The sequence below is a fragment of the Somniosus microcephalus genome, chromosome 8 (assembly GCF_052327205.1).
Source record: "Somniosus microcephalus isolate GS21.2 chromosome 8, FLI_Smic_1.0, whole genome shotgun sequence".
In the NCBI taxonomy this organism is placed as follows: Eukaryota; Metazoa; Chordata; class Chondrichthyes; order Squaliformes; family Somniosidae; genus Somniosus; species Somniosus microcephalus.
Window position 1 is genome coordinate 162997521 of NC_140994.1, and position 72089 is coordinate 163069609.

General features: G+C 43.4%; 1 long non-coding RNA gene across 3 annotated transcripts; it reads left to right on the top strand.

Annotated features, from left to right (window-relative positions):
• The first annotated feature begins 13654 nt into the window (after window positions 1–13654).
• Window positions 13655–51061, top strand: LOC147113902 (uncharacterized). 3 transcript variants are annotated; one of them, XR_015079303.1, is made up of 3 exons: window positions 13655–13869; window positions 16069–16209; window positions 45865–51061. It is a non-coding gene; the product is annotated as an uncharacterized LOC147113902 (long non-coding RNA). The 3 variants fall into 3 exon arrangements; XR_015079304.1 differs by lacking the exon at window positions 16069–16209; XR_015079305.1 differs by lacking the exons at window positions 13655–13869; window positions 16069–16209 and adding an exon at window positions 32830–33845.
• Window positions 51062–72089: the final 21028 nt, after the last annotated feature.

Below are 72089 nucleotides of genomic sequence, written 5' to 3' on the forward strand. Positions count from 1 at the left end.
AGAAAACGCCTGTTGTGAAAGGAAAGGTGCATGAGGTGAGACCCGCAGCCTCTGCTAAAAAGGAATGGCGTCAGGAGGGAAATCGCCATCCCCAAGCAAATAGCAGTTGTTACGGGTGTGGGAAGGAGGGTCATTGGCGCAAGGACTGTAGGAATCCTTGGAAGGATAAGAGGGAGAGAGCGTTCGCCGCAGCCCAAGATCAAGCCCAAGCCCGAGTCGCCAACGGCCCGAGAGTTTACCCAACACCAGCACAACCACAAGTGCAGGCCGCTGCCCCAACACCAGTCCAGAACCCAACCGTAGCCTCTGCCCCGAATAAAGGGGGTGGTGCGGTTGTGGACCCCGCTGCGATCGAGTCAGTCTTGGAGACTATGCGGTCTCTGATGACCTGGCAGGGGAAGGTAGCGGTTGCTAACAGCCCTATCGCCCCCGAGACCCCAGCCGAAACACCTAAATGACTGACGCCCGCGCAGCCCATCTACTTGTGTCCGCTCCGCTATGACGCTTGGAGAAGACCTGTGGTGGAGATGGAGGTGGAGAAACAAAGGGGTAGTTACCTGTTGGATACGGGAGCTTCGTGTACCGTGATCCACACGGACAAACCTTTTGCCTCACCTCTGTCCGCCCAGGCTCCATATTTAGTAGCGGGTTTCACAGGTAGAGCACAGGCTGGCGCGCACTCCCTCCCGCTCTCCATTCAGTTGGGAGCGCTCCACACCACATGGACGTGCATCCTATTGAAGTGGAAAGAGGGGGGGGGGAAAGGCATCCTCGGGGCTGATTTCTTGGTGGAACACGGGATCCTCGTGGATCTGAGAAATCACTGTCTCTGGGGAGCCGAGGGCGGTTTAGGTAAGGTAGTCGTAATCCCGGGGAAGGAAGAAAAGGGGGCCCTGTGCACTATGAAGCCATCAGGAGGTTACGATCTCAAGCTCATGATAACAAACGTCCCAACGGACTTGCAGGCGCGTGTGTCAGAAAATCTGACCGCGTTCGCCACCCACAAGCACGACTGCGGGAGAGTCACTGGGTTCGAAGTCAGCGTAGACGGGGACCCCATGATCCGACCCCAAAAGCAGTATAATTTCCCCAAGGAGGCAGAACCCGACATGGAGACAGCAATATCTTCATTGGTACAGCAGGGCGTGTTGAGGACGATAGCCACCCACGTGAACTCCCCATTATGGCCGGTAAAGAAACCGGACAATTCGTGGAGAGCCACGGTGGACTATAGAGTCCTCAATAGTAATATCCCAGCCTGCGCGCCCACGGTAGCAGCAGTTGCAGACTTAATAGGGAGTATTCCAGCATCGGCGACCACATTCACGGTGCTGGACATCTCGAACGGTTTTTGGTCCATTCCGCTGCGGCGGGAGGACCAGTACAAGTTTGCCTTTACTTTCAAAGGGCAACAGTACACCTGGAACTGCTTACCACAGGGTTTTCACAACAGCCCCAGCATTTTCCATCAGTGCATGGCGGGGAGTTTGAAAGAGTTCAGCCAGCCCAACCAGATAGTGCAGTATGTGGACGACTTACTCCTGTTCACAGATACAAGGGAGCAGCACGGCCCACTGTTAGCCGAATTGTTGGAACTGTTAGAAAGGAAGGGTTTCAAAGTAAACCCAAAGAAAGCCCAGATCGGTCAGCAGGAAGTTAAATTCCTGGGTCTGGCCATCCGCGCTGGGGAAAGAGCCATAGATAAGGCCAGACGGGAATCTATACAAGATCTGCCGATTCCCAACACAGTAACGGGTGTAAGGTCCTTTTTGGGATTGACCGGGTACTGCAGAGATTTCATCGAGGACTATGCTGCCACAGCGGCCCCGCTACTTCGACTCTTACACAAGGGAGTCGAGTGGTCTTGGGACGAGGGGTGCCAGGCAGCATTCGAGAAGTTGAAAAGAGATCTGCAGACCGCGCCAGCCCTAGGGGCCATAGATGGGGGAGAGGAGTTCTTTCTGGAGGTAGCCGCTAGTGGGGACAGCCTGAGCGCAGTGCTGCTCCAAGAGCGGCACGGCAAGCTAAGACCAGTAGTTTATTCCTCCAGGGTGCTCACGGATGTGGAGAGGAGTTTCTCCAATTGCGAACGGCATCTCCTGGCCACGCATTGGGCTGTGAACAGATCAGTGATCTTCACAGGGACCTCTCCCATTACGCTCCTCACCCATCACACCCCCACGAAGATGCTTCTGGACGGGAGGATTAAGGATGGGACCATAAGCAGCGCTCGGATTGCGCGCTGGACCCTCCTCCTTTCCCAGATGGATCTCAAAGTTAAAGGCCTCTGCGCGCCAAGGCTCGCAGCCAATATGGCATATCCCGGGACAGCCCATCAATGTTCCGTAGAAGGGGTATGGGAAGTTAACATAGGTTTACGGGCCGGGATACATCCCACGGGCCGCGAGATCTACGTAGACGGTTCTAGCACTGTAGCTGACGGCAAGCGACTCACAGGGTGTGGAGTTTATGACCCTGCGGCAAACATTGCCCTGGCAATTAAGCTCCCCAGCACTATGAGCGCGCAGCAGGCTGAACTGTCCGCGGTGGCGTACGTGGTTACCCACCCCGAGATTTTCCCAACCCCATACACGATTTGCTCAGACAGCATGTTCACGTGCAATTCGTGTACAGAGTACCTCGCCATCTGGTCCCGACGCGGGTACACCTCCGCGGACGGGCGGCCTTTAACAGTTAAGCCCTTGCTGGAGAAGATCCTAGCAGCTGTGGGGGAGAAAGGAGAGGTGTTCATCCATAAGGTGAAGGCTCACTCCATTACAGAACCCCGCAGTCAGGGCAACCAGCAGGCGGTTGCGCTAGCCAGGGAGGGTGCCCGCAACGGCATTCTCTGGGACCCATACGAACCCGGACCCGTGGCGGCGATCCAAGGCAGGGAGGGAATTCCCGGGAACACAGGGGTGACACCGCCCCCAGACCTAAAGACCGTCCAAACCCTGGATCCCGCCCTAAAAGCAGTCCTAAAAGCCATCACAGAGGGCAAACAGGTAGAAGGTCCGTACAGTACGGCAGCCCTCACAGTCAAAGAAGGTATGCTGTTCCGAAAGGAGCAGTGGGTTGTGCCGCAGCAGCACCGAAGGGAATTCCTGCAATTGGCCCACGAGGGTCCAGGAGCGGGACACCCCGGACCTGAGGTCACCTGGCAACGGGTGGAGCAGGCGGGATGGTGGCCGGGACTTCGGGACGATGTCCGCGAGTTCTGCGCAAGCTGTCTTGTGTGTGCTGCTAACAACCCAGACCCCCACAAAAGGAAGGTGCCCATGGGGCACATCAGGAGGGTAGAGGGACCATGGCAGTCGATTCAGGTCGACTACATAGGGCCCCTGCCCGCCGCCCAGGGAGGCTATAAGTACTGCCTTGTCCTGGTAGATGTGTTCACCAAATGGGTAGAAGCCTTCCCGTGCAGAACAGCTACGGCACTGGGTACTGCTAAGATCTTGATTCGGGAAGTGTTCTCACGGTGGGGACTCCCCCGTTTTGTAGAGTCCGACCAAGGGAGTCAGTTCACCGGTCAAGTAATGCAGAACGCCCTCAGGCTCTTGGGCATTGAGGGAAAGTGGCACGTAGCATACAATCCCCAGTCATCCGGGATTGTTGAGCGTATGAATCGGACCCTCAAGGAAAAGCTGAGGAAAGAGACAATGGGCTCGCCCCAGAAATGGGCGGAGGTCCTGCCTTTAGTCCTCATGGGGATCCGAGCCAGCCAGTCCAAAAGCACGGGGTATTCCCCGCACGAGTTAATGACTGGAAGGATCATGCGAACACCCACCCATGTGCTAGCCCCGGTGCTCACTGAGGGCCAGCTCCGAGAGGTGAAACGGGACAAATTCGCCCAAACCCTCTTGGAGCGCCTGAGACAGATTTATGGGCAGGCGGCTGGGAACATGGGAAGACAGCACCAGGGAAATAAACTGTTGTTGGAACCTCGGAAACAACAAGAGTGGGTAGTCGGGGACCAGGTCATGGTCCGAAACTACGCCAGGGTAGGGAGTTTTGAACCACTGTACATGGGGCCATACAGCATTGTAGACAAAGCCAGCCCCATGGTTTATGCAGTGAAGACGCCCCGACGTACCAAATGGTTTCACATCAACCAGTGTAAACTGTTTAAACCGGGTACACAAGGGCCACCAAAGGGGACCAGGTCTGAGAACAAAGATCCTCAGCCTGTAACAGAGTCACAGACCACACAGGCTGGAGCAGTAGCCTGCGTGAAGGGAGAGGCCATCCCATTGGAGTGGGAGGTCTCATCTTTTGAATGGGATTTAGGCAGGGGAGAGCCCGAACAGCTCAACCTCGCTTTAGACCCAATCACGGAGGAGGAAGAGTCAGAGGACGGCAGTCCCGCCCTCGACTCAAGCTTGGGGGAGGTAGGGAGTGGGGGTGGAGACTCGTTACCTGTAGGGACAGGTGAGGTGGAGTCGGAAGCCACAGATCCCGACCCCGGGGGGGCGGAGCCTGAGGGAGGGGAGCTGGAGCCGGCAGCTGTGGAGGAACTACAGGCTGTAACGGTAACAGTCACGACCCCAGGTCCATCGGCCCCGGGAGCCCAACCCAAAGCAGCCCCTCGTAGGTCGGCTCGAGCGCCCCAGCCCAGAAAATTTTGGCCAGATTCTCCCCATCCTCCCCAACCACGGTTTAAAGCAGCCCCAGGAAGACATGATCCCCGTTCAGCAGCGACAGGCTGCGGGGGATCAAGGCCAAAGATCAATGCAGCCCCACCGCAGGGTGTGGCACACGACAGACCTCACAGGGATTCGGAAAGCCGCCCCACGGAGGGCGGCGCTGTACATAAGTTAAGATAGGTAATTATGGTCATAGTTTAAGGAATGTAAAGTATATGGTGTTAAGAGTACAATTTTGAGGTCTGCCCGGTATGTGTGTTTGTTAGGGAGCGGGGTCCAGGAACCCGCGTGTCCAATTAATTTAGGCCAGCACCTATCGGGAGCCCGGCTACATCATTTTGTTGGTTACAGAAACCTGGGATACGATGGAAAGGATTGTCGTCGCGGTCATGGCGATCGGGTGCGGGTGGGCCTACCGAGGCCACACCAAGGACGTCATCATTTTCGGGTGCTCCGGGGACACGGCCCCCATCGCAACGGATGGGACGGGGGAGCGAGAGGTAGAGGAAACCGCCACCTACTTCCACCAAGGGAGATGGCCAGGTTGGCTGGGAACGAATTCTACGGAATATTCCAGCAATTTCGGTTTTGCCTACCAAGAGACTTCATTAACGTGCCCTCGAGTGAGGATCCTAGCGCCCAGAGTCAGCGTCACCGTGGGAAAGAGGATTTGTCTGGTGTGCAATGGGAACGTACCACCAAGGCGATGGTGGTGGCTACGAAAGCTGGGAAAGGACATGAGAAACTCTACGGTCGAGTGGGAGCGACTGGGTAATAATACCCATCGGACTATTACGGGAACTCACGGACAATTACGTGTGTGTTGGGACAAATGGTGGGAACCGGATGAGGGAATATATGTCTGTATGTGGGGTTCGAGACACGTCTGCCCCAAGGGCGTGTCCATCTTCTTCCAGAGGCAGTGGCAGGATGAAGGGAAGGGGATGAGATGGGATGTTAGCACTCGAGCGTGCGGAGCCCCATACTCCCCTATTCCGGTGAACGCCACTGAACTCATCACCCGCCCACGCAAGCCCCTGCCCACGCTTCCGGTAGCACTAGCCCAGAAAGGAGGGTGCCCAACCACCACCAAGGGACCCGGGAACGGTTTAGTATTGGTACCCACCGGTCAGGTGCTGTACCAAGGGGTACACTACGCGGTGGCCTCAGTGATTTTAAATCTCACTGAGGTAAGATTGCCGGAGTGGTGTCCCAAAGAAACGGAACAATTATACCAGGTCCTGTTAACCAGTATGTTTAGACAATTTTACGAATTTGACTTTGCCGACATCGACAGAGACAAATTATACACCACACCGCCAGAAGTTTTGGATCGAGTCGGGAGGCAAAGAAGGGGTACTGTAAATGACATATTCACTGCTTTTAATACCGGGACATCTGTTGTCAACGCTCTAGATAACGTGGAGCTGCAGACACAGATCAACGGTTTAAAAGCCCAGTTAAGGAACATATTGACAGACGAAAACAAGGTCGTGGGTTCTGAGTTGCATGAGGACCAGGCCATGACACTACACTTTAAGGACATAATTGCTGAGCTGGAGAAACACGCGAGAACGGTAAATGCACTCATTAAGGAGGATCGGAATGCGTCCGATCAAGCTGCGCAAAACGAGGCCTGTGTGCTGTACGGGGCGTGGTTATTGGGCGAGGGCCGCAGTAATCTTGAGGATTTAAAACAGGGTTTGGTCCCGTCCTGGATCAGCAACAAGCACTTGCAAGCGCTCCACCCTTTTGAGAATGCATTAAGCCCGTGCCAGCTCAGACTAGCCGCAGAAGCATACCCAGTTCCAGTGGACTGCGGACATTCGAATCACACTATTATGGGAATAGTAGTAAGAATGCCGGTGTTGGGTCCCGCAGCAAAGCCCGCCCCGGTATACAGAGTAGAGAACATTGGAGTCATTCAGGGGGGCGCACACATTCGTTACGCAGTGGTCCCACCTTACGTCATCAGATGGGAGCGTACGATGACAGGCACCGACCTCTCGGGATGTCGGAGCCGGGGAGCACACATCATCCTGTGTCCCCAGCACTTGAATGCCTTTTTGAAACCACAGTGCGGGTTCAGAACCGCTAGCGCGAAGCCGGTGAATTGCACCATGGAGGCAATGGCAGAGGACCATGTGCCCCCACAGGTAGCATATATCGGGGGTGGGACATACTGCGTCACCACTGCAGCGCCTCAGTACCGATATGGACAACACGAGTGGTGTTCGGTCGGTGATAGCAGTTTCTGTTTCAAACCCAGGGCCGAGGTTCAAGTGGCACAACAACGAATTGTTCCCATTCCTGCGCCCTCCACCGTACACATCACTATCAAAGAGAATTTCACAGACTTACAACGATTTGTCGCGTATTTTGGTTATGTCATTCCCCCTCTTCCCGAACACCTCACCAAGATTTTAAAAGCCGTTATAATTTCGCAGAAACATTTCTACACACTGGAGCAGAAGACTTTAGAGATAGGAAAAGACATATTGGACATAACCATCCCACCATGGTGGGACTTGTTCACCAACATAGAGGTCCCCGCCTGGATTAGAATAGCATCCCATATCCTAGTAGTATGTCAGGTTTGATTGTGATATTTTTGCTCTTCGTGCATTGCAAAAGAGGCAAACGCCTCCAGAGGCACGAGAACACAGGAGAATGGAGAGAACGCTATGTGCGAATGGGGGAAGCAGATACCCCACTCTAAGCTGCTAGTATAAGATTAAGCGTCCCTCCACTTAAAATTTTTTTTTTTTTGATTGTTTTGGGTTATAAGGAAATAAGTATTGTTATGTTATTAGTTGTTCTTAAGTTTTTTTGGATTAATAAAAGATGCATGCAGATGGCGCAAAAGGGTATCAACCCCTGCCCATCTGACAGGTGAAGGTGTTATAGTTTAAGATTTGCTGTCTATGATTCCAAATGTGCATGAGGTAATTTTCATTTTCTCCGGAAATGGGAACTGCATGTGTCGTGAGGGGCATAGATAGTTAAGTGCCAGGAATGTTTGGATGTGGGGAATCAGGGAAAATTTGCTCATCAAGGATTATTGATACTTTAAGCAAGCTATCAGTATCACAGGGGGGCCTGTAAGATTCGCAATTTTCAGCAAAAATCACGCAAGAAAACTGGATAAAATAAGACTGTTTATTGACCAAAGTAAGCTTGCACAGAAAAACCTTTGATAAAAGGGCATACAAAATGGCCGCCAGGCCCCGTGATCAGTTTATGAACCATTTTATTTCTGTTACTGCAAGCCAGACAGGCTTGTGGATTGAAGACAGTGAGCCCACGAAAGCCAGTCTCTGGGAACCGAAACTCAGAGCAACAGCATACATATTCAATGGATTATAAGTACAGGATGGGGCCCATCAAGATATGGGCGGACAATGTAAAAACACTTATACCCATTTATCGTACAAAGGAAAAACCGTTTAGCAGCCATCAAGGAAAATGTCCGGACCGATCAATATGCGAACCGAGCCACGGTGACAATGCAAAAGACATTGAAAGACATTATCGGCCAGGAAGGCCAGTTTAAGTTATCACCGGCTCCGTTACAAGACAAAGCGCCCCTGCAGAGATTTCTGCCCGCCAAAATTAATACAAAGACAGGACTATGATTTGGCGGGAGATAAGACTGTCCCAAAAGAGTATAACTATGGATTGAAAGTCCATCTAAGTTACTTCGGACTTCGGGTTACTTGAACAACTTCTTCTTCACTGCCACGGCTTCTTGTTGGGCGACTTCAGGCTTCCATTTCTTCAAGAACTTTCTTCTACGAGGAACGAACGAAGGGCGGACGGTGCCCGGATCGGCGCCTCTTCCACTTCGGCAGATCGATGAAAACGTTTTCGTCTTTTTAAAGACGGACGGTTTCGGTAAGAGGACAACGTGGTCGGTGTTCAGCCAAACAAGGCTCGGCCACGACGAGAAGACGACGAGGGTGGCCCGGGTACTGGGGTCGGGAGATCATCGACGACCCAGGCCGACGGAGAAGAAACCCTCTGGAGAACCGGCGATCGATGCCACAAGATTCTCCCATGTGCATAACCTGCATCTAGGTCTGCTCCATGAACAAAAACCCACGATTGTGGATCTCAACCTTAACGAGCGCTCATCGAGGCTGGGTCTACCCCACCGCCTCGAGGGAGGAGAGAATATCGACTGCGCCAGAAGTTTCCAAATCCACGTGACGACGGGAAGCGGTGTCAAAAGGCTGCGAACCCCCTTTCTCGCGATTTCGAGAGTGGTGAGCATGATCCCAAGTTCCCCAGGTCGAAACTTAGTTTAGGTATAGGGGAGGGAGTTAAGGGAAATCGTAATGTGTTTCCCCTTTTACGATGTGCCGTGTGTTCCCCATTTCCATAGAGTCAAGTTCATAAATTTGTGCATGATTGTAGTAACTTTAATCTGTGCCTATGACATGTATTGTGTAATGCTTCAAACTGTTTAAAAATAAAAGCATCCATTTCGTGCTATTCAACCTGGTCTATTGAGTTCTTTCTCTGCACTACTGTTCTCTGCACCTAAGTCCAAGGTCTAGAACCGTAGGGGGAGTGGGTCGAACCACTCAAGGGTAATTATTGCACGAAGCCTGGCAGGAGACCAGAAAGAGCAAGAGAAACCCCCTACACATCAGTCTGGGCTGCAGACAAACCCAAGTCCCAGAGGTGAAAAGAGAATGTTTGAATTGATGGCACCACCCAGTTTTGTAATTGTTTTGAGTATGTAAGCACTATTTAAAGTATATGTCCTGATTCTGATTATTGTAATTTTCCAATAAATATTTTGAAACTGTCATTAACAAATTTCAAGCATTAACTTTTCATTTGATGGTAAAAAACTAACCAAATAAATTCCTCAAGACTCAGTCTGTTGTACAGTGCTATATAAAATCTTGGCAAAGAGTCTTGTCCTTAACCTGTTTATAAAATATCATTAGCCTGCACCAGAGTCAATTCACAATATTTGGATAATTGCATGCCAGGAATGCTCTGACATTTACTTTTATTTAATTTACTGGTACTGTACTAACTTTGATTTGAAAAGCTCCAAATTCTGGCATTTGCAAAGTCTGAAACCAAGACCATATTATCATTAATCGCCTACAAAAGATGATTATGTAGATTTCTAGATGGCTCAGTAAGATTATCCAGTGAGTAACTGAGCCACAGAGACCAGGTTTGAGTCTTGGCCTGCATTGTTAGCTGCTCTCAGTTAGGGCAGGGGTAGGTGTCCTGCAACTGGCCTCAATACTCTGGGCGAGGGTGAGGAACGTTGGCTAGGGTTCCTGCTTATGATTTTTGTCCAATGATCCCAACTGGAAGTGTGCTTGTGAGGACAATGAGCGAGGACATAACCAGACTTGACTGTGATGCCCTTCACAGTCAAATAGCCTGTGAATAATCCATTGCCAAGGCTTACATGTGAATAATGTTCACCTCAGCAGAGTTCTATCCTGCTGCTCTAATGCAGTGAACAGGCCCCATCTGGAGTACTGTGTGTTATCCTCATCACGTAATCATCAGAAAGTTATGCTCAGGAGGCTATGGAAATGAGCAGTAAAGATGAATCCAGGCAGGAGAAGTTTGAGTTTTGAGGATAGGTTAAGGAAGTTGGGTTTCTTTAACACAAGGAGACACAGGTTGAAAATCAAGAAACTAGGAACAAGAAGGGATGTCCGGTGGAACATTTATTCTCAAAGGACATTAGACTGATAGAAACAAAATTACCAAAGAATATAAGAAATAGGAGCAGGAATAGGCCACTTGGCCCCTCGAGCCTGCTCCGCCATTCAATAAGATCATGACTGATCTTGGGCTCAAAGCCACTTCCCCACCCGCTCCCCATAACCCTTCACTCCCTTATCTTGCAAAAATCTGTCTATCCCCACCTTAAATGTATTTAGTGACCCAGCCTCCACGGCTCTCTGGGGCAGAGAATTCCACCAATTTACGACCCTCTGAGAGAAGAAATTCCTCCTCATCTCAGCTCTAAAAGGGCGACCCTTTATTCTGAAACTACGCCCCCGAGTTCTAGATTTCCCCATGAGGGGAAACATCCTCTCTGCATCTACCTTGTGGAGCCCCCTCAGTATCTTATATGTTTCAATAAGATCACCTCTCATTCTTCTAAATTCCAATGAGTATCGGCCCAACCTGCTCAAACTTTCTTCATAAGTCAACCCCCTCATCTCTGGAATTAACCTAGTGAATCGTCTCTGAACTGCCTCCAATGCAAGTATATCCTTCCTTAAATAAGGAGACCAAAACTGTAAGCAGTACTCAAGGTGTGGTCTCACCAATACCCTGTACAGTTGTAGCAGGACTTTCCTGCAACCCCCTTGTATTAAAGGCCAACATTCCATTTGCCTTTTTGATTACTTGCTGTACCTGCATGTTAACTTTTTGTGTTCCATGCACAAGAACCCCCAGGTCCATCTGAACTGTAGCATTTTGTAATCTCTCTACATTTAAATAATAATTTGCTTTTTTATTTTTCCTGCCAAAGTGGATAACCTCGCACTTTCCCACATTATACTCCATTTGCCAAATGTTTGCCCATTCACTTAGCCTGTCTATATCCCTTTGCAGATTCTTTGAGTCCTCTGCACAACCTGCTTTCCCACCCATCTTTGTATCATCTGCAAACTTGACTACATTACACTTGGTCCCTTCATCCAAGTCATTAATATCGGTCATTGGAGCGGAAGTGTCAATAGGTTCAAGAGGTAATTAGACTAGTTTCCCAAGAGAGAAGGAATTGAGGGATGCAGGGAGAAATATAACTCTGAAATATCCCACTTTATTTGGGACAAGCAATTTTAGTGCCTGCATGGACTTCTGTCAGTAATTCCAGTTTTGACAGTTATATGCAATTTTTTCTTTCTCTAGCTCTTAAGCAAGAGAAAGTGAATGCTGTGGAGCAGTGACTATCCTAACATCCATGGTGCAATTCAAAATGCTCTTTCAATATAACTCATCCAGTTGCACAATGGATGCTGGGCGATGCCCATTTCCATAGCTTGCAGTTTTGTGCTGTTGCTGATGAACAAGGGAAAGATGAAATAGTCAGAAATAAAGGTACTCTGAAGTCCAGCAGCTAGATGAACTGTGAAGGAAAAAGAGAAGTAGAAAGGTCAAGTAAAATGAGAAAGAAACAAAAAAAGATGGAAGAGAAAGAGGAAGACAAAAACAAAACAGAAAGGAGAAAAAAATTAACTTTCATGCTGTACTGAAGGATGCAGTATGGACTTTACTTTGAGAATGGTGCCAGTGGCAGCAAAATATTCACTGCCTGTTCACATCATGCATGGTTCAATGGTTGTATGGTACACTGCTCAGGGTAGTTCTCATTGACTCAAAAAGGCCCAGGAGACAGTCAGCTCTTTGCAATCATTAAAAGGTGAGGATGGTGATACGGTGAGCTCCAGAGGTTGGTTTTAGCTTCAACTTTTTTTGTAGGGGCTTCACACCAGCTGGCTTTACATTATAACAGTGACTACACTTCATTGGCTGTAAAGTGCTTTGGGACATCCGGTGGTCATGAAAGGCGCTATATAAATGCAAGACTTTTTTTACTAGAGCCAGTGCCTCTCCCTATCAGTGCAAAACCACCTGTTCCAAGTGGTTTCAGTGCACTGCTGTCCAATTAACCATCTTGGACTACAGTTTTGATGCCCTATTATTATTTTACTGACGTATAATTCAGTTTCCCACACTGCCAAGCCTGGTAACGCTTCCAGCCAGTTCCCTCAATAATGTGATCACCAATCACCAATTAAAAAGCATAAGAAATCAACAGAAAAAGGCACAAGCACAAAAATAATGCAGGAGTTAATCACCTTTGTATCTAATTTTTAGAAAAGATCTTGAGAACGAGTCTTTTGATTAAGGAAAGTTAATTTCATACAAATTCTGCACTATGGCTTTTTTGTTTGACTAATATTACATTCATATTACTCATTAAAATGTGTTCATGTATCCCACCGAAAATATGAGATATATCTCAAGTTTATTATTTATGTATTATTAATGATATAATTGTTGTATGCACCACACTTTTGTTAATTTCAGGTTTAGAAAAGTCTTAACTCTTACCACCCATAAGTCCATATCAGATATATGAAGAAGGCAATAGGAATTAAAGATTTGGACAGATTTCCAGAATCTAAATTCAGTATAAAATTTATCGCGTAACTAGGACTACAGATTCATAATTTACAAATGCGAAGCCACAAAGCAGGCCAGAATTACTCATTTCTCAGACATTTTCTCAGGCACAAGAAAGACAAATTACAATAACATTGCCATTTAAAGTGCTGTTTCAATGTTGATCTCATCAAGCATTTTTTTTCTTTTATATATAATATGCATTATCCTTTGGATCCTAAAACAGCATTCCTGTATCAACTGACACATGCAACAGAGCTAAGAGTTTCTGGCTTAACTTAATTTGTTTCTTTATGATGTCAGTTTCAAAAACTGCGAGTTTAAATCTGTTCCTGGTGTTCCGCAAAGGAAATTCAACACACAGAATGAGAAGGTATTGTAGCAAAAATAAATCATTTGGGCTGTGTAAGGCTCAGATGCAGATAGAAATTCTATGCACTTGGGTAATTTAAAGTTTGTCAGTTTGCTTTCTCTTTTTGTGGCTTTAATCTCTAGATCCAGAGATTGCCCATAGGGAGAAGGAGGAAGTTAGTTGTTATAAACAACCTCTGAGGCAGTTCACTCACGTTCCCAGGCACAAAGCTGGCACTGGTCACCGAGCCTCTCAATTTTAATGATTTCCACATGGATGAGGGGAGTCTCAAGCCAAGCCTACAATATCGCTGAAAAACTCCAAATTTAGAAGAAATATGAAAATTGCCAAATACGGCTTCCTTAGTGGGTAAAACAAGTTCTGTGCTCAACTGCCACAGGTCACAGCAGGGTTCATATGACTTAATGTGGCCAATCGGATTCATTCAGGGGTCTGTCAGTTGTGGCATGCAGCAGCATTGCCTCTTTTTCAGTTCATATAAGGTAAAAGAAAAGGGTTTTCCAAAGGAAGCAGCACAGAAAAGTATTCAAAAGGCCCACATCATTTAGAAAATTCCAGAGTTGTGGCTCTGGTCCTCAGCGACTGTATTTATATTCACGAAGAGAAAATTCAGGCTCTGTCCAGTTCCAACAGGTGTGACTCCACAGCCGAGCAGTGACAATAGAGGTATGTACCGTTACTCCCTGTATCTACAGAACTGAAAGGTACGATGCCTAAGAAATCTGAACATTGTTTACACTTAAATTTAGACTTTAAGTAATGGAGCTTATACACCATATCAATTGTGTTAAGAGCCTTAAACCACTTTTATTTCATTGACAGTAAAGAAAATAGAGATCTTTTTTATTGCTTCTGCAGGATGATGCAATCTTACAATACGTCTATGGCGATGAACAGTTTAGCCCCTTTCAGGCCTCATGTATCCACAAGCTCTTATTGCAGCTTTAGTTTCTAGCCAACATGGAGACATATTTTCCTTTGGTTTAGTATTTGATAGCTTCAAAAAACATTCTCTGATGATTCCCATCTGTTTTATGCATCATTTGCACAATGTAAAAGTACTTTCCAGAACTAAGCTAGACAGACTATTGTACAAGTTAATGCATAGCTTTATAGTATTCAGAGACATAGATTTAAGCCTATGTAGAGTTTTGTGCTAATGACTAGGTCAATGACACTAAAATTGTCTGGAAGATTTGGAAAAGTAATTTCTGAGTTGAAATAAGATCCTTAGACTCCGGGGTATATGCAAACTTTTATGTTAACACAGAATGTAATACACAAGGGTGTCTGTCTCTGGAACAGAATACTAATTCCAGATGGTTCCAGCTGTCTGCAGAAATAATTTTGACTTTCGGCCAAGGCACAGAGTTTTTTTTCTTATTTTGGTAAAAATAAACAAACTCGCTTATTAATTGCTTAATAACTATTGTGTGTAATAGTGACAGACCAAATTTGTTCATCAGTTAAAATGAATGCATTTTTATTATTTTAGTATTTATTGCCAATGGTTCAATATCTTAAGATGCTATAAGTAAAATGGAAACAATACTGCAACCTAGTTCAGAACTGTTGTTAAATGGCTCCTCCAAGTACACAAAATAGCTATGATGGTACATGCATTTGTACTTGTGGGTCCCTAACTGAAATGTTAATTAAATCTCTGAAAGTCACTGAACTCAAAGAGGAGCAGATTCTAGAATATACTCAATATCTGCTTCCAGACTGCAGATAGCTGAAGTTTGTGTGCTGGACCACAAATTAGTGTATAGTCTGAAAATTTCTCACTGTTACACTGTTGTGCATTTAGGACAAATTTATCGCTCAAATTAAATAGTAAAAATATCCATAATAAAATGAGTTCTGGCTACCTAATCTTTTTGTAACTAAGTCATGTATTCTTCTGCTGCCTCATTTTCACCAGTCTTGCCTCAAAGATGCTAAGACAGAACAGATGGATAATGGGAATGTTATCAGGGTCATGGAGATTAAGTTCTTAGACTTGTAGTTAAGGCTGCATTGTCAAGGTGGTCCTTTAGGTATCTGGCATTGCTGTGAGTCCCCACTGACTTAGTAGTTCCCAGTACTGCTACCGGATGGCAACAATAAAAATATTCCAGTTTCAGCTTGAAAATATTTCCATAAATAGATCAATAAATCAGTGCAGTAGGACTCAAACAAACACCAAAAGATAAAGAAGGATAGCCAAGGACCATAGAAGTGAAGGCGGTTGCTTTAAATTCCTACAATAGAGAGCTTTAGTCTTACGCTTGTGACTAGATTCACTCATTTTCAAATGAAATATTAGATGGAACTTATCACAACAGCAGAATATTTGATCTTGTGGGAAGAAAAAATTGGAACTGCTCACGTTGCTGTTCAGTATGGAATACCATTGATGCACGTATCCACACCTTGTTCACTTCCCTACTCATCTCGAGGTGGTATCAGGGAGACTTTTTAAGAATAGTGGAGAAAGAAGGAATAGAGACTAATCTTTGTATGTTGTATTATAAAACCTTTCACTTTCCAATTTAATTCCACTGGTGAACTTGTTACCAGATAGTAGGTGTAAGTGCTGCTTCAAGTTTGGTGTCAATACTTTGTAACTCACGGAAAGAACAAATGAACTATATCTGCTTTAATTGTGCTTTACACTTTAAATGCTAAGTAAAATAAACTTCCACCAATAATTTGATTTGAGTTTGATGCTGGCACATTTACTTTGTTAGCTCAAATGCCCAAGGCCATTGTAATCATATCTATTCGTAAATCCTGATGGGAGCTTTTTGGTCAAAGCGATCCTAGTTAATTTCAACTTTTGTTTTTCACACCAACTGTTTCACCTTTGCTCCTCTCCCAAAGGAATCGACTCCTTGTTAAAGAACATTTCCATGATGGCAGACACTACCCATCGCCTTCCCCAACCCAGGGGGCATAAGGCTAATCCTAGCGTTGCTGCAGCTAACTCAGCACAGAGTGAGGATGAACGTGGGATTTGTTCTGGTCTGTATGGCTCTGCTACTCGTCAGATAAACCCACAGAACCATTGGCAGAGCTAAATTCAACTTTAAAAAAATTATAAAATCAGAATTATGGAGGTTTCAAAATAAAATGTGTGCATTTCATAGTGATGAGGTTATTTAACTTTTATATAATAATATAGTTAGAAGTACTGACTTTTACACAGATTATCTTAATATCAGCTTTACTAAACCAACATGTATTTTGGAGGTGGGTATAGTGTTAGTTTTAGCTCAATGAAAATCCCCATTTGGTGCAGTAGTGCAGCTTGTTGCTTCATACAGTTCTGCGCCAGCACATTTTAAATAAGCAAATTAAAACAGCTTCTAACACACTGCAATCTTGAAGGCACCATTTTTGACAGTGGTGCCAGGATGGAAATGCCACACACACCATTAATAAGCTATTTGGTCATGTTATGACAGCTGAAGATATATAAAATAATATTTGGGAAACTTCAGGAGGGAATACACTGCTAGACAGTATATATATGTAGCACCACTACCAAGATATTTTATTAAATTGCTAATTTGCATCAGCAAAAAACTAGAATTTTGTTAGCAACAGTCGAAGGAGATGAAACAATGGGGCCCCTGATCTTTACCTCCTGATGCTAGTCCATCAGGAAGCATTATATTCAGCCCTTAGTGCCAGATGGTGTTTGTGAAAGATTTCAAGTACAGTACTACATACTTTAGATTTTTATTTTAGACCTCTACTCCAAAAGAAGGACTAACATTTTATATCTACACCTGTACAGAAAAATATTTATTAAATATAGCTTTAGAAAACTGCAGACTTATTTTCATCCTCAATTTGTAGCTTCAGTGGAAAATGAGCTAAATTCCAAAGAACGCTGTGTGTTGTGAAAGCAGGAAATGTGCTGGGAGAGTGAAGTGGCCTCCTCCAGATTTAAGCTGATTCCTGTCTAGATGAATACAGCAGATCAGATGGCAAGTTATACCTTAAAAGGCAATGGTTAGATTTATGTAGTAGTTCTGCTTTTATTTGAATCTGTAGGTTTGAATGGGTTTGAGTACAGATTTATTTGTGTTTCTCAGTTAATTGTAATTAATAATTACTAATCCAACTTATTGCCGCTTTCTGCATAAGTTTTAACTAAGAATTTATTATTCTGCTGATCTGATTAATATCAAAGATAGGCGCAATGATAACATTTGGCAATAAAGCTAGCAAAATAATTTGATAGGATAATGAGAAACTTATCTATTACCTGTACATTTATTTTATTTTAATTCTCTCACCCTTTAAGCTAAAATGTTGGTAGAAAAAGTGGTTTATTTTACATTGAAAATGAGCAGTATTCTCATTTCTAAAGACAATAACATTATTTTATGGTCTGACAAACAGCTTTAATTTGAGGTTTAACATGTGGAATGTTTAATGACCTACCTTATCCAAGTTACTTTTTTAGTACTCTCTCCATTACATTCTTAAGTGAGATCAGTTAAATTAGGTTAAAAATCCTCCATACTTGGGACTTCTTTGTTTTAACAAGGATTAATTACACATATATAAGTATTTATTAGACTTTTCCTTTCTGGGCTTTGGTGGGGGTGAGGGTGGGGAAGGGGCAGGAAGGTAAGAATAACAATGGGCAGGCAGCTGTGGGAGTTAGCGGAGCGGAGCGCACAATAGTGAAGTCCTCTGTGGTCTCTAGCCAGTCAAATAGTGATGTGTGAGTGACTGTATCACACTTTACTGCAAATTGAAAGTCTTATCAATATTGCATTGAGTTCTGATGTTCTTCAATTGACCTTGCTCCAGACTGTGAATTGTTACTGATGAATGCAGGAGATGAAATATCAATCAATCTTACTGGGAAGGCTAGATTATGTTGCCTTTAGAACAAATACAGAAGGGAATTAGTTTTCATCGTAATTATCTAATAATATTCTGGACAATCAAAAAAAAGGGATTTGATAGTCAAGAATTATCCTTTACTAGCACCAAGCCTGTAACTTTTTGTCATCATAATGAGCAAAATATCTTTGTTCTCTTCAACAAATATTTTAATGTTGAATTTTTAAAAAATGATGACCAGGTAGGTTTTTATTGGTGAAATCCATCTTATGTGGAAACAAATACATCAGCTGTAGCAAAGTACAGAAAACATTTCTGTTATCAATGGTTCTAAAGTATTTTCTCTTGAGCAAATATTTTTTTTTAATGTTTAAAAATATATTGGTATTAAAATAAATCTTACACACCTTAATTCATTTTCACATTGGGATTTATTAAGGATTGAATTGTTAGGGTGATTTTTCATGTGTTCTTTTATTTCCTTAGTTTTCTGGTATTTTTATTCTTTTCCTAAATTACTATAATTCAGCATAAGATCTCTGGATAAATCTCATTTGTGATCTGTACTAGGGATTGGCAGAATTACATCCTAATCTCTAAGGTTCTAGTTTTACTATATTAATTTGCACCAGGACAAAGCTATGATTTAGTCATTACTGTGAATTGCATCACTTAGATTTTTCAGAAATATGGAACTAATAAACAACATAGTTTAAGCTGCACAGATATGTAAAACTGCCATTTTATTTAACATTACCAGATAGGAATAGCTGCTTACAGTGAGAGAGTCTGGGTCCATTGCCTCCAAATTATCTATTACGTTAAAAATTTTACTTGATTTTTAAAATGATCTTTTTGGATTACGTAGCACCATTTCGCCACTGCCAAAAAGATATTCTTATTTTAGCCATTGCAAAAACACAAAAAGGCCAAAAAAAATCTCTTTGAAGTTGCGCAACCTCCACAGCACTAAATAACAAAGTTGTTGCTGTGAATGATGAAATCTCTCCTATAATTACATTTTTAACAGCAGTGAAAAAATATACCAACAGTAATTGACAAAAGAAGTTCAATGTTGGTGTAAAAACTAAAATAAAACCCGTAATTAAAGATCTACATTTCAAGTGGCTGAATACTTGAGAATAATTCATGGTTAATGTTAGCATGAATATTTATAGTGTAAGGGTGTATGCATCTGGTCTGGAACATAATTATTTCACAACATAAATCATTGCAATATCAGCTGTAACCTTTACCCTGTTGTTGCCCAACCTTAACCTATTGACATTGCCCAAGCGTAGTTCTATTCCACCTAAGCTAATTTGAAGATGCAGTACCAGTCAGGAACTCTGTACTCTATTAAGTTCTCTCCATGCAGACTTCCTTTTTGTTCTTTACCGCAAAGTTGCATGCAAAGGAACAATTAACCTTAAACTGCAGTAAAATTCTTTCACATAAAATGTTACAACATGTTCTGTAGCATGAGGCTTCCTGAAGGAAAATCACATCCTTTGTTCTTAATGCTTTTGTTTTAAAGGAACGCCAATCAGTACTTAGTGTATATTGTTTTAGGAAAACCTCCACAGCAGTACTGTTACTCTGTAACAGGATTGTATAAAGCATGTCTATAGCTTGCATTTGTAAACCAGTTAAAAAGTAAATCCTTTAGTTTCCCCTCCTGTCTAATGTAAGATTTAGGATTAGTTCCACTGGAAAATTTGGAGGCGAGAAATGAATATAGGCCAGTTATACAATACACAGTTTGTACTGAAGCAAAGCAGTTTCAGCTTCACTTCAATGGAAACCGTGCATTATAAGTCAGAAGGAAAATCACTCAAATTACATTTAGGCAAGTGGTATGAGAGCAGCGGCTTGAAACTCACTATTGAAACTTAATTTTTATTCTTTTAGTAAAGAGCTGGCTGCCTTATTGACTCCTTGTTACCATGAAAATGTAATCGACATGCAGATGCTTGTGCACACAAGCATTAATAACTTTGTTCTTCCTGGCTAGAGTGTGATCAAAAGCCATCAGTAAAAATCAGTTCTGTTGACTCCATGATACATTTAGCTAGCAGTTAAAATAAAAGGCAAAAAAACAAACTCTAAATGTTGGAACTCAAACAAAAATAAAAAATGCTGGAAATACTTAGCAGGTCAGTCAGCATGTGTAGAGAACAGACAAGTTAACATTTCAGATATAGCCCTTCATCAGATTAAGGAATATACTTGGGCCTAGAAATTCAGTAAGGCGCTGCAAGCTTTGCGCCCAGTTACCGCCTAAAGAGGGCTTCTGCGCCAGTAGAGGAGGTTGCGCTGATATTGAGCTCGGCGGTAATGGCGGCGGTAGCCGGTAGCGCTGCGCCGGCACCGATGACGTCATCGGTGTGCGCAGTGCCCCGTTTCCGCCCCGATGCCGGCCCGACGCCCATATTCAGTTGCCGCCGCCTCCTCCGTGGCGGCCGCTACTAACATCCGGAGACCAGGGCCTTACTGCAGCCTTAGTGGGGCGCATTAAGGTGGAGGTGCGGCCGGACGCTTTTTCGGCGGCCGCCTGCCCGCACCTCCTTCCCCGGCCTCCTCCACCACCCCCCCCACGGCATTGCCGGCTGCTTTCCGCGAGCCCGGCACTTCTCCGTGGTGCCGGGCTCATTTGCCGGCACAATCCAGCGGCGATCTCCCCGTTGCAGGCACCTCCACCTTAAGAGAAGGAGGAGGCCTGCAGTACCGCAGCCTGACGCACTGCATCGGGTGGCGCAGCGGCACTTAGAGCGCTGAAATTCAGTTTCAGCGCCCCCAAGCGGGGGCGGGCACACCCTGGAATAGCGCCCGGTTCCGACTTGGGGCGCAAAAAGTGAATATCTGACGGTCGCACATGGCTCCGCGCCCAGCGCTAACTTTTGGCCGCTAGCCAGCTGCCGGGGCCATAGTGAATTTCTAGGCCTTGAAACCTTAACTTGTCTGTTCCTGACTGACTCACTGAGTGTTTCCAGTAGTTTATGTTTTTGCTTACTTTTAGCAGTGCTAGTTTCAAATTGATACTTGTAGTGTCATGATATTTTTAATGATCAGGAATTCCATTCATTAGGGCTGATTTTAACTAAAGGCAGAGAACGAGCCGGCGGCAGATGGAATGTGCCCTCTGCTTGCCTGTTCTTGCTGCTGTGTAGCCCAAGCCATTTTGAGACTCATTAACATGTTCTAGGAGGACAGGAAATCAGTTGGCTCCCATGGTGAGATTGTCGACAATCAGAGCTTGTGGGGGAAGGCAACCCAGGGGTGCGGGGGGTGGGGGGTGGGGGGCGGGGGGAGAGGAGAGAGTTTCACATGGGTTGGCAGTCTCCAGTAGTCTTTTTAAGGACCGCTTGTTAGACGGCTCACTGCCTGGTCCAAATTGGCGGAGTATGCACATTGCCCGCTCCACCCGTTTGTACCTTAAAATTGCAACCGTGGCCTGATGTGCATCATGGGACCTTGATTTGCATATTACAAGTGGCCTCCTGCCTGAAACAGGCAGGCACTCTGGCCTTCAATCTAAGGACCCTACCCAGAATGACAACAGCCGGAGCGTAAACTACCACCTCATTTACACTGTGGAGGGAGTTCAAATCGGTTCTATTAAATATCAAATCTACAAGAAACTCTTTAGAATCTTTTGGGGTCCATTTGGGGGAAAAGGCTCCAACACTGGTAAAGTTGTTTTACAACTTGTCTAGATGTGTGAAGGGTTAAAGTGACTTTTCAGGCAGTCTGAGTCTCAGACATGGTTTGTTGATTCACCCTCAGAGTGTAATTACAGCTATTTGTGGTGAGTTAACTATGAAAATTAATCTGTTCTGTTTTGGTAAGTTGTGGATGATATCATTGATTTATTTTTTTAAGACAAAATGTCAGACATACTTTAGTTTGTAAAGCTTAAGCAATTAAAGAATGTTGTAACTTTATATATTTTAAACTTCTATACCTTATTATTGGTGAACCACTTATTCTCTTTCAGGTCTTATTGTATGGAATCATTCTTATAACTCATTATCGCTGGGCAATAATTGTGAACATTAAATCTCATTTAACAAAAGCCTCTGAACAAAATGTTCCAACTCTCCATCTCTCTATCCATTCAAGCAGTGTTTGTGAAGTTAATTATCCATCTGCTCTGATATTGATGCATCCAAATACGCGATAAAAATCCTAAACTACCATCCATGCCTATTAGACACATTTCATAGGAAATTAGAAGTTACAGAACATAAGGAAGCCATTCAGCCCATTGTTCCTGTGCAAGCGCTTCAGTTGCAGCTATCTACTGTACTCTCATTTCCATGCCCTTTCCCTATATCTTTTATACTTTTCCTTTTCAAATGCTTATCCAGTTCCCTTTTAAATCAGGTTATATTATCTGCTTCAAAAGCCATTTGTGGTAAAGTATTCAATGCTCCAATAGCCCTTTGTATGAAAAAAGTCCTCTACCTTCCTCTTTCATTTTCCTAATAATAATTCTGATTCTAAGGCCTCTCATTACTGATTCTTCAACCAATAGAAACTATCTTTCACTATTTACCTCCTCAAAACCTTTCATAATCTTGAAATAGGTCCCCCTTAACCTACTCCATTAAAAATGGAAAAAAGGCTCAATTATTCTAGTTTTTCATCATAACTATAACTTCTTATTCCTGCTATCATTCTAGTGAACTTTTGCTATAATCTTTCCATGGCTCTAATATCTTTCTTATGATGGGGTGCCTAGAAATGTAAGCAATACTCTGAATATACAAATTCTACATTACATCCTTGCATTTCTATTCAGTGACCTTACATATAAAACCCACAATCCCATTTGCTATTTTATGACCTTGTCTACCTGCATTCTCACCTTTAAAGGTTTATGTGTCTGCATCCCTAGATCTTTCCTCTCTGCTAAGAACCCTCTCATTTGGGATATACTTCCTTTCACTGTGCTTTTTCCCAAAATGTAATGCTTCACAATTGTTTGCATTGAACTGTATCTGCCACCTATCTGCCCATCCTGCTAACCTGGCTATGTCCTTTTGCAATCTCCTGCCTTCTTCCTCACAGTTTATCATGCTCCTTAATTAGGCATCATCAGCAAACTTCAATATCAATATCTTGTGCCGATATCCAAATCATTTATGTAAATGGAAAGGAAAGAAGTACTAGCCACAGATTCCTAGTCACAGCACAACCTATATCTGGCCAATCTAAAAAACATCCACTTACTCTTGGTTTTGTCCCAAGCCATCTCTCTATCCATGGAGCTACATTCTCTTTAATACCATGTGGCTTAACTTTTTTGGCAAATTTAATATATGGAGTCTTATTAAATGCTTTCTGAAATCCATATATTCAATGTTTACTATGATCTCTTTATCGACATCTGTGATTTCTTTAAAAAACGTAATATTATACACCAATCATTTTACAAAGGTTATTTAATATTGAATCCCATGAAATTACTGGATGAAATGCAAAGTACAATTACTTTGAATAATTCCATGGAAAAAACATCAAATTCATATACCAGTAAATGTATTGCAAAGGAATGCCGACCTGTGTTTGTCACTTTTATCACTAGTGAACTATTTTCCAGCCGCAAATCCAATTACTTTATGTAGATCCTGTCTTATATTACAGGTTAGACTTGGAGTTCAAATAACTGTTCATAGCTGGAATGACTAGACTGAAACTGATACTCTATTCAAGATTACAATCCTTGGACCTTAGCAACAATCAACTGGTGTGGAGGGTATTAGCAAATGATAACAGTATTTGCAAGATCCTTTTTTAAAAAATATCTGGATTCTTGATGGCACGTTAAGATATATTGTTATTTTAATTTTCTTCAGGCAACACATTGATAGATGTACACATTATGTCACATAATTTTGTTCTGAGAAGCTATGTTCTTATGAAAAACATTGAATACTTCCTACACATTCAAACTAACATTGCTGTCTATGAATTATACTTGTGAATAACAATGTCCTGTGTATGTCTGTGATTTTGCAGTGCAGCAGATATAGTCTTTTTCTAAATATAATTTTTCAAATCTAAGTTAAACATCTTTTCAGATGACAGAAAGAATTGCATGATCTGAAGCCATGGTTGGTGGAAAAACGTACTGTTCTGTTTTTCAACTTAGCTGAAAATGAACAACTGCATTCCAGATAGTTGACCTTCAAGTTCATCAAAGCAATTTAGCTTAGAAAGATTAAAACCATCTGGCTTGCTGCACTTTTTCATTTAATTTCCCCTTATAATTGGTCATAGAATGAATCTGTGGCTAGAAAAATATTTTAAAACTAAACATAAGATACAAAAACTGTTGGCCGTGATGTAATGCTTTTCTGAAATTCTGGGATAGTATCACCTCTATGGCTCTGTTGTTAAGCAGAAGTCTTTCAATAATATCTGCTTAAACAAACATAATCATTATTTCCTGTTGATTATCACTTTCATTTCTTTCCTATTTGCTTGTTTAATTTTTTCTGTGAAAAACATTTCCTGGTTTCATCCTTCCTGGGTTATATATACATATTAACATCTACTCAACATAGCTTTTGGAGCATCAACTGGGAAGTAATGAGAGACATTTTCAGGGAACCCTTGTCTGTTCCCTCAGTTCCTTGTTGTCTTGCTCACCCTTACCTTAGTTTTATTATAATTTATTGGATATAGATTGCAAAGTCATGTAGATCATGTTTCCAAGTGGAGGCCCAGCAGATTCAGATTAACAAATGCCAATGGTTTTCCTATAAGTTTTCTTTAGAAGTTTCTGCTTAATTGACATATTTCCTGAAAATTCATTATTCCTGTTATTTAAATAGCAGTGAGTAGAGAAATAAAAGCCACCAATTTTAAAACAGGAATAAGAAAAATAAATGATAACCTGGTGAAAATTTTGATAGTTTAAAGAAGGGAATATTTTGAAATAACAGCATAGCAGTGACAGAAGTGAATAGTGCAAAGCAGTTTTTATCCAAGAACATGGATACATCGGCCATTGGCAGTTATATCATTGTGGAGGAGGAGGAAGAGGAGAGTGGGTGGCCAAAAACATAAAGAAGATAAAGGATGCACAACTCATAGCAGAAACTATTGCAACAGAGTGGTCAAGATCGGGAAACAATGTATGAGGGGGTACAGGCTCACCAAGGAGGCTGTGTTTGAGGCGTGCTACCTGGGCAATGAGACCTGCAGTGACAGCCAACCATCTACCAAACACTATCAGTGGCAATGAAGATCACCAATACCTTTATACCACAGATACATTTCAAGCATCCACAAGGAACATTGCAGAGTCGGCCACTTTGTATTCCGGACATCTGAAATTTTATTTTCTTTACAATGAAAGAATAACAGATAAGATATAGTAAAAGTGAATTAATTTAATTAAGATTTTTACGCTTATTGAGTATGCAATTAATATATTTTCCTGGTAGATTTTCCCTTGTCTATTGCTTGATCTTCTCCAAGTTGCTTGTGTGAGCATGCACTATCACTAAGTGCTCATCTAATTGATGGAATAGCACTTGCACGTGAGTCTAAAGCCAATTGGAAGGGTGTATGGGGTTCAGAAGAACCATTATCTGTGTCTACATCTAATCCTAATAGACCTGTATCAGTGCCACAGGTTTCCTTTGCGGAAGTGCTCTAGATGGTGGCTGAAGGTTTACATGATGGCATTGACATGAGTGTCAACCAGCTACTCCTGTGATACTCCACAGCTCCTCACAATGCACACTGCTCTATGAGTTCTTGGAATCCTCCCCACATTTACCTATAACTGTTTACCAAGCAAACTGAGGCTACCCATTACTACGTCTTGGAGTTTGGACCCCAAATCCTCCATAGTAGCACAATGGTAGCATTTCTGAAAGATGCTTCTACTGTGCCTATGACTTGCAGATGCCACTGGTATTGCCAAACTACAGGTCAAGTGATGATTATTCATCCAAATCATACCACCGTCCAATTCTTCATGTAAGAACTTCTTGCCACCACCTTATGTTGTATCAGTCTCCTTCTGAAACAAGGCCCACAAAGGTCCCCATATAGCTCAGGAGTGATAATCAGCATGCTAGAATTCCACCCTGTACCACGCGGCCTCCATCATTCTCCGCTACTGCTAACCCATTAGCAATAGTGATCAATACCTCACATTATGCTTCCTCCCCAACTTCATTGTGATTTTCTCCCACAGTATGTTTCACTGCACTAATGCAGGATATAGATGGGGGTGCTGGTGGTTAATGGTCTTCAGATGCATTTTATAGACCATTGGATTATACTTATACAAAAGCAAAATACTGCAGATGCTGGAAATCTGAAACAAAAATAGAAAATGCTGGAAATACTCAGCAGGTCAGGCAGCATCTGTGGAGTGAGAAACAGAGTTAACGTTTCAGGTCGAAGAGCTTGCGTCAGAGTTCTGATGAAAGGTCATTGACCTGAAACGTTAACTCTGTTTCTTGCTCCACAGATGCTGCCTGACCTGAGCATTTCCAGCATTTCCTGTTTTTATTACTGGATTATACTTTTTATGTAAAGAGAGATGGGCTATTAAGAGCACATATTACAGTACCCAGATGGGTAAGTGTCCTTGTCATTACTAGCATTTGTTCATAATTTGCATATATGGACATATTAATGTAATATATGTTGGGGTGCTCTTTGTCAGCTGGCACAGACAAGATGGGCCAAATGGCCTCCTTCTAGGCAGTAAATTTCTATGATTCTGTGATATATAACTTCTGAAGCATAGAATATATGATTAATATGGTGCATGCCAGTAGTTCAATGCAGTCCTCTAATCTCCACTTTTCCAATGTCGTCTGGACTCTCCTTCTCAAATAAATCAGCTATTCTTTCCTCATAGGTAGTGCATTCATTATTGGATATAGGGTACACCAGCTGCTGCCTGCTGTCCTTTAAACATCAAAGCAGCGGGAAATAAGTTGGGGTGATTTGGCTAATGAAAATCCCTGCTTGTGATACATTCTATCTGCTATCATAGTATATGTGATGCAATTTGCTTATCCCTGCTATTTTCACTTTTATTGTCTTATTCTTGATAACATTTCTCTATATCAGTACAGCATTTTTTTTTAATACCAGCTATGTCCTATGTTGCTACTTTACAGCAATATTCATGTCTTGCCTTTTTTTAAATCACGCAATTCCTGCTGGACTGTCCGCAAGGTCCTCCAGTTATTGGCGCTTTGGTGACTTTTTCTGAGACAAACTACCATGCTCGTTGGCTTCTTTGTTTCATTAAGAGCCATTCGAGCTCAGCAAAACAGCATGTACAGGGGCTGATCTGTAAGCTGGCAAACTTTGCAATGAAAGATTTTGTATTAACTTTCTAGTTTCACAGTTTCATTAACAAACTTTTCAACATTTATATCAGTTAAATGGTCCATTAGTTGTATGATAAGTGTTAAAGAATCGTTGTTACAGGTATGTTGTAGTTGACTTAGTTGGGTAGATTTTGACTTTGTGCATAGTGTAAATCGGGTGATAGCGAATCGGCAGCCTGTTTTACAATTCTCCCGATTTAAAACGGGTCGATTCGTTATCAACGTTTTACACTATCGCACAAAGTCAAGATCTACCCCAGTCTGCTTTTTGTTCCCTAACAAAATTACATTCTCATGAAACACACAGTCCCACAATTTCTTTTGATGGTTGCTAATTTCCACTTAATCAATTAGAAAAACATATGGTGCAATGCAAGTCATCAGAAACAAACATTCCAATTGTCTCTGAATAAGATCCATGGACGCTACTACTGAAATCCTGGAATGGACAAAGAAATGTAGTTTCTTTTTTTTTTATTGTTCTTTTTGCAGTTCCAAAATGCCAAATGCTTTTTGGCCAAACTGTCTGGATTCATTCAAAAACTGCTCTGCATCCAGTCCTACCACCTCTAAGGAAACAGTTAGAGCTTAAAGGAAAAAAATGGCCAAAGCAAAGGTATCATTTTGACCCCTTGCAGAGAAACTTTTCAAAGTCAGACTGAGCTTTTTAAGTTTAACATGTTATACCCTTTACAAGTTGTGGTATTCTAATTTATCCCAGTAAAAACCACAAATTCCTCAGATCCTCTGGCATGTTTCCAATATCATGATTAAGGCACTCTGAATCATAGTTACTGGAATCTGGCTTTTACCATATATGGAATTGATTTTCTTTCAGAGAATGGAAAAAGTAATGGTATTTTTAGTTAACGTTAAGCTTTGTATGAGATCATCAATAATCAGCCTTGATATCAGAACCAGACTTCTTTATCACATTTTTGTATAACTTATCTATTTTTGTTGCAAAATAATTTGCAACTGCATACGTTGCCCTAATAAACTAGAAGAGTAAACGCTTTTGATCCTGTTCTAATGAACATGAAAGAGAATTAAATACGAATTTGTTACCTATTTAGGCATATATAAACAAAGATACACTGCACAGTCTTGTTAGCCAAAAATGTTACTTACCTGTATATTAAAAGACAAGACTGCCAATATAATTACTATTTAAGGAAGAGAAACTGGGGCTTGGAAACAATCAGTAAAGTAAAAGGAATTTGTTTATCAAGGATCAAAGCTTGATATAGTGTATTTGGATTATACTGTGTATTAACTGTTTGCATTACAAATAATTACAGTTTAACAGAGGTAATTTCAGTGTAAGTTTCCAGCTTGTACATTTCAAGTTGGCAGATTAACGCCAGTTGGGAAACTGGTAAATTAATACAATTAGTAACACATTTCTTTTTTAAAATGAAAGCCTTTGAACATAAATTATTTGGCTTAAAATTTGACTTTATAATGTTCAACACTGAAATTATTTTTAAAGTCGAACATTTTACAGGTGTTATATGATAGAAAACATACTCTGCCAGCTGCACAGGAAATTTAAGATTCAAAGAGCGTTCGGTTATACTGCTAATAATCTTGGGGTGCAGCATAGAATGCTGAAAAATTAAATGACAATCTGAGTCAAAAAAAATTATTTCAATTAGAAGAAATTAGTAGTTGCCTGACTAATTACTAAGAGAGCACTGGTCAGTGGGAAAATTCATGGAGTACAATATAAATGATATAGTACACATTCAGAACCATTTACTAATAGTTATCATGTACAACATGCCTTCATTGGAATATGGGTTTGTAATACACCCAATTGTTATTTAATGGTTCAACCTTTTTCTCCTTTTTCAAACTTTAAGTTTCTCACAGCACATTACAGCCCTAATATAGATATTTGATTTTGTGACATACTTTATTTGACTACAGAGCCCTGCTTAACCAGTCGATTTCCCCACTTTGCAGGCAATACCTTTTGTAAAATGAAAGGTGTATAACTGATGCTGAAAACATTCAGGGAAACACTGCTAGTTGTCACTTAGTAAATACTGTAATACATTACTCAGTCTTAAATATCAACATTTTTTGTCACTTTTTGTGACATTTTTGGTCACCTTTAATCAATTAGATTGTGATAATTTTAAAAAGTGTCCGACTCAGGCTGCCAATGTCAAGCTATACATCTATGCTCCCACTATACCACCAAACGGTTAGTATTTGCTGTGCAAAATTATACAGAAGCTATCATTAACAGGCCAACAAACTAAGCAGATGGTTCGAACTTGCACAGAAAACCATCCACTGTTAAAACAGCACAATCCACCATTATGAACAAACAATGCTAATATCTCTGCTATTTAACAAAACAAAGTGGATGCCTCGGGGGGGAAAAAAACTCAACTAGATGTTAGTCCTTCTTCTTGATGTAATTGATGCCAGATTGTAATAATTTATATCAGTTTGCATAACTCAACCATGTAAAATGCTTCAGGAAACATTATACATAGCTTACTGGGAAATCTCAGATCAAATGTTTGAAAAATTATATTTCTCAAATCTGTAAATGAGGATTATATCCACTGCACACCTTAAAACAGACACATTTGACTAAATATTACCAACTATCTTAAATGGTTACAAATGTTTATATTATGACATTGTGCAGTTGAATCTCCCTTGAAATAACCTGTTACTCTGTCCATCCCTTGTGTTCCGTCCCAGGGCAGGTCCTAACTCAAATCTTACACATGAGATTCTTGAGCCACTTACTAGGGAAGAGTAGCTGATGTGGTTTTCCGTTGCCTTCCTCATGGATTTTATTTTTTAGAGTACCTCCTCCTATGTGGGCCGCAACCAAGGCTAAAGAGCCCCCTCTCCCCTTTGTGATGGGGGTGGCCACCTGTGTCCATCGGATGTAAATACTGCCCACCCCCCCCGGACTTCAATCCAGTATTCAGAGCCAGCGCTCCAGTATTCAGATCCAGCACTCCAGTCTCCGCTTGCCAGGGCTGTCTGGAGTGGAGCCTATACTCCGAGACAGGAATACTACCACTGAGTCAGTGCTTACTCCATCTGGACATAAAGTACCCCACTGGATGTCAACCCAGTATTTAGAGTCCATATTCCAGCCTTTACTCAGGGCTGTCTGGAGTGGGGTTTGAACCCTTTACCTTCTGACTTCAGGGTGGGAAAGCTGCCACTAAGTCAAAGGCACACTCCAAACTATTATTACAAACATGTTATAGGAAACTTTTCACTTAGTCTTGTCTGAAAGTCTATTATTGTCAGAGAAGCTCAATTTCTGATCAGATGAGCTCCTGGTAAGAACTATAATGTTGGTACTGTATTCACCAGTTTGTAATGATGAGATTAGACTGCATAGGATTCTTGTCATTATATTCGGAAGTACATATCCAAAGTGCCTGGACTCTGTGGATTTTTCTATATTTCATGAATTTTTTTGAGCCAAGATAACAACAAAAGGCTGTTTGAATCTTGCATATGATAACTAGAGTTATAAAAAAAGCCTTGTAGTCTCAAGATGCATTCTGTTTGAGGTAAAATTTAAACGTTTAGTTCCAGTACTTCTGTTTTAAGCTAAATCCCTTCCCCTGCCCTGATCTCATTTCCCACCCAGCCCTGCACTCACTTCCCCTGACTCTTTTAGATCCCTCGCTGATCACCATTTTGATCTCGTCGCCAGTCAAAGCAATAGCCAAAGATTCATTTTCTTACGCAGTTGAAATGTCACAGGCAAAAACCTCAGCTTCATTCCACATGGATGTTACAAGGATGCAGAGTGAGTCACATTAACAGCATTTATGGCTGTAAACAGTGATTTGATTGCCCTTGAAATTATTATTTTGTGACTATGAAAATAAGTTACCTAACAAGTATTAGATTTTGCTTAGCTGTTGGTAGCAGCACATGGAGTTTCAGAACTTATTTAAAGAGGTGCTTAAACTTCATCCAAGGGTCACAAGTGGTGAACAGAAAAGGACAAACACTGCCTCAGGGATGGGGAGCTCTTGGTGTTCTCTTAATTATCCAACAAAGTTAGAAATCATATGCGATGCAGCATGTGTGTTATGAGTCTTTCACTTTTATCTAGCCATAAGTGACAAGTTTTGTATAAGACTTTGTAGATCTAATTTGGACAGTGGAAAGCACTCCCCCAGCTGAAGCTCTGACCTTGTCACTCTGGAGAAAAAATAACCAGACTGCCACAAGATCCACTCCGTAGCATTAGCAACACTGGTTTTTCAAGGGCAGTTAATATTGAGTGTTCAGATTTGCCTTGGGCAAAGGTACAACCAACCATTTATCATTTACCATGGCATTGCCATTTGCAGTGGACCAGAAATCTCTCCCTGTGGGTAGCAAGACTTAAAGGTGACTCCCTGCTCCTCCAGCCTCATCTCCTAAATCCAGTTGGCAGGGCTGAATCACAACCATGTGCAACCCTGCTGTAAGAGACAGTGGGTAATCTAGTAGATTAGAACAGTAAATTAGCAATGCAGTTATGGAAATGTATTGCTATGGCTCATTGGACATGTTGTAATCCTTAGAAGATTAGCCTCCTATGTTATATTGTAAGTTGTAGTAAGTAATGTGTTACACCATGACTGAATCCTTTGAGGCAGTGCCTTTTCTCTACTTGATAAAATAGAAGAGCACACATAATGCTCTTTGCCTTACTTGAAGATATGGTAGTCTACCATTGAGGTCCTTTCATTCTCAGTAGGGGGAAAATGTGCCAAAAGATATATCACAATTACACCCATTCAGGATTACAGGTAGACTGAAGGCCTCCATAACACAAAACTGCATCAATGTTAAATTAATGAGGAAGAAAACAAATGGCAAGGGGTTATTTTCCACCTATGCAACTAGCTGCTCCACTAGTCTTATGAAAGAAGTTACTGAGAAATTTAAACAATGTTTTATCTTCATTATGTTAATTAAGCTTTGAAATTGTTTGCAACAAAAGTGAACTTTGGCCATTCACCATCTCAACATTTTTGTGCTGTCTCTTTTGGGACTAAGAACTAGAGATAATTGGTATTGGCACAGCAGAGTAGCGCATAAAAAAAGTGATTTAAAGAAAAATACAATAATACGGTTTATGAGTCTCATGATCAACAAGATTTAATACTTCACATAAAACATGTGGTCCCAATCCTAATAAAGCAACAATGAAGTCGTAGAAAATCTTCGTGTTGGTGATTTTAAACCTAGAAATGTGAAGTTATCTTCTCGTCAAATGTTTTCTCTTATGGTGGTCCACCATCTAAAGATTCCTCGTACTTATTTTTATATTATTGTTTATGTATATGAGGTTATTGTATATCATTTTAGATGTTAGGATTGTTGGTTGTTTGTGAGATTTTTTTAAGGATCTCCTTATTTAAAGCATAATTCAACAGTCCCAACAAATAATCTGGTGCCATTAATCTATCCTGTTAATATAATTAACATTCAACGCAGACAGCAAATACTCACTTTTTATTTTTTTTAAAAACTTTATAATGATTGGAGAAGTATGGCTTTTATTCTGTGTCGCTGCCCTGAAAAGTCATTCAGCTTTATTGCTCATAAGTTGTGGTATCACTCATGTGCATTCAATTAATGTTCTATCTCACTCAACACTGAATGGGTTCCTTTATGTACTAGGTTTAAGGTGATTATGGATTTAAAAAAAGAAAGATCAAGCTTGAGCATCACCCAACTGAAGTAGTCACAAGAGCTTTGTAAATTATGACCTGTTACCATTTATTTCTCAGATAACGCAGTGACTCTAAGATTATAAAATAGTGAGAGTAACTAAACCATTTAATAATGCTCATCAAGACATTAGGTTTATGATGAATATATATCCCAATTTGGCTATAGTTTATATGCAGTAGCCCAGTTAGGTGTGTCCAATCCATTTGCAGTGACCGTGCCAGAAACTTTTAACAGTTTCCTCTGAGAAACAGGTAATGCCATTTCTAATTATCGGAGATGATTGCATTTAATTAGAAGGAGACTTCACAATAACTGGTACAAAATTATGTAATATAGATAGTTTATCAGACTTAAAAATGTACCTTCAAACAAGGCCTTGGTAAAATACATGGAATCTGCTATCACTGATCAATCCTTCCTAGCACTGGCAGAATAATAATACTGTGATCTGAAAAGTAGAAAATTTATATTTTAAACAAAGTACTTCCTTTTTTAAACTAAGATCTTTCAAACAATATTTATTTACAAGTGTAACTTTTTGTCATTAACTTCTAGTGCCAAGCTTATTAAAGAATACACATACTTTTGATATACTTTGTAGATTGATGATGACATTGTACCATAAACAGAATTAAGATTCATTTCACAGCGATAGAAGTGGTTGAACTGATTCAGTAACAGATTAATGAGGTACGTGTGCTGTTCTTCATTTTCACTGTTCAGTAAATAAAAGTAAATCCACCAGAACATATAGAGCCTGCTCATAAGCTTCACTATTTTAATTGTATATTAGATATTGGTGTTCTTGCAAACTTTCAATTTTTCATTTAGTAGCTCTTAAATAAATGTGGGATTTGTAATAAAATTATCAAAATATGTTGCTTGTTTGTCATGTTTCCTGTAACAACTCCAATCTTTTCTGGAGAAAAATATTCATTTAATAGGAATAGTCTGCATTTAAATAGTTGCCTTTTTAATATTCATTCCAGTTATTTCTGTAGACTTTGTCCACATGCTATTACTGCCACAACAAAGGCATGACATATCACAGCCCCCATTTCAGACAGAATACACATGTGAGCTGTGGAAAAGCAGTGAAGGGGGTCTGGTATGAGAGACTGGAATTAAGAAAAAAATAACCTGAACTCCTGGCCAGTCGAAGAGTCAAACATTTCCTTTCTTGGTGCTGAAATTTACTATGTCTGGGTTTGTATATGAAAAGGGTTGGGCTTCACCGACAGCTGCTGTTTCCTCTCACTGCACAGGGTTAGTCTCACAAATCTCAACAAAAGTCCTCAATAAAGACAGTGTATGTCTCCTAAAAGTTCAACATAAATAGAATCTGGAGCCTGCCTTTTTTTTAAACTTTTCATGCATGATCATTATATTATAACCAAATGACATTCTTTTTGGTATTTATAGAAGCATATGTTAGCAAAAGCTTTCTTTTAAATGCTTGATCTGAATCTTTCTACCTATCTATATATATATATTATTATATATATATATATACATACACACATTAGCCATTTACTATAACACTCTGGTGTGCTATGATTTTAGAATATGCATTGTTTATGGTTTACTTATAAGGAAAAAGAACTGTTCACTCTAATGTCCTTTAGTTTGGCTCTCAAATGACGCATTCTAGAGATGGTTACCATGGTTTAACTACAAATAGATGATGATGTATTTTGATAGTGGGAAAATATGATAATGTATGACATTTTTGTGAAGTATCACATAGAGGTGGTGCATTCAGACAATAGAAGACAAAGTCCACTAGAACAGGCCATTTCCTCAATTCACATGCTATTATTTGGCCACAAAATGCTAGTACTCATTATATAAATATATAATAAAGGAAGCAGTATGTCTCATGAAACAATGTATTAGAATCACATTTATACTGTTTTACATTTGTTTTGTTGACACATTGCACTAACATAGTATGACAACTATTTAATAAAGGAAACCATTCATTCTCTTTCCCTGGCACAAAACTATAGTGCGTAAGTATGAACAAACACTTTTATAATAGTATTACAATTGTACCATAACTCCAATCTTTTAGTGTATGATCACTAAAGTGTACAAATCTATAAGAGTAAATTCTAACTTTCCCTGCCAGGCAGAAAACTGGCAGTGGTGGATTGGCTGCCTGTTATACACCCTGCCCGTTAGTACCCCGCCTGATTTTCCTGTCCATTGAAATTAAAATCTACCCTATTGTGTTCTCTGAATAAAATATACCCAAGGTACCATTGAATGCACAAAAAATATTTAATTTTTTGATCAAATGATCCAAAACAGTTTCTAAACATATCAAAGCAACAGAATAATAATAGAAATGTTTTCCTGTGTCTTGAAGCATTGATGGGGTGAATTAATATAATGCATGATTGTTAGTACAGATGTGTCAACAGGCCCCGATTTTCGGGCAGCTGTCGGGCGGCTTTTCATGCGGCCATGGTCCGAAAATCGCGGAAAAAGCGGGTCGGGACCCCCCCCGCCTGATTCCCCGCCCCGTCCGACTTTCGGACTGCCGTTTCCACGCGTCCCGCTTCAGTCCCGGCCGCCGCTGGCGGGACTGCTCGTCGGAGCACTAACAAGCAATTATCTGCTTGTTGAAGTGGATTTTCCCGTGCCGTTGCGACTTTGGGGCTTTCCCCACCTGAAACCCGTCTGCGGGGAACCCCGCTGCTGAGAGCTGGCGTGAAAATAGTTGGCTTGCTTGCTTGCAGCAGCAGGTCGCTGAGGGCTGAGGGCTGAAGAGGCAGCATTTGCAGGCTGCAGGACCTTGTTGATCAAGGCTTGGGGGAACTTTTTGAAGCCTTAGGAGCAGCTGCAGAAAGCTGGAGCCTCACACACTTCTCCAGTGTGAGCTCCTGGGAAGCCCCTCTCACCACCCTAACTCAGCACCCCCTCAATGGAGGCATCTGCCAGAAGCATGGGAGCCCTTTGGGACGTTCCCTTCCTGGCATTAGAGGCTTTCCAACAGCAGAGGTGGCAGCAGCAGTACCAGGAACAGCAGGATGAGCACCAGGAGGCTGCTCACTCACCTGAAGCTGCACAGGCCAGAAGGGGCCAGCGCTTGGAAGTGGCTTGAGAGCACCTTGCTGCGCTTTAGGGGGCCAGTGGGACCCGTTTCTGCACTGGCAGTCCTACTCAGAAGGACTTCCATGAAGATCTGGTTTCTCTGTTCAACAGATGGCCAACGCTCCTCAAGAGATGTCATTCTCTTATGAGCACTCACCATGTTTTCCGTATGCTGGCGAGTTATCTCCTCCATGGAGGTTGCCAACCTTTCCATGGTGCTGCGTTCATGCACCAATGACTCCACAAAGGCTCTGCTCATGGTCGCTATGGACTCCTCCATTCGCTCCACACTCGCAGCGACCCTGGAGACAAAACCTGCCAGAGACTCCTGCATCTGTGCATGGAGATCCATCACCTCTTCTCTTGCGGATGGACCCAGAGGCAGAGGGTCAAGATGCAGCACAGCTGAGCTGAGCTGGCAGAGCCCTGCGCCCTCCGACGAGGACTCTCCACTGCTGTCCCTGTCTCCAGAATCTGCTGAGGCTCACTTGTCAGCGTGAAACACCAGGTGACAACACTACTCTATGTCCCAAAGGTTCCCCCGAGGTATGAGTGTCTGCGCTGGTGCTGGGTGCGCTTACTTCTGCTGACGCTGCACCCTCAGAGGTTGGAGCTTCCTCTGAGGAGTCTGGCTGCACAGCCTCTTCCTCCTCCACAGTGAGGACGGGGGCTCTGGATGGTACTGTGGGGGAGTAAAGGAAGGAGTTACAGATGTAATGCCAAGGTTCCTCTGGTGACTCCCAGCGAGTTGGCATCTGCTGACACCTGCATCCATGCAGCATTGGTCTCAGTGGGAGGCCTCTTCCTCCCTGACCTAGGGAAGAGGACCTCCCTGTGGGCCCTAACCCCATCCAATAATGCCTGCAGTGAAGCCGCGTCGAATTTGAAGGCAGCTCGGGGTCTGGCACTGGCCACAGCTGCTGCAGGCTCCTCTGCCATCCTGTATGGTTCATTTGGAAGCCTTCAGAGGATACAGTGCTTGCCATGGACCTTGAAAGCACCACGAATGATGACATCATAGTGTGGGGGTTTCTGACTCGATTTAGACAACTAGCAAGGCCTCCCACATGCTGGGAATTAATTGGCCAATTGAGGGAAAAATGCGTGGGGCTGGCTGACACTTTTTTATGTGTGTCAGAAACCCCACATTCGGGGAAATCCGACCATTTCCCACACAAGCCGAAAATCAGGGCCCTTAATGAGTGTGAAAACAGTCTAACTTTGTGTCATTCCAACACAGTTTATAATTATAATGGCTGCCTTTTATAATATGTTTATATAATGAGCAAGTAATAGCATGTGGAAAGGACAGCAATGGATAGTCAAGTTGTTCATTTATAAGTCACTGTGAGACATAATGGCCTGATTTGCCACAACATTCTGGCAGTTGTTATATAAACACTACGCACATCATGTCCTCATCCTGCTTTTTTGCTTCACTCGATGACATTTTCAAGTGAGCATAAATTTATCGTCTGACCCTGTGTGAAAGTTGCAACATCAGAATAGCAGAGTGGCATCCTCGTTAAATTCCCAGTTTTGTTTGAGCAGGAAGACTGTGAGATGGACTGCTGTTTGTTTTATACCAGTAGGAAATTATCTCACAGCACCAAAGCAGAACATTATATAAATTCTAGATAAAAATAAATCTTTAGAATGACAAATGTTGCTCTTCAAGTCAGCCATATCAGAATAAGCAAAAGATGGTTAAAAAGGTGATAAAGAAAAAGATTAAAGTCGTTCAGCATAGTCTAGGATATTTAACCAAGAAAAGCTGTGGTAATAAATTAGATCATTTATAACATTGAAGAGAAAGTGGTTTAGGATTTTTAAACAAGTTTGTAACAATCAGATTCTGCTGTTAAAAGGTGTGATAGTAAGCAGATCTTACAGTGGGGGTATTGAAGAAGAATTGCCTTCAATGCGTGAATTTACAATGCTGTTAGTGACCAAAACAATTATCCCCCTTACCCCCCATTCTGATTGCCTAATGATAGTAACATGATTTGTAATATCTGGAATTTTATGGAGCATTTTATACAACAGCATGTCTCCTTCTTCCAGAAGGATGACAAAATATTGTTTTAAATATTAATGGTTCAAATACCAAGGGATACAAATTAAGAATTAGGAAGTTAGGAGTAAGGATAATATTTTTAGCTAATAAATGGGAAAATGGTGGAGGAAAATGTAAATTAAATGAAACAAATAACATAGGAACATAGGACATAGGAACAGGAGTAGGCCATTTAGCACCTTGAGCCTGTTCCAGCATTCAATGAAATCATGGCTGATCTGCGACCTAACTCAAAATACCCGCCTTTGCCCCATATCCATTAATACCTTTGGTTAATAAAAATCTATCAATCTCCGATTTAAAATTAACAAATGATCTAGCATCAATTGTCGTTTGTGGAAGAGAGTTCCAAACTTCTACCACCCTTTGTGTGTAGAAGTGTTTCCCAATTTCACTCCTGAAAGGTCTGGCTCTAATTTTTATACTATGATCCCTAGTCCTAGGCTCCACAACCAGCGGAAATAGTTTTTCTAAATCTACCCTATCTGTTCCCCTTAATCAAAATAAAATTTTTAGAAGCCACTCTTATGCTGGGAAAACTCAAATTGAGCACTGTTTAGAAAGCATGTCTGCTTGGAAAACCACACTTTAATAAATCGTTATATGTTGCTTGTGTTGCTCTCTACATAAGAACATAAGAACATAAGAAATAGGAGCAGGAGTAGGCCAATCGGCCCCTCAAGCCTGCTCCGCCATTTAATAAGATCATGGCTGATCTGATCCTAACCGCCAATCTACTATCACAGAACCATCTCCTGAATCTAACAGAATTAGACACACGAAATAGGAGCAGGATCAGGCTACACGGCCCCTGGGCCCGCTCCGCTACCCACAGGGCCATGTCCGATCCGAACCTAGACTCATGTCCAAATTCCTGCCCGCTCCCCGTAACCCTTAATTCCCTTTACTTCTAGGAAACTGTCTATTTCTGTTTTAAATTTATGTAATGATGTAGCTTCTACAGCTTTTTGGGGCAGCATATTCCATGGACCTACCACCCTCTGAGTGAAGTAGTTCCTCCTCATCTCAGTTTTGAAAGAGCAGCCCCTTATTCTAAGACTATGCCCCCTAGTTCTAGTTTCACCCATCATCGGGATCATCCTCCCCGCATCCACCCGATCCAACCCCTTCACAATCTTATATGTTTCAATAAGATCGCCTCTCATTCTTCTGAACTCCAATGAGTAGAGTCCCAATCTACTCAACCTCTCCTCATATGTCCATCCCCTCATCCCCGGGATTAACCGAGTGAACCTTCTTTGTACTGACTCGAGAGCAGTATCTATTATCTTGCTTTTCCTTGAAAGCTACCATTTTGAAACTTTAGGCAGCAATTTTTTGTTACATCACATTTTATTCAGATAGTTGGTATATCAATTATTATGACAATGTCACATCCTCTTTTAAAAAAGTGACTTCTTCATCTAAATAAAAAAAAATCCCTTCCATGTAAAAAAAAAATGGAAGCTGTTAAAATCTGTAAATATTCAGCATCCTGGTAACTAAATATCTGCAAAAAGTATAATTTTTTTTGTCAGCTTTACTCTTATTAATAATGCCCTTGTTTCTATCTTCTCCTTTACATCCTTTTAAATTAATTTTCCTTATAAATGTTCTTGTTTCTTTTGTATTTTTATGAATCTGTTTTTTTATTTATTCTTTCTCCCTATTAAATGTTTTTTTTAAATTCTACTATTGCTTTTGCTTGAATTATTCCAATTGTTTGCTTTTCGGTGTTAATTTTTTTCATCCACTTTGATTATTCTCCTCTTACTTTTTTTGTCCTTTTCTCCTTGCACATTTCCTCTGTAGGTTCCTAACATTCAGCAAATAGAAGCTATAATATTCAGGGCCTGCTTATGTTAAAAATATCTCACAAAGTTGCAGATGTGGCATCTTTTATACTTAGCTTCCTGATTCTATTTGCCAGGTGACCCTGTGCAGTGCAGCTGGTTCAACATTTGCGTAATATTTTTCTTCAGATATGCATTTTCCCAATTAGCCAATTGGATCTGCAATAGTTGGAGCCATAATGACAACATATGGCAGTGATAACATACAGCAATGAGATAATAGACTGACAAAAGCAAATGAATAAGCATAATTCTCATCAGTGCATATTTATTAATCAGGGGTCTACAGCCTGAGGATAATATACAGATGAAAAAGCAACATACTGCCATATGAGAACAGATACATAAATATTACTAAATTAAACACTAGAGAGTTGTTTGGGAAAATGTGATTCTGATTTTTACTTTATTTTGCTTAACACATACTTGGGGCTATGATGTTGTTGCTGCAAACTTGTTTCTGGTTGATATATTTGAGTTGAGTTTGAATCAGAGATCTTGCTTTAGCTCGGGTGTCCTCTTGCAGCTTAACAGTTTCTCTCAGTCTCCCAGTTTTGTAACGGGAGTAGAGAAGCACTCAGATGTCTGAACCAAACTTCTACCTCTAGCATTGGAATTACCAAGTTTTCTGCTTCTCGAACTGAGGATGTTGCATTGTTTTGTTTATCTTTCATCTAAGAACCAATTAGCCAAGTGCTGTCATGCAAAATCATTTTTTTTCAGCTGTCTCCTGTTGAATTCTTTAGATGAATATTGAAAGCAATAATTGCTCTGTCAACATTGATTTGGGTAGTGAACATCATTAGGCAGATTGCTGTTTGTAACCAATATGTTTGGAGATGAGAATTCTGGCGGCTATTGGTCATGAAAAGAGAAACATTGATATGCTCACAAATCAGACTTCCATATATTCACATTAAAATGGTCCTAATGATCATTAATTCTCAGTTTAATTAATCTATTTAGTCTCATTGATACATACATGTCAGTAACTCTTTCTCCAGTAGATGAGGGTCTAATCCTATAAGTGATATCTTTGGGCAAACTAGATGTTTCAGCTATTTCTTGGGTCTACCATGCCACCTATTTTACACCCAGTTGAGTTAACTATTTCTACCTCCACCACTTAGAAGGTGCATGAGAGCAACCCTGGGTGACAGAGTACCAATTTTCATGAGAGAAACACCTTGGGGGAGAGATTCGGTATCGCCCCGTTTGGGGCACAATTATCGGCTGGGCGCAAAGGTTAGCACCTGGCGCTAATTATCACCTCCGACTGCAAACTTGGCCTCTATCGCCTCTGGAGGTGATTTGAGCGCTAAATCGGGCGCTACACACCTCTCTTAAGGCGCTAACATCGAGGAGCGAGGCGCTACCTCAGAGTGCTGGTGATGTCAGTTAACAATGGAACACAGACACACTGGCGCCGGCCAATTCTTAAAGGGGAGGGTCGATCTTGCTCTCCAGCCACACCCTGCTCATTGCAGCCTTGAATCTCGGCCTGGAGAGACCTGTACATCAATTCTGCTGGAAAGAACAATGGAGAGACCCAGGGAAAGAGCTCAGAGTGCAGTCCCCATAGTCTCTTCTAAATTGATGCAAGGAAGGTCAAATCAAAATGAACCTGCAAAGTGCTGCTCAGTACCCAAAACTCCTTCACACAGTGTTGAATCTCTCCAGGAGTCTCTCTCTCTCAGAATGTGTGGTGCAAAAATGTTGCTGACAAAAAAAGGCAGTAAGCGGCCGCCTTCAAATAGCACTCCCCCAGTCCCTTCCCAACTGCAAAATGTTCCCCTCTACCTGTCATTGCTAGTGGCAGGCAGAAAGGCAAGGGGCGCCACTCAATATCTGACCCAGGGTGCTGCACGCTCGACTGATGTCACAATCTACAGGCACAGGAGATCGTGGCGGTAGTGTTTAGTGCCACCGCAAAATGTCTGGTCAATTTCGCGAGCGGCGCAAACATCACTGGGCCCGGGCGCTAGTTGCTTTGCGCCCCAGTAGCGCCCTCTTAGTGCTAATCAACCAAATTTTCCCCCCCTTACCTTTAGATGCTTTGCCCGATTGGCTGACCAAAATCTGTGTGTGAAGATGTGCAATGTGCCCACACACAAATTGTTTAGAGTTCAATTATTTTGAAATATATATATTGGGATGGTCAATTTTAATATAATAGAAGGAGCCTTTTAAAATTTATAAATATTTATACTGCTAATGGAACAGCTGCGACGCTTGAATATTCTGTTTTTTCAATGGTTAAAGCTTGTATACTAAATAAGAAAATTATTGAGAGGAGGAAGGAAACAACACTCTTTAAGATGGTGAAGTAGCTTTAATTTTGGTTGCTTTACTTTAAATGATAAATCAAATTGATTTTCAAATGTATTAAATTCATTTAAACAGTACTAAGGCCATATAAAACTTGAAGATTTGTTTTATATGGCAATTTTAGTCAACATAGCTCAGTGATGAATCTAAATGTTAAAAGCTTGTTACAAATGAGAACATCATATCCTATGTTTACATCTGATGGGCCCAAACCGATTGGTAAAATATGCAAACACCAGGATTAGCGTTTGTTTCAACTGTAACAATTTATACTTGAATTGAATAATCATACACATATGCGCTATATCTGAAGACTACACAGTATAGTAGAAAAGTATACATTTTATGGTTTTGGACCCCGGTCAGCTGAAAGTAAGTACCACACATAAGGTAACACTGACATAGCAAATAAAATGGGCAATGCGTTTCTCCAAATTCCACCTTGGTACAAGGTCCTGGAGTCTTCAGACTGTTAACTATAAAAACTCATACATAAATTCTTACACAATATGTAATGGGACAACTTGATGTTTTACTTCTTCTAAAAGATTCCAACAAGAATTAAGGGAACCAGGAAGGATGTCAAGGCCTTCGAGAGGGTGCAGAGGAGATTTACTAGAATGGTACCAGGGATGAGGGATTTCAGTTATGTGAAGAGACTAGAGAAACTGGGGTTGTTCTCATTAGAGCAGAGAAGGTTAAGGGGAGATTTAATAGTGGTGGTCAAAATCTTGAAGGGTTTTAATACAGTAAATAAGGAGAAACTGTTTCTAGTGGCAGAAGGGTTGGTAACCAGAGGACACATAAGAACATAAGAAATAGGAATAGGAGTAAGCCATTCAGCCCTTCGAGCCTGCTCCACCATTCAATAAGATCATGGCTGATCTTCTACCTCAAATCCACCTTCCTGCACTATCCCCATATATCCTGGTTCCCTTAGCATCCAAAAATCTATCAATCTCTGTCTTGAATATACTCAACAACTCAGCATGCACAGCCCTCTGGGGTAAAGAATTCCAAAGATTCACAACCCTTTGAGTGAAGAAATTTCTCCTCATCTCAGTCCTAAATGGCTGACCCTTTATTCTGAGACTGTGACCCTTAGTTCTAGGCTCCCCAGCCAGGGGAAACATCCTCCCAGCACCTACCCTAACAAGCCCCTTTAAGAATTTTATACATTTCAATGAGCTCACCTTTCATTCTTCTAAACTCTAGGAAGTATAGGCTTAGTCTACTCAATCTCTGCTCATAGGATAATCCCCCCGCCCCCATCCATCCCAGGAATCTTTGTTGCATGCTTTCTAAGGCAAATACATCCTTCTTTAGGTAAGGACACCAAAACTGTATACAGTACTCCAGGTGTGGTCTCACCAAGGCCCTATATAATTGCAGTAAAACTTCTTTACTCTTATACTCCAATCCTTTTGGAGGAGTGGGACGAGCTGAAATGCTCTTGCAGAGAGCCAGCACGGGCTCGACGGGCCGAATGGCCTACTGCTGTGCTGTAACCATTCTATGATTCTGTTCTATGATTCTATAAAGGCTAACATACCATTTGCTTTCCTAATTGCTTGCTGTACCTACATGTTAACTTTCTGTGATTTGTGTACAAGGACACCCAGGGGTCCCTCTGAATACCAACATTGCCCAATCTCTCACCATTTAAAAAATATTCTGCTTTTCTATTTTTCCTACCAAAGTGGATAACTTCACATTTCAACACATTGTATTCCAGCTGCCATGTTCTTGCCCACACACTTAACCTGTCTATATCCCTTTGCAGCCTCTTTGCATCCTCCTCACAACTTACTTCCCACAAATTTAAGGTAATTGGCAAAAGAACCAGAGGCAACCTGAGGAGAAAAAAATTATGCAGCGAGTTGTATGATCTGGAATGCACTGCCTGAAAGGCTGGTGGAAGCAGATTCAATAAGAACTTTCAAAGGGGATTTGTATAAATACTTGAAAAGGAAGTATGGGCTATGGGGATGGAGCAGGGGAGTGGGACTAATTGGATAGCTCTTTCTAGGAGCTGGCAAAGACATGGACCAAATGGCCTCCTTCTGTGCTTTTTAAAATTAATTCATGGAATGTGGGCGTCGCTGGCAATGCCAGCATTTATTGCCCATCCCCAATTGCAGCTTCTTGAACTGCTGCAGTCTGTGTGGTGAAGGTACTCGCACAGTGCTGTTACGTAGGGAGTTCCAGGACTTTGACCCAGTGCTGATGAAGGAACGGTGATATATTGGTGATGTTTCATTGCGCATGCTGCCCTTGTCCTAGGTGGAAGAGGTCGCTGGTTTGGGAGCTGCTGTTGAAGAAGCCTTGGCGATTTGCTGCAGTGCATCTTGTAGATGGTGCACACTGCAGACACGGTATGCCGGTGGTGGAGGGAGTGCTGTATAATTCTATAATTTCTATGATTCTGTGAATTCCCTACTAAAGAGTTTCCATACACTGACATATATTGTGTGCAGTCTTCTGTGACTGGATATTCTCTCTGGAACAATTGATGCAAAGTATATTATTTGGGTCTGAATCCATTTTCAAATCAGGAAACAAATAATCAAACCTAGCTCACACTATAAATGATACAATTCTTCTCTGTAGCCAACAGTCAGGAGAATACCACCCTTTCTACTTAGCTAGGAGCATGGAAAACATTGGTCCTGAAGGGTTAATGACACAACCTAAACTATCTGCAAAGCTAGTCATAAAATAGCTAACTCCTGGGAGAAATACCAAATCCCACATGTGGGAAAACTGGTGTCATGCCCCAGTGAGTCAAAAAACTCTGTGACACAGGAGGAGTGTGGGAATGGAAAGGAAAAGCTGCCGCAAGACAGTAAGTGGAGAGAACTAGGAATTTATATCGGAGGTGAAAGGGATAAAGTAAGTGTGTAAGTGAAAATGGGTAGTGATAGCTGGATTAGTTAACTGAGGCTGTCTCGGTTACCTCTGTACTTGTGGTCACTTGAACACTAGTTAATGATTGAGAAATAGAACTGATTATTCAGGAATATTGGTTTGATCTGAAATACAAACTATAACACATTGTACTTATTTCTTCATAAATTAGTATTTAATCTCACCTCCGTTTCACGTATGGTTACTTTTAATGCATGGATAAAATGTAACTGGCTTTTCTACTGACTTCTTGTGACTCAATCCCAGATGTTTTAAGTAGAACATTTGACCTCAGTGTTGACACTAGCGTAAAGTTGAATAAGTTGAATCCATGAGTACAGCAAACTTAATTATTTTCCTTGCACAACTCGAATTAAATCTGCACTTTTTCTTCCTAATTTCATTAGGAGTGGAAATTTAAACTTTTTCCCCTTTTTTTTTAAAGGTGTGACCACCCACGACTATGCATTAATGGGCAAGGAGCCAGGAATAACTAAGAGGGCAGCCAACGCACATCACCAGTTCAAAAGGTCATCAATTTTGAAACTCTGGGAAAAAGGATCCAGCTAAAAGCTAACTTCATTTTTCCACAATCTGCCTTCATGGTTACTTTTGAATAGGAAGCAGAGTTTTAAAAATAATATTACACATAACAGATTGCACTGTAAGTGAATCACACATTGAGCCTAGGCTCTCTTCACAGGTACTGATTTTAATTATAAAGTATTGCAAGTAAATGACAAGATGCTGCCATTGTTTCAAGTATTCTGTGTTTCACATAGTGCTAGACAAATAAGGGAATTTACTACAGCACTTTTTAAACAAAGCCAACTCTTATGTCAACTGCAGCAACAAGAGATATTTATCAGTCTGGCTAAATCATAGCAGGCATTTTTTTAAATTAACATAAATTAGTTTTCTCATTAAACAAATCTTAATTTCATGGGAATTAAGTTGATTATTTAGTAATTTGATAAATCACCCATTTAACTGTATAAAATTGTTTGGCATCAAAAATAAGCGAGGAAGAGATCTTCTCTGAAAGTATCCCACCCGAAATTGAATTTTCTTCATATTTTGTGGTTGTGTTTTCTGAATGATTGTGGCAGCAGAAGCCAACAATTTTCTTGTGGGGCCCGGAGGAATGCTCCTGTTTCTCATGGTCCCACAGGAAAAGGCAAAAAAAATTAAATTTTCCTTTTTGGGCCTCTTCACTGCCTCCTCCTGCTCATCCCTGCCAGTAAAATTTCCAGTCAGGTCCCAATGACATCATCAAGACCTGACATGCATATGTTAAAATGGACGCCGCCAGCTCCAGGGTCGGTAAGTGACCTGGACAATTTTAACTGCCCACCTGCCCGGTTTCCGCTGGGCGAGTAGGGCTAAAATAGCCCCCTCAGTCTTGTGTCGGTTACAGAATGTAAATCATTCTTTCTTTATACTTAAAGGGACAAATTTGTATCTTTGTGATCACTAAACCTGTATTTAGAAATAAGAATTATTCAACAAAAGTGTAAATGCTGGATGGCTTGTAGACCGGTTAATGCCAGGCCCCATAATATTCAATGGAACTTGATACTAACAGGAGATTCTGACGGCAATTAATTTTGGTTTAAAATTCTCCTCCCATCATCTGAATCTTTTTCAACAGTGATCTTACTCAACAACTAAAGACCTAAATTTCCCCATTGCGGGCCTCTAGAATGAGCATTGGAGCAGGAGGCCTCACCTGTGAATCAGCCAGAGGTGCAGTGCTGCATCTCTGGTCAGTTGTGAGTCTGAGATGAAGCACTGTAGCTCTGGAGGATGAACACTGCAACAATGGCCTTGAACAGAGAGCTGGACAGCACCACATAGCATGAAGGTAACATTCTGTAGAGACGTTTTTGTGGCATTTATAAAGTGCACTTGGTACAGTTTTCCACTTTTTTCTTTAGCCAAAGGTTTTGACACAAATGTCTTTATTGTTGAATGGTAAAGTAAAGGGTACACTTAAAGCGAAAATCCTTTGAAAGAATTTTCTTATAAATTTTATGTAATTAAAAAAACAGCTATCACTATGCTTGGACAGTATTGTCAATAAATGTATAAACTTTAATGAAAATTGTATTTAAAAAGAAAAACAATTTGGTGATATGAGCAATGCCCTCACCCCTGCCCCTCCCTCCCGGAACCACTATAGGGTTCCCCTTGTCCTCACCTTTCACCCCACCAGCCTCCACATTCAACGGATCATCCTCCGGCATTTCCGCTACCTCCAAAGTGATCCCACCACCAAACGTATCTTCCCCTCCCCTTTCAGCATTCCGTAGGGACCGCTCCCTCCGAGACATCCTAGTCCACTCCTCTATCACCCCAAACAGCCCTTCCCCTTCGGCTGGCACCTTCCCGTGCAAGCGGAGGAGATGTAACACCTGCCCCTATACCTCCCCCCTTCCCACTGTCCAGGGCCCCAAACACCCCTTCCAGGTGAAACAGTGATTTACTTGTACTTCTCGCAATCTAGTATACTGTATTCGCTGCTCACGATGTGATCTCCTCTACATTGGGGAGACCAAACGCAGATTGGGTGACCGCTTTGCGGAACACCTCCGTTCAGTCCGTAAGGGTGACCCCGAGCTTCCGGTCGCCTGTCATTTTAATTCACCGCTCCATTCCCACTCGGACCTCACCGTCCTTGGCCTCTTGTATTGTTCCACGGAAGCTCAACGTAAACTCGAGGAACAGCACCTCATCTTCCGATTAGGCACTCTGCAGCCTTCTGGACTCAATATCGAGTTCAACAATTTCAGATCATAACCTCAGTCCCTATTACATTTTTTCTTGTAGTTTTTCCACTCCTTTCCCCCCCCCCCTTTCCTTTTGTTTCTCTCTCACACCTGGCAGCTATCTCTTGCCCTGCCAGTACACTTCACACCTAATCTCAGCCTATTACCATCTCATCTAGCTTTTATACCTTTTATTGTCTCGTTTAATTCTTTTGTTTCTTTCACTTCTTTTGTCGGATCGCAGCCCTGCCTTCGATCTATTTTCTTTTCTTTCCAGTTTTGAAGAAGGGTTCGACCCGAAACGTCAACTCAAATTTCTCTCCACGGATGTTGCCTGACCTGCTGAGTTTTTCCAGCATTTTCTGTTGTTATGAGCAATGTATTCTTTTGATTGTAAGCTTCTAAAAGTCCTCAGACTGGGTTTTTTAGAACTGTGTGTGCTAAGGAAGAAGTGCCCCTTTTTTTGGTCATATACAAACTCATTAAAATAAATATGTCCAAACTATAGTCAGACTTCATTAGTACAAACCCATGGGAACATGCAAAATATTCTTTATCAGGGGGTCATCTTCCCATGGTTCCAGCTCTTTTCCTGTTCATAATTGAGCTTCTGCTGGGACCAGAGAAAATATTTGCTACAAGAAGAAATTTGCAAAGAAGAATTTGCAGGAATGAGATCGCACTGTATATTTTACTGGCACAGCTATTAAAGTACAAAGAACATGAATGCAATATATTATGCCCTATGAGCGAATATTATGATTGCATTCTGAAAACAGCCAGCCTGTTTAACTTGAAAAGGATGTCACTCACTATTGTCATAGGAGACTGGCAATCTGCAGCAATCAATCCTGAATGTTATTCTTCCCACAGTATCACTGTATTGCATATCTTTCATCTCTTTAATTGATGGTGTCACAGCTGCAATATTTCAGAATTTAAGCCTTACTGCAGGATTCTTAACCAATCAGGAGCATCACTGAGAGATATCAAGTAGTTGATGGGTAGAGTTGCTTGGAGCACATCCTCAAGTATAAAGGCTCCCCTTTCTAAGGAGGCAACTCCCAATCCACTTCCTGGCCTCATTCCATGCATTCCATGAATCAAACTGTGAACTCAAAATTCAAAGTAATCTCAGTATAATTGCAAAGCACACACATTATTTTTTTCCCAGTAATGCACTTTGTACTGTTTCTTAAAGCGAGAAAAGAAAAAAAATGAGTTTAAGAAAGAATTGTTCTGATTTATTAAAAAAATCAAGGAGATAGTTTCCCCATTTGAATGGAGTAAAATTAAAGTAGAATAATCATGAACATTAATAACAGGTTGTTCCCCTCTGAAAATTCAATCACCTACATGTGAAATATAAGATTAAAAATAAAATCCTGTAATAGTTGTTTTGCTTACTTTGTGCTAAGGAAATGATCAAATTCAAATCTATAACTTGTGAACCATATGACATCAGAATTTATAAAGCAAACTTAATTTCAAAGTAATTACTATTCAGGTCAAATATGTTCCTACTCGTATCGTACAAAACTGGCGATTAAATGCCTGCCTGCAATTCCAGGGTAAACAAACATGGTGGAGATAAAAGGGAAAGCTGTAAATGTTGTAAATCTGAAATAAAAGCAGAGATTGCTGGAAGTGTGAAGCAACTTAGTCAGCATCTGAAAGAAAAAGACTGATTAACATTTTGGGTGAAAGTATTTGATGTGCCTCAATAATTCCGAGACTCGAAGTTAGCAGAACAAAAACAAGGCTTTTATTAACTTAGAACGTAACACGTAAAAGAGAGTGATGTCTTCCTTCTGGAGACTGAGGCCGGACTGAGCCAGCCTACAAACGGGGCCAGGTATGGGCGGAGCCCTACACACAGCACATTCCAGTATACAATACAGCACATTCCAGTACACAATACAATGAGGTCTGGGGGAAGGGAAATGACACTGAAACTGATCTCAGTCACAGGCAGTGATGATGATGAATATTTCATCACAGTATTTATAAGAATCCAGAATATTGACATATCTTTCTCTTTCAGATGTTGATTGACTTGCTGCTGTGCATTTCTAGCATTTCCCCTTTATGTTTTAGGGATATAAAGGTAAATTTTGTGAGGCAAGCCTCCTGGCTTCACTCAACGGGAGTGCCAGTCAGAGAACTGGGTATGGAAGTCAGCATGTACGATTCACGCTACTCCCAATCTCTCTCTAATTCATTTTAATAGGGAGTCACCTTCACACCCGATTCTTTGACCCACGCTCCCATCAAGTAAGGCTCCATGCCAGGAATGAAGCCTTAGAAAACATTCCCTGTAAAGAACGCAGTACATCTCATACCATGTTTCAGTGGGGAGTATATATTTGACCAGTCCTGGAGTTTCCATTCATAAATAAATGCTTTCTTAGCAATGATCCCAAAATCGCTAAAATATTTTACACAAATGCTAAAGCATGGCTTTTATATGGCTAAACATTAAGATCTCCATCCAGCTTAAGTCAATTTTGTTTATATATTTCCAGATTTTCTGTTCTACAGGTAATGAGAAACGGAATGCAGCACAGTGTTTCTCTTGAGAATGTTTTGTTTCTCCACAGGCCTTCCCTTCCGATCTTCCACTGACCTTCTCCTCAGGGTCCAGTTTTCCCAGGAATCCCTTCTGTACTGATAAGGGGATTCCTGGAAATACTGTTCTTGGGGGCAAGGCTTGGCAGCTGTTTAACAAGAAGACAACTGAATCTGGGAGTTCATAGAAGCCTCTGGATCACTGTGGGAAAATGGACACTTCTGAATTATATTTGGGAGAACGCACTCAGTATGTGTAACCTTAATTTGACAAATATAAATAAAGATAAATTATGAATTACGGAACTCATAAGGTGTTTGAAATTATTTTCAAAACATTCCCGTGTACAGAACACCCACTTCAGCACATTCTAGTTTTCCAATCAACACATTTTCCTTCATCTGCAGAGCTAGCTTTAAAATTCTAAACAATTCTTCTCGCAAGTCAGTGAATACAGTTTGAGGAGATTAAGTTGTACTGGCCTTCATTTTGAATTACACTTTGCTACAAACCTTGGTGACATTTAAAAAAAAAAGTGATGGTAGAGTAAGTATAAACAATTAAAACGCTATATCAGTTTTTCCATCACACTTCCTGTGTCACACTGCATAACTTATGCAAACTTATTTCACTCTTGCATTTGATTGGCTGATTTTTTTATTCATGAAATGGACAACTCACAATCTAAGATGTAAGGCACATATAAATCAAAAGTGAGGAATGCAACTAGAAAGTAACTAATGAGGACCCAAGGATATATGGAAACAACAACTTGCATTGACATAGCACCTTTAACGTAGTAAAATGTCTCAAGGTGTTTCACAGGAGCGTTATCAAACAAAATTTGACACGAGCTACATAAAGAGATATTAGGGCAGATGACCAAAAGCTTGGTCAAAGAGGAAGGTTTTAAGGAGCGTCTTAAAGGAGGGGAGAGAGGCGGAGAGATTTAGGGAAAGAATTTCAGAGCTAAGGGCTTAGGCAACAGAAGGCACAGCCGCCAATGGTGGAGCAATTAAAATTTGGGGATGTGCAAGAGGCCAGAATTAGAGGAGCGCAGAGATCTTAGAGGGTTGTAGAGCCGGAGGTTACAGAGACAGGGAAGGGCAAGGCCGTGGAGGGATTTGAAAATGAGAATGTGAATTTTAAAATTGAGGCATTGATGGACCAGGAGCCAATGTAGGTCAGCAAGCACAGGGGTGGTGGGTGAATGTGACTTGGTGCGAGTTAGGACACGGGGCAGTGAGCACAGGGGTGGTGGGTGAACGTGACTTGGTGCGAGTTAGGACACGGGGCAGTGAGCACAGGGGTGGTGGGTGAACGTGACTTGGTGCGAGTTAGGACACGGGGCAGTGAGCACAGGGGTGGTGGGTGAACGTGACTTGGTGCGAGTTAGGACACGGGGCAGTGAGCACAGGGGTGGTGGGTGAACGTGACTTGGTGTGAGTTAGGACACGGGGCAGTGAGCACGGGGTGGTGGGTGAACGTGACTTGGTGCGAGTTAGGACACGGGGCAGTGAGCACAGGGGTGGTGGGTGAACGTGACTTGGTGCGAGTTAGGACACGGGCAGCAGAGTTTTAGATGAGCTCAAGTTTATGGAGGGTGGAAGATGGAGGCTGGACAGGAGAGCATTGGAATAGTCAAGTCTAGAGGTAACAAAGGCATGGATGAGGATTTCAGCAGCAGATGAGCTGAGGCAGGGGAGGAGACGGGTCCTGAAATGTCCTGATTTGAACATATTTATTTGTTAAGGAGGTGGAAATAAAAGGAAAGAAAGGCTGAACCAATCAAATTGCTCCAAGTATTTCTTGACACACTTTTTAACTGCCATTTTAGTTTCTCCATCAAGCTGGCGACTTAGTAGTGGAAATAAGGTTTCTATTATAATAAAGATGCTTTAAAAAAATCTACAAGGAAATAATGAAAATGATCTATGCAGCAACATTAGATATGCCTTTGCAATGTTTTCCATTGGAGGCTTCTACCTGTGTTAGAAGCCTGGTTTTGAGTTCCGACAGCTCCCCAAATCTATCACTAGAGACTTTCAATAAGGTAGCAGGCAATGGCTCTGTATGGCATTTGTGCCAGCAACATCCAGCACTTTGGCCACATTACTGGTTGGTCATAGTGCATACCAGGACTTGCTGTTTGTAAGTCCCAATCTCCTCCTGTGCATGGAAAATTAGTGAGAACAACCCCCTCGCCCCACCCCGCCAAGTAAACCATTGTTGGGGGCAGTAAAAATAAGAACATAAGAAGTAGGAGCAGGAGTAGGCCATACGGCCCCTCGGGCCTGCTCCGCCATTCAATAGGATCATGGCTGATCCGAACCTAGACTCACGCCCACTTCCCTGCCCGCTCCCCGTAACCCCTAATTCCCTTATCAGCTAGGAAACTGTCTATCTCCGTTTTAAATTTATTTAATGTCGCAGCTTCCACAGCTCTCTGAGGTAGCAAATTCCATAGATTTACTACCCTCTGAGTGAAGAAGTTTCTCCTCATCTCAGTTTTGAAATGGCAGCCCCTTATTCTAAGATTATGCCCCCTAGTTCTAGTCTCACCCATCAGTAGAAACATCCTCCCCGCATCCACCCGATCAAGCCCCCTCACAATCTTATATGTTTCGATAAGATCGCCTCTCATTCTTCTGAATTCCAATGAGTAGAGGCCCAACCTACTCAACCTTTCCTCATACATCAATCCCCACATCTCCGGAATCAACCGAGTGAACCTTCTCTGAACTGCCTCGAGAGCAAGTATATCTTTTCTTAAACCAGCATTTGTTTGTTTGTATAAAACATAATAAAATCAATGTAAACAACAACAACTTGTATTTATATAGCACCTTTAACATAGTAAAATGTCCCAAGGTGCTGCACAGGAGTATTTTAGGACAAAAAATTTGACACCGATCCACATAAGGATAAATTAGGGCAGGTAACCAAAAGCTTGGTCAAAGAGGTAGGTTTTAAGGAGCGTCTTAAAGGAGGTAGTGAGGCGGACAGGTTTAGGCAGGGAATTCCACAGCTTAAGGCCTAGGCAACAGAAGGCACGACCACCAAAGGTTGAGCGATTATAATCAGGGATGCTCAAGAGGGCAGAATTAGAGGAGCACAGATATCTCTGGGGGTTGTGGGGCTGAAGGAGATTACGGAGATAGGGAGGGGTGAGGCCATGGAGGGATTTGAAAACAAGGATGAGAATTTTGAAATCGAGACACTGCTTAACCGGAGCCAATGTAGGTCAGCGAACACAGGGGTGATGGACGAATGGGACTTGGTGCGAGTTAGGACACGGGCAGCCGAGTTTTGGATCACCTCAAGGTTTAAGTAGGGTGGAATGTGAGAGGCCATCCAGGAGTGCATTAGAATAGTCAAGTCTAGAGGTAATAAAGGCATGGATGAGGGTTTCAGCAGCAGATGAGCTGAGGCAAGGGCGGAGAAGGGCAATGTTACCGAGGTGGAAGTAGGCGGTCTTTGATATGCTGCGGATATGTGGTCAGAAGCTCATTTCAGGCTCAAATATGACACCAAAGTTGTGAACAGTGTGGTTCAGCCTCAGACAGATGTTAGGGAGAGGGATGGAGTCAGTGGCTAGGGAATGGAGTTGTGACGGGGACCAAAAACAATGGCTTTGGTCTTCCCAATATTTAATTGGAGAACATTTTCTGCTCATCTAGGACTGTATGTCAGACAAGTAGTCTGACAAATTAGACACCATGGAGGGGCTGAGGGAAGAGGTAGTGAGGTAGAGCTGGGTGTCATCAGCGTACATGTGGAAATTGACGCTGTGTTTTCGGATGATGTCACCAAGGGGCAACATGTAGATGAGAAATAGGAGTGGGCCAAGGATAGATCCTTGGGGGACACCAGAGGTAATGATGCGGGAGCGGGAAAAGCAGTTGTTGCAGGTGATTCTCTGGTTACGATTAGATAGATAAGAATGGAACCAGGCGAGTGCAGTCCCACCCAGCTGGATGACGGTGGAGAGGCGTTGGAGAAGGATGGAGTGGTCAACCGTGTCAAAGGCGGAAGACAAATCAAGAAGGACGAAGAGGGATAGTTTACCTTTGTCACACTCACAAAGGATGTCATTTGCGACATTGATGAGAGCTGTTTCGGTACTGTGGCAAGGGCGGAAACTTGATTGGAGGGATTCAAACATGGAATTGCGGGAAAGATGGGCATGGATTTCGGAGGCAACAACACGTTCAAGGAATTTGGAGAGGAAAGGGAGGTTGGAGATGGGGTGGTAGTTTGCAAGGACAGAGGGATCAAGGTTTGTTTTTTTGAGGAGAGGGATGATGACAGCAGATTTGAGGGAGAGGGGGACAGTACCTGAGGAGAGCGAACCATGAACATAAAGCATGAACTCCTTGGGCTAGAAATTCATTATAGCCCAGGAATGGGCGGTATCTTTAGAAAAGTTTGAGAATTAGCGCCAGGCCCAATGCTTTAGACTGCATGCAAAATTCATTCTCGCTGCTCAAGGAAATGATTGGGACATTAAATCAAGTCTTAAATGCCTAGCTCAGTGGCGTTACACTCAAATGGTGGACCAATATTGGGTGCAGTCTAATTGCAACTCATCATTGCCACAGGCTTTTCCCAGTACTTAAAGGGGAGGTTCATTGATACTGCAGCACCTCATTCTCAGCATTGCTGACTGTGCAGCTGCCTCAGCAAGGAGAAGCACAACAAGGAAAAGGAGCCTGAGGACTGAAGCAGGTGTGCTTATGGCAGATCCACCTCAGTCGGGTAGCCAGGGTGAGTGAATGCTTCAACAAATGCTACATACCACCATCTGTACCACAAGCTTCACACACTGCCCAAAGCACCACACTCCCAGCACTCACCCACCTCCAATCTCTACCTACCAACACTCACACCCACATCTCACACCATGCACACAATGGCAGTTATTCAACTATGGGAGGCACAAGGGTCATTAGTTATTAGAATGAATGTGATATGCATGATATGTTTATGCATAAATTTAGTAATGCAGTTTGCAATATTTTGTGGTCTCTGTCAATTCACCTTTGCACCCAGGAGGACACTGTGATATGGCATGACACAGGGATGGTATGATGGGCATGTGGTGAGCAAAAGAGATCTGGGGTTTAAGTTACCCTGGTGTGAGGCTGGAGGTCTGTTTGGAGGAGGTGGCAGAGTTCTGTGACCACCACCTTGGTGATGCAGAGCCAACTAATACACTGCTCCTCGCTTCATTGAAGGTAGGAGAGGTGCTCTCGGAATACCCTCGGAGAGTAAGGCCCCCTGGTGAGAGCCCTGATGTCCCTCCTCATCCCTCTGCGCTCATGTTCCCGTATTTCTGGCTGCCTATGCTCCCTCCGCTGAAGATCCTGGAGGGCGAGGTGGCACCAGTGCAGCCCCCATTAGTGTTGCCAAGTGTAGCAGTTTGAATCTTTGAACAATAAATGTAGCCATTTTGCACTTGCCAGAAGACTGCAGATAAAAAAGCTTGAAATTATTCATACAATCTGATCCACTGGGTAAAACTGAAAAGAAACCACTGAAACTAACCTGCCCTGACAGCTGCGAGTGATTAATGCTGATGCCTTTAAATAACGTCGCTGGAGCCGGCTTCCTGCAGATGTGTGCCAGCTCTCCCTGTCGCTGTCTGGTCAAGATGCAAAGGTAAGTGGCGACAATGAATTTTCCAGATTGGGTGCCCAGTGAGCGTTGCACTGATGTCACGATCTGCCTGGCATTGAAGTCCCCGGCGGTACCTCATACCGGCGGCACAACAGTGGGGGGCCAGGTTTGCCATGCAGAGCTGGATTTGCCTCACCCCGGCGCTACTGCATCAGCGCCCTGTTACCGCCCTCTGCAGGTGCTAGCGGGAGGCGCTAACCTACCGAATTTTTCCTCCCTTAACTTTTTCAGAGACAAATCTGAAAACAAAAAAAATGTATACTACCTACTAATTAATCTTCCACAACTATAGTCCTCAAACACAGCGAGGGAGTTGAACACAGAAACAGCTTAGGAGAAAAGTAATGAGTGAGGAGTCTTCACATTTAGTAATGTGTTCTAAGTGGTTATACCAGCTGTATTTCTTTCATTTATACTAATCTCAGAACTCAAAACAACCAGGAAAACAAAATGATTCATAAGAACCATGAAAGTTCTGGAAAAACTACAACATTATTCAAGTTTGCAGGAGGTACTTCTTAAAGTGTCCTGATCTAAACATATTTATTTAAGCAGAACCCTTAAGTATTGTTGCAGAAATATGGTAAACCCCAACTTTTAAAAACATATAAATTTCTTGACTTTTGCTATAAAAACTCTGGCCTAGAAATTCAGTTTGGGCCCACCAGCTGGCTTGCGCCCAAAAGTCAGCGCTGCGCGCGGAACCAGTTGCGCCCGTGAGATATTCAGTTTATGCGCCCCAAGTCGGAACCGGGCGCTGTTCCAGGGTGTGCCCGCCCCCGCTTGGGGCGCTGAAACTGAATTTCAGCGATCTAGGTGCCGCTGCGCCACCCGATGCGGTGCGGCAGGCTGCGGTACTGCAGGCCTCCTCCTTCTCTTAAGGTGGAGGTGCCTGCAACGGGGAGATCGCCGCTGGATTGTGCCGGCAAATGAGCCCGGCACCACGGAGAAGTGCCGGGCTCGCGGAAAGCAGCCGGCAATGCCGCGGGGGGGGGTGGTGGAGGAGGCCGGGGAAGGAGGTGCGGGCAGGCGGCCGCCGAAAAAGTGGCCGGCCGCACCTCCACCTTTATGCGCCCCACTAAGGCTGCAGTAAGGCCCTGGTCTCCGGATGTTAGTAGTGGCCGCCACGGAGGAGGCGACGGCAACTGAATATGAGGGTCGGGCCGGCATCGGGGCGGAAACGGGGCACTGCGCACAACGATGACGTCATCGGTGCCGGCGCAGCGCTACCGGCTACCGCCGCCATTACCGCCGAGCTCAATATCAGTGCAACCTCCTCTACTGGCGCAGAGGCCCTCTTTGGGCCTTAACTGGGTGCAAAGCCCACTGAATTTCTAGGCCTCTATCCCTACTGTCCATCTGTGTAGGGTACAAGAGCTGTTTCCCCACATTACATGCAGAAATGCATTTATTCATGTAAATGTAGTGTGTAGTATGAGAGGGAAGCAAATGCATCAGTATGAATATTTCCACTTTCCACACACACCATCCCTAAGGCCTCACTGACTAGGCTTAACCATTAAGTCCTAAATTATGGAAGGTTTTGTATTGTGGGCTTATGCCCACCAGAACCCATTTTACCTTCCAACCTTCTCCAACAGAACATTTTAATATAATAATGCACGGCTCCAGTCGACAACATTGATGAATTTTCAGCATTGTTAACTCTAAATACTGTTTAGTTTCAACATCAAAATCTTTGCCAATAATGTTTTTATTTTTACTGAAATATTCTGACAAGAAGTAGTATATTCATGCAGATGTTTCTGCTGAAGACTTCATACACTGACATATATATAGGTTTTGTTCCCAGACATTCCCACTTGGAACAATTAGTGGATGCAAGGTGGAATTTCATCCAGATCTAAAAAAAAGTTTTCAATATCAGTATCAATACATGGGCCCCAATATTAACTTGGAGGGAGCGGGGGTGGTGGGGGGGGCTCTGTTGAAACATAGAAACATAGAAGATAGGAGCAGGAGTAGGCCATTCGGCCCCTCAAGCCTGCTGCGCCATTCAATGAGATCACGGCTGATCATCCAATTTCAGTACTCGGTCCCTGCTTTCTCCCCAAACCCCTGGATCCCTTTAGCCCTTAAAAAATATATCCAACTCCTTCTTGAATATATTTAATGAATTGGCTTCTACTGCCTTCTGTGGTAGAGAATTCCACAGTTTCACCACTCTCTGGGTGAATAAATTCCTCCTAATTTCTATCCTAAATGGCCTACCCCTTATCCTTAGACTGTGACCCCTGGTTCTGGACTCCCCGACCATCGGGAACATCCTTCCTGCATCTAGTCTGTCCAGTCCTGTCAGAATTTTATAAGTTTCAATGAGATCCCCTCTCATTCTTCTAAACTCCAGCGAGTCCAAGCCCAATCATCCCAATCTCTCCTCATACATCATTCCTGCCATCCCAGGTATCAGCCTGGTGAATCTTTGCTGAACTCCTTCCATGGCAAGAATATCCTTCCTCAGATAAGGCAACCAAAACTGCACACAATACTCAAGGTGTGGTCTCACCAAGGCCCTGTACAACTGCAGCAAGACATTCTTGTTCCTGTACTCAAACCCTCTCGCTACGAAGGCCAACATACCATTTGCCTTCTTAACCGCCTGCTGCACCTGCATGCTTACCTTCAGCGACTGGTGCACAAGGACACCCAGGTCTCGTTGCACTTCTCCTTCTCCCAATCTATTGCCATTCAGACAATACTCTGCCTTCCTGTGTTTGCCACCAAAGTGGGTAACCTCACATTTATCCACGTTATATTGCATCTGCCATGCTTTTGCCCAATCACCCAACCTGTCCAAATCATCCTGGAGTTTCTCGGCATCCTCCTCACAGCACACACGCCCACCCAGCTTTGTGTCGTCTGCAAATTTGGATAGTTCCCTTGTCTAGATCATTAATATATATTGTGAATAGCTGGGTTCCAAGGACCGATCCCTGCGGTACTCCACTAGTCACTGCCTGCCACTCGGAAAAAGAACCGTTTATTCCAACTCTTTGCTTTCTGTCTGCCAACCAGTTCTCTATCCAAGCCAATACCTTGCCGCCAATCCCATGTGCCTTAACTTTACACGCTAACCTCTTATGCGGGACCTTATCAAAAGCCTTCTGAAAGTCCAAATACACCACATCCACTGGTTCTCCCTTATCTACTTTACCAGTTACATCCTCAAAAAGTTCCAGTAGATTAGTCAAGCACGATTTACGTTTTGTAAATCCATGTTGACTTTGTCCGATCCTGTCATTGTTTTCCAAGTGCTTTGCTATTACATCTTTTATAATGGACTCTAGCATTTTCCCCACTACCGATGTCAGGCTTACCGGTTTGTAATTCCCCGTTTTCTCTCTACCAGGAAGAAGGGTTTCCCTCAGGTCCTGCTGAATTTGTTGTCTCTTTTTTCCTGGCCGCAGCCAGCCAGATTGAGAAGCTGGCTGGCTGTCGGGCGGGTAGGCCTTTGGCACTTGGCCTCAGCCAGGGAGCAGAGAGGAGGGAAGGAGGGATTGGAAAGGCTGGAGGTGGGGGAAAGAGACCGGAGGCCAAAAAGGAGAACAGTGGCATCGGGGAGTGGGGGCGGGAATTGGAAAGGCCAGAGGGTAGGGGGATCACAAACACCTCCATCACCAAGTGGGAGAAAAATCATTTAAGTGTATTTTGTGAATTTTAGTGTGTTAAGAAGTCAATTATTTGAAGTAAGTTTAATTTTTGAAGGGTTTTTTAAACTCTTGGGCAGTTTAAACTGGAAGTAGAATCCGGGTATAAAAGGGGAGGGGCTAGTGCAGTGCACGGAGTGCCTTGTGCATTGAGTGGTGCTGGAGTTTTGCTAAGTGGGAGAGTTCGGATAAGTGGGAGGTGAGGGTGTGTTTTTTGCTCTGTTTTGTTCCCCACTCCCAGGCTTGGACAACACTGCAGAGGTGGAGCAGCGAGACGAGTCAACCAAACAGGCCCCACAGACAGTATTCAAGGAGGAGGTTGGTGATCAGCTGGTTGGTTGGTTTTCTTCCTTCTCTTCTCTTTTATACCTTTAAGTTGGTAAGTCCTTTGAATAGTGGTGTGACATTATCATCTATATCCGGGCAGGGTCTTCATAACTAATAATAAGAAATTTAATTAATTATATAGAATGGAGCAGGTGAGGTGTTACTGTTGCGAGATGTGGGAGCCGGTGGTCCCCATTGAGGCTCACGGTGATTACATCTGCGACAAGTGTTTGCTGCTAGAGGAACTCAAGTTCCATGTTATGGAGCTTGAGACCGAGCTTCAGACACTGCGATACATCAGGGAGGGGGAGAAGTTCCTGGACTCTATGTTTCAGGAGATGGTCACACCTATGAAGTTAATTACTGCAGATGTAGTCCATGGTCAGGGACAGGACGGTGTGACTACGAGTGAGGAAGGTACAGGGATCCAGGATGTAGTGTTGAAGGAGACGCAGCCCTTGTTCTTGTCCAGCAGGATCGAGGTTCTTACTCCCTGTGAGGGCGGGAGCGGGGACTGCAGGGAGGATGAGCAACCTGGCCACAGCACCGTGGTACAGGGGGCCATTCAAGTGGAGGGAGTAAAAAGAAATGTTGTAGTGGTAGGGGATAGTATCATTAGGGGGATAGATAGGGTTCTCTGCAGTCAAGAGCGGGAGTCCCGAAGGCTGTTTTGCCTGCCCGGTGCGAGGGTTAAGGACATCTTTTCTGGGCTGGAAAGAAACTTGGAGTGGGAGGGGGAGGATCCAGTTGTCGTGGTCCATGTTGGTACAAACGACGTAGATAGGACAAGGAAGACGGTTCTGTTAAAGGAGTATGAGCAGCTAGGGGTCAAATTAAAAAACAGAACCTCAAGGGTAATAATCTCTGGGTTATTACCTGAGCCATGAGCGAATATGGCTAGGATAAATAAAATTAAAGAGTTAAATGCGTGGCTCAAAGACTGGTGTGGGAGAAATGGGTTTTGCTTCTTGGGACACTGGCACCAATACTGGGACAGGAGGGAGCTGTTCCATTGGGACGGACTCCACTTGGCCAGTGCTGGGACTAGAGTCCTGGCGAATCATATAACTAGGGCTGTAGAGAGGGCTTTAAACTAATTAGTGGGGGGGAGGTTCCTAGAGAGCAAATAATAGAAATGACAACAGAGAAGGTTGCAGTGGGGGAATTAAAAAACAGAATGTGTCAGGAAGGGACAGAAGGTATGGAGCAAAAAGTAAAGTACTAAAAAGGGAAAAGGGAAAAAAACAGGATCTAAGTGTTACAAAACATATTTGAAAGTTCTTTATCTGAATGCACGTAGCATTCGTAACAAAATGAATGAGTTAGCGGCACAAATAACGACATATGGGTATGATCTTGTGGCCATTACAGAAACATGGCTGCAGGGTGACCATGACTGGGAATTAAACATACCAGGTTATTTAACAATCAGGAAGGACAGGCACGAAGGGAGAGGAGGTGGGGTGGCTATGTTAATAAAGGAAGGAATCACTATAATAGAGAGAAATTATATTGGGTCAAAGGAGCAGGACAGTGAAACAGTTTGGGTGGAGATAAGGAATAATAAGGGGAAAAAAACACTAGTGGGTGTAGTCTATAGGCCTCCAAACAGTTGCAACTCTGTTGGACGGAGTATTCATCAGGAAATAGTTGAGGCTTGTAATAAGGGAACAGCTATAATTATGGGGGATTTTAATTATCATATTAACTGGACAAATCAAATTGGGCAGAGCAGCCTTGAGGATGAGTTCATTGAGTGTATTAGGGATGGGTTTCTTGAGCAGTATGTAACTGAACCGACCAGGGGGCAAGCAACCTTAGATTTGGTCCTGTGTAATGAGGCAGGATTAATTAAAAATGTCCTAGTAAAGGATCCCCTTGGAATGAGTGACCATAACATGGTTGAGTTCCATATTCAATTAGAGGGTGAGAAGGTTGGCTCTCAAACAAGCGTGCTGAGCTTGAATAAAGGAGACTATGAAGGTATGAGAGCGGAATTGATTAGAGTGGACTGGGAAAATAGATTAAAGGGTAAGACGGTACATGATCAGTGGTGTACATTTAAGGAGTTATTTTACAACTTCCAAAAAAAATATATTCCACTGAGGAAAAAAGGGTGTAAAAGAAAAGATAGCCATCCGTGGCTAAGTAAAGTAATTAAGGATAGTATCCGACTAAAAACAAGGGCATATAAGGTAGCCAAATCTAGTGGGAGGATGGAAGATTGGGAAGTCTTTAAAAGACAACAAAAAATAACAAAAAGATTGATTAAGAAAGGGAAGATAGATTATGAAAGTAAATTAGCAAAAAATACAAAAACAGACAGTAAGAGTTTTTATAGTTATATAAAAAGAAAAAGGGTGGCTAAAGTAAATGTTGGTCCCTTAGAGGATGAGACCGGGAAATTAATGGTGGGAAACATGGAGATGGCAAAAACACTGAACAATTATTTTGTATCAGTCTTTACAGTAGAGGACACTAAGAATATCCCAACACTGGACAAACAGGGGGCTCTAGGGGGGGAGGAACTAAATACGATAAAAATCACTAAGGAAGTGGTACTTGGTAAAATAATGGAACTCAAGGCGGATAAATCCCCTGGGCCTGATGGCTCGCATCCTAGGGTCTTGAGGGAAGTAGCGGTAGAAATTGTGGATGCATTGGTAATAATTTTCCAAAACTCACTGGACTCAGCAAAGGTCCCGGCAGATTGGAAAACTGCTAATGTTAACACCCTTATTTAAAAAGGGTAGTAGGCAGAAGGCTGGAAACTATAGACCAGTTAGCCTAACATCTGTGGTTGGTAAAATGTTAGAGTCCATTATTAAGGAGTCAGAAACGGGACATTTGGATAAACATAATTTAATAGGACAAACTCAGCATGATTTCATGAAGGGGAAGTCATGTTTGACAAATTTGCTGGAGTTTTTTGAGGAAGTAACATACAGGGTGGATAAAGGGGAACCAGTGGACGTAGTGTATTTAGACTTCCAAAAGGCATTTGACAAGGTGCCACACAAAAGATTATTGCTCAAGATAAAACATCACGGGATTGGGGGTAATATTCTGGTGTGGGTGGAGGATTGGCTATCTAACAGAAAGCAGGGAGTTGGGATAAATGGTTCATTCTCAGATTGGCAACCAGTAACCAGTGGTGTTCCACAGGCGTCAGTGCTGGGTCCCCAACTCTTTACAATCTATATTAACGATTTGGAGGAGGGGACCGAGTGTAACATATCAAAGTTTGCAGATGATACAAAGATGGGACGGAAAGTAGTGAGTGAGGAGGACATAAAAAACCTGCAACGGGACATAGACAGGCTAAGTAAGTGGGCAGAGATTTGGCAGATGGAATACAATACTGGAAAGTGTGAGGTTATGCACTTTGGCAGGAAAAATCATAGAGCAAGTTATTATCTTAATGGCAAGAAACTGGAAAGTACTGTAGTACAAAGGGATCTGGGGGTCCTGGTGCATGAAACTCAAAAACTTAGTATGCAGGTGCAGCAAGTGATCAAGAAGGCCAATGGAATGTTGGCTTTTATTGCTAGGGGGATGGAATATAAAAACAGGGAGGTATTGCTGCAGTTGTACAAGGTATTGGTGAGACCGCACCTGGAATACTGCATACAGTTTTGGTGTCCATACTTAAGAAAAGACATACTTGCTCTCAAGTCAGTACAAAGAAGGTTCACTCGGTTAATCCCGGGGATGAGGGGGTGGTCATATGAGGAGAGGTTGAGTAGATTGGGACTCTACTCATTGGAGTTCAGAAGAATGAGAGGCGATCTTATTGAAACATATAAGATTGTGAAGGGGCTTGATCGGGTGGATGCGGTGAGGATGTTCCCAATGATGGGTGAAACTAGAACTAGGGGGCATAATCTTAAAATAAGGGGCTGCTCTTTCAAAACTGTGATGAGGAGAAACTTCTTCACTCAGAGGGTGGTAGGTTTGTGGAATTTGCTGCCCCAGAAAGCTGTGGAAGCTACTTCATTAAATAAATTTAAAACAGAAATAGATAGTTTCCTAGAAGTAAAGGGAATTAAGGGTTACGGGGAGCGGGCAGGAAATTGGACATGGGTCTAGGTTTGGAATGGTCATGGCCCTGTGGGTGGAGTGGGCCCAGGGGCCATGTAGCCTGGTTCTGCTCCGACTGTGTTCTAATTCTGTGTTAGATTTCAGGAGATGGTTTTATTCCTGTTCCTGGCTGGGGTGGAGATCGCCTTTACAGAAGGTAAGTACTGTAGAAAATATAGGGACAGAGTGATCTCCTGGAATAATTTCGATCGCCTAGATGGGTCGGAGAGGAATTTCCCAGATTTTTTTCTCCCAAATTGGCCATTGGGTCTTTATCTGGTTTTTCGCCTCTCCCGGGAGATCACATGGGTTCGGGTGGATGCACAGTGATAGAAGATTTGAGGTTAGGATCAGATCAGCCATGATCTTATTGAATGGTGGAGCAGGCTCGAGGGGCCGATTGGTCTACTCCTGCTCCTATTTCTTATGTTCTTATGTTCTTATGTTCATCCCTGGGTACGTCCTCTCTCACCGGCAGGACAGACCCACCAGTGGTGGTGGCACTGTGGTATACAGCCAGGAAGGAGTGGCCCTGGGAGTCCTCAACATTGACTCCGGACTCCATGAAGTCTCATGGCTTCAGGCCAAGCATGGGCAAGGAAACCTCCTGCTGATTACCACCTACCGCCCACGCTCAGCTGATGAATCAGTAGTCCGCCATGTTGAACACCACGTGGAAGAAGCACTGAGATTAGCAAGAGCACAGAATGTACTCTGGTGTTATGTTCATTAATAACTAGTCGTTTTTATTAAGAACAGCTAGCTTTTGCTAGACACTTTTGTAATGTATGTAATGTATTAAGGGAGAGAACTACTTTTTACAGCTCCTGTATACTGTAGTACCGGCAGTGACCACACCTGTATATAAACCCTGAGTAGTGATCTGTACAGTTAGTTCTAGAGTAACCCTCATTCAGTAAGCACCTGTTGAATCGTTCCCTGCAGTCTGTTGTCTAAATATTGAAGGACACAACATTAAGATACACGGACATAACATTGGCAACGAGCAGATTCGAACCTACCTGCAACTCTGCATCACCTCCCAGGAATTCGCTCCTGGAGAACAGTGGAAGGAGGTCGAGTCCAGAAGCACGGACGTCGACCATGGGCAATCGCCCAGTCCTCCAGCGGAGATTTGAGCATCGCAAGGGAGGCTGTCGAGAGCCAGGCTTGGCTTTCCAGTCACGGTGGTCCAGCGAAATGGGCTGGCAAGAGGTACTGCGCAGACCCTTCCCGGACAGCGGTGGCTAGAGCCGACCGAGCGGCACAGAAAAAGGCCGAGCAGCGTCGACGGGGGAGAGAGAGAGGGCAGAGCGCACAGGGCGCAGCCGGTGTTCAGGACCGAGCGGCGTCAACGGGGGAGAGAGACGAGAGAGAGCAGAGCACAGCTGGTGTTCAAGGGCCGAGCAGCGTCAACAGGGGAGAGAGACGAGAGAGAGCAGAGCGCAGCCGGTGTTCAAGGGCCGAGCAGCGTCAACGGGGGAGAGAGGCGCGCAGGAAAACGCGAGGCGCTGCCATTGCCATGAGGACTGCAGAGAGCGGCATTGGCAGCAGCGCAGGAGCAGCGCACGAAACCCACAGGGCGTCGCCATTTGCCACGAGGACCGCCGAGAGCGGCGTTGGTAGCAGCGCGGGAGACGCCATTTTAAGCCGCAGCGGGGAAGAAAGGAAAGCGCGGGAGATGCCATTTTAAGCCACAGCGGGGAAGAAAGGAAAGCGCGGGAGTCGCCATTTTAAGCCAGTCTAACCACACCCAAAAATGCCGAAGAGTGGCAGTATCACAGCGTTCGACAATGAAGTCGAAGATTGGACGACATATGTCGAACGCATAGAAGTTTACTGCAAGGCGAATGAAGTGCCAGATGACAAGAAAGCGCTGGTATTGTTGAATTCAATGGGTGCACAAACGTATGGCTTACTACGAAACCTAGTAACCCCAGAGAAGCCAGTAGAAAAGGATTTTGAAAACATGGCCCCGATTTTCGGCTTGTGTGGGGAATGGTCGGATTTCCCCGAATGTGGGGTTTCTGACACACATAAAAAAGTGTCAGCCAGCCCCACGCAATTTTCCCTCAATTGGCCAATTAATTCCCAGCATGTGGGAAGCCTTGCTAATTGTCTAAATCGAGTCAGAAATCCCCACACTATGATGTCATCATTCGTGGTGCTTTCAAGGTCCATGGCAAGCACTGCATCCTCTGAAGGCTTCCAAATGAACCATACAGGATGGCAGAGGAGCCTGCAGCAGCTGTGGCCAGTGCCAGACCCCGAGCTGCCTTCAAATTCGACGAGGCTTCACTGCAGGCATTATTGGATGGGGTTAGGGCCCACAGGGAGGTCCTCTTCCCTAGGTCAGGGAGGAAGAGGCCTCCCACTGAGACCAATGCTGCATGGATGCAGGTGTCAGCAGATGCCAACTCGCTGGGAGTCACCAGAGGAACCTTGGCATTACATCTGTAGCTCCTTCCTTTACTCCCCCACAGTACCATCCAGAGCCCCCGTCCTCACTGTGGAGGAGGAAGAGGCTGTGCAGCCAGACTCCTCAGAGGAAGCTCCAACCTCTGAGGGTGCAGCGTCAGCAGAAGTAAGCGCACGCAGCACCAGCGCAGACACTCATACCTCGGGGGGACCTTTGGGACATGGAGTAGTGTTGTCACCTGGTGTTTCTCGCTGACAAGTGAGCCTCAGCAGATTCTGGAGACAGGGACAGCAGTGGAGAGTCCTCGTCGGAGGGCGCAGGGCTCTGCCAGCTCAGCTCAGCTGTGCTGCATCTTGACCCTCTGCCTCTGGGTCCATCCGCAAGAGAAGAGGTGATGGATCTCCATGCACAGATGCAGGAGTCTCTGGCAGGTTTTGTCTCCAGGGTCGCTGCGAGTGTGGAGCGAATGGAGGAGTCCATAGCGACCATGAGCAGAGCCTTTGTGGAGTCATTGGTGCATGAACGCAGCACCATGGAAAGGTTGGCAACCTCCATGGAGGAGATAACTCGCCAGCATACGGAAAACATGGTGAGTGCTCATAAGAGAATGACATCTCTTGAGGAGCGTTGGCCATCTGTTGAACAGAGAAACCAGATCTTCATGGAAGTCCTTCTGAGTAGGACTGCCAGTGCAGAAACGGGTCCCACTGGCCCCCTAAAGCGCAGCAAGGTGCTCTCAAGCCACTTCCAAGCGTTGGCCCCTTCTGGCCTGTGCAGCTTCAGGTGAGTGAGCAGCAGCCTGGTGCTCCTGGTGCTCATCCTGCTGTTCCTGGTACTGCTGCTGCCGCCTCTGCTGTTGGAGATCCTCTAATGCCAGGAAGGGAAGGTGCCAAAGGCCTCCCATGCTTCTAGCAGATGCCTCGGTTGAGGAGGTCCTGAGTTAAGGTGGTGAGAGGGGCTTCCCAGGAGCTCACACTGAAGAAGTGTGTGAGGCTCCAACTTTCTGCAGCTGCTCCTAAGGCTTCACATAGTTCCTCCAAGCCTTGATCAACAAGCTCCTGCAGCCTGCAAATGCTGCCTCTTTAAATATCTTCAGCCCTCACCGACCTGCTGCTGCAAGCAAGCAAGCCAGCTGTTTTCACGCCAGCTCTCAGTGGCGGGGTTCCCCGCAGGCGGGTTTCAGGTGAGGAAAGCCCCAAAGTCGCAATGGCACGGGAAAATCGTCCTTAACAAGGTGATCATTGGTGATTAGTGTGCCGACGAGCAGTCCCGCCAGCGGCTGGCGGGACTGAAGCGGGGCGCGTGGAAACGGCGGTCCGAAAGTCGGACGGGGCGGGGAATCAGGCGGGGGGGGGTCCTGACCCGCTTTTTCCACGATTTCCGGACCACGGCCGCATGAAAAGCCGCCCGACAGCTGCCCAAAAATCGGGGCCATAGTGTCAATGCTACAGGACCACTTAAACCCCACACCGCTGCTGATAGCAGAAAGATTTAAGTTTCACAAAAGGAACCAGCATAAATAAAGATGAAAGTAATGCTGAGTATTTAACGGAACTGCGCAAGCTATCGAAACACTGCCAGTTTGAAACGGGACTAGCAGATACTTTAAGGGACAAGTTTGTGTGTGGGCTTCAAGGTGAAGGAACTCAGAAACGGCTTCTATCAGAAAAGGATCTTACGCTGGGCAAGGCTTTCAGCATTGCAGTATCACATGAAGCAGCAGCACGGGGCGCTGCAGAGATACAACAGAGACCGCAAGAATATGGCACAAATGAAATGTCATACGGAACAGTGAAGTGCTATTGCTGCAGCAGAGCAACACACGACCATAATGATTGCTGGTTCAAGGACAAAGTGTGCAGACAGTGTGGAAAAGTAGGACACATAGCAAGAGTCTGCAGGTCGGGAAAGAAAACCAGCAGCAAGATTGATCTGACCCAGGCGTACCTGCAAATGGAGGTAGAAGAAGCCTCGAAACAGTACCTCACGATCAACACTCATAAAGGTCTCAACCAATATAACCGGCTGGTGTTCGGGGTAGCATCAGCTCCGGCTATTTGGCAAAGGGCAATGGAACAAGTCCTGCAAGGGATTCCAGGGACCCAGTGTTACTTGGACGACATCCTGGTCACGGGCGGAAATGACAGTGATCACCTCGCCAACCTGGAGCAGGTGCTCACTAGATTGAAGGAATATGGGCTCTGAGCTAATCGCCACAAATGCGAGTTTTTCCAGAAGCAGATCTCGTATTGTGGCCACGTTATTGATAAAGAGGGGTTACATAAGTCCCCTGAAAAGATTGAGGCAGCAGTCAAGGCTCCAGCACCGGAAAATGTGTCACAACTGAGGTCGTTCCTTGGGCTGGTAAACTACTACCATAAGTTCTTGCCGAATTTATCTACCGTACTACACCCACTGAACACCCTACTGCAAATGGGGGCACCATGGAAGTGGAGTGACGAATGTAAACGAGCTTTCCAGAAGAGCAAAGCATTGATCACATCAAAAGAGGCGTTGGCTCAATTCAACCCAGCACTACCAATTTGGTTGGCGTGTGATGCATCACCCTATGGCATTGGAGCGGTGCTGTCGCACAAATTCCCGGACGGCTCGGAGAGGCCAGTAGCCTCTGCGTCTCGGTCGCTAACCTCAGCCGAGCGCAACTACGCCCAGATTGACAGGGAGGCCCTCAGCCTAGTGTGGGGAGTGAAAAAGTTCAATCACTATCTGCACGGGCAGAAGTTCACCTTGCTTACTGACCACCAACCACTTGTCTCCATCTTTAATCCAAAGAAGGGCGTTCTGGTGATGACTGTGCAACGGCTACAAAGATGGTCCCTTTTTCCAGGGGCCCACCAATATGAAATTGAGTATAAGGGCACGAAACAGCATGGAAACGCTGATGGGCTATCACGCCTGCCACTGCCTACTGCGGAGGAAGCACCAGCAGTGGATCCTGTCGAAATATTTCATTCGACTATAATTGAATGCTTGCCAGTAACTAACGCTGGTATAGAGATGGAGACCCGAAATGACCCGACACTGTCTCGGGTATATGATTTGACGGTGAAGGGATGGCCAGCACATGGCGACTCAGTGTTGCCAGCATTCTCATCCAGAAGAGAACAGCTGTCAGTATGCCAGGGGACCTTGATGTGTGGATCCCGAGTGGTAATTCCACCCAAGTTAAGGGAGAGAGTGCTCAATGAGCTTCATGAAGGTCATCTGGGAGGGGTGAAAATGAAAAGCCTTGCTAGGGCTTATGTGTGGTGGCCGGGGATCGATCACCAAATCGAGGACCTGACAAAGAGCTGCTCAGGATGCCAGAAGGTCCAAAATGCACCACCACATGCCCCTCTACACCCATGGGAGTGGCCCTCATCTCCATGGCAATGCGTGCATATTGATTTTGCTGGTCCATTCATGGACTCAATGTTTTTAATAGCCGTGGATGCGCACTCGAAATGGCCTGAAGTGATCAAAATGTCCTCCACCACCACGGAGAAAACTATTGCAGTCCTACGGACCATTTTTTGCCAGGAACAGCTTGCCAGAGCAGATTTGCTCTGATAATGGACCACAGTTTGTGTCCGAAGAGTTACGAAGATTTATGAAAAGGAATGGGGTAAGGCATTACACATCCGCCCCGTATCATCCAGCCACAAATGGATTGGCTGAAAGGCTCGTACAAACCTTTAAAAAAGCAGTAAAGGCCATGTGCGATGACGACATTCCACTGCAGCATAAGGTGGACAATTTCCTGTTAGCCTACAGAAATGCGACACATGCAGTCACACACCAGGCCCCGGCCATGATGTTCTTTAACCGAAGGTTGAGATCTCGTCTGGATTTGCTCAGACCAAATGTACGAAGAGATGTTGAGAGATGCAATTCCAGCACATCAATGAGAAGCCGACAAGGAGCTTCAATGTAGGGCAACCAGTCTTGGCCCGCGACTACCGAACAGAGAAATGGCAACCAGGAACGATATGCACACGGCAGGGGCCACTAATGTACACAGTGGATGTTGGGGAGAACATTGTGAGACGCCATGCTGACCAGATCCTAGAGTCACAGGAACGAGTCAACCCCATGTCTCGGCCATACGTACCTGGTGAGGAACCCGGCGTACAGGTCGCATCTACCTCAGAAACAATAGCATTGGAAGCTGATGAATCAACTGACGACAGGGTGCTAGAATCGCCTCCGCACCAAGAGCGAGACACTCGGGAAAGGCGTTATCCAGAAAGCATCAGTAAGCTTCCCCAGAGACTGAATATATGAATGGACTATTTTCATATAACATTGTATATTAAAAATGTTAATTGTTATGGTACTGTTAATCTAAAAGGGGAGGAATTGTAATGTGTGTAATGTATATAAACCTTAAGGGAGAGAACTACTTTTTACAGCTCCTGTATACTGTAATACCGGCAGTGACCACACCTGTATATAGACCTTGAGTAGTGATCTGTACAGTTAGTTCTAGAGTAACCCTCATTCAGTAAACACCTGTTGAATCGTTCCCTGCAGTCTTGTTGTCTAATTAGTGAAGGACACAACATCAAGATACACGGACATAACAAATTTATTGAGCACATGTGGACTAGGTACAGTATCTGTAGAGGCCTCCATCTTGACTGCTGCCTTGTGGGTAGCCTAGTGCATCGTGAGTAGCCCACTCTTATATACATACAGCACCACCTAGTGTACCATTCCAGAATGACAGGTTACTGATCATTACATCCCCCTTTCTTTGAGGTTAAACAAAATCAGTATCAATCAATATCAATCAATACCAACATAAATATCTTCAACAGTCAATACATTTTCAATGTAGTTTTCTTTGTACTCAAAGATTAAGTCTATCAGGCTTTTTTACTTCACGTGTGGATCTTCTCAGCACAGGTAAGTCTGATGTGTTTTCATGAGAGCCTGTATGTGTATTTGTGTTAGATTGTTCTGGTGGTGAGTGACAAGATTCAGTTGCGGCATTGTCATCGATTTGCTCTTCGATAGTCTCTTGTGTTTTTAGGAGGGAACAGCGGTTCCTCCTGAGAATCTGTCCTTCCTCAGTTCTAACAGTGTATGACCTTGGTCCTACTTCCTCAAGAACTGTAGCTTTCCTGTTCCATGCATCTGGATCCTCAATCCTGACAA